The sequence below is a fragment of the Limanda limanda genome, chromosome 3 (genome assembly GCF_963576545.1).
Source record: "Limanda limanda chromosome 3, fLimLim1.1, whole genome shotgun sequence".
NCBI classification, from domain to species: Eukaryota; Metazoa; Chordata; class Actinopteri; order Pleuronectiformes; family Pleuronectidae; genus Limanda; species Limanda limanda.
In genome coordinates this window covers 15,671,785-15,743,873 of record NC_083638.1, presented here as the reverse complement: position 1 = coordinate 15,743,873, position 72,089 = coordinate 15,671,785, and positions in this window count along the sequence as shown.

Sequence of the window (72,089 nt, the reverse complement as noted above, 5' to 3'; positions counted from 1 at the left end):
CAATTCTCCCCGTCTACTTGAGTGGTGTTTTATTGGTATTCAGTGTATTCCAGCACAGCCAATGATTCAGGTCTGCTATATAGTCATGTGTTGATGTTGGTTTATTGGAGGTTCCCAGCAGCCTTCAAAAGAAAATCCAGGATGTAGCCTAGGTCAATTACGTGCCAAATATGGAAGATGCTACTTATAGATATCAAGGAACAAGACAACTAAATATTATATAAGAGCTGATGACCTAAACTGGACAAAGACTTTGAGTTCTCAGTAGCTTACTGTAATGTGCACATGCAGAGACACAAAACTGTTTTTGATGATACACTGAGCTCGTTTTTGACGATACACTGATGTTTGTATGGGCACCACTACTTACTAATAAGTAATTATAGTTGTAAAAAGTAGTAATAACTATTAATGTTAATCTGAATAAATTTTTTTATTGTGTTTACATGAGTCTCTCATAAAATATTTCATACTTATTTCTGTTAGATAGATGTTAGAGAGCATATTCTGAGTATAACTCATGTCATAACGTCCACTAATAAAATAGTTTAATGTGCGATGCTACCCTTTTGGGAGTTTTCTCTTTAACCTTGCAAAAGCTTCAGCTCCTCATTATTTTTCCATCTTGTTTACACCCAAGGCACGAGTCATCAAGCAGTTGGTAACTGTTGTATTTTGATGTTTAAAATTGCTGTGAAAACTATATTAGGACTTTTTCTTGTTATTAAGACTTATACATGTTCACATAATGCAACAAAGGTCATAATAGTCCACATGTCTTTATTTGATTATTGCTTATTCTGTGCATGACCTTATTTGGATTAAGGTCATCAGGAAATGCTATATCAAGACACTATCCTTTTCAGACTACTTAACTTTGGAATTTTGTTGTCCAAATCCACAAAGGTTTTATGGCTTCAAAAGCTGTGATTTTACAAATGTTCAACAGCTGGAGTCGAGGAAATCTCTCCGTGGAAAACGTGACTCCTACACCAGTATGGATCAGGATCAGGTTATGCTTGGAACAATCAAGCAATCAAAGCAATGAAGGATGATGTGTTGTCCGACCGGAGAGTTTCTATCAGCTCATCTGACGAGCCTGATATCATAAGGTCAGGAGTGTATGCAGTGAATTGAATATACTGAATAACATTTCACACTTTTAGACAAGCTCTTCTTCTAGGCTTTCATGCTGTTGCACTTAGCTGCACACACCAATGTATGGCTGTGCAAAGAATAAAAAAACTTGAAATCCTTCATGCCTTCTCACCCCCCAAACCCCCCCACACACACCAAGCCAATTGCTGTGGGAAGTGGCCGTGCTTGTCAGATTGTCAGTTTCGTAAAGTAACAACAAAGGTCAGGCGCAGTCGTCCCTGTTTCCAGATGCAGTTGGTAGATCTGACAAAGCACTTTGTTCTGAGCATACTGATGCCTTCAGGCCACTTTTAACCACATTCCCCCCATGTCACAGGTATCACAGTAACAAGAAAGTAACTGGAAGAAGGTTTCCACCAGCCTGTGGTAGTTAAACTATTATTACTATTTTACCTTACCATATTTAATTAACTAAACAAGCACATTGGAGTAAGAGTAGCACTGAGGGTGGGTGAATATGGTGAATACAAGTAAAATTCAAACGTAAAACTAACTTTTAACAGTAACATCTTCCTAATTTTTCCAGGATATTACCGGTTTATGAATTCCACTTCTCTTGCTTCAGGATCATAATCTTTTTAACTTTTAGTTTTCATTAATTCCTACAATCTCACTGAATTCCAGCTCCATGACCGGCCATTAAAAATACAAAATAGATGTTCAAAGTTTCACAAGGTTCGAGTGTGTTGGATTTTCTTTCAATTTCCCACATGCAACGCGTACGCACACCAAGGCCTATTAGTGTAATAGATCTGTCACCGTTTTATTAAAAGCCTTTTTCGCTCTGTCCCCGCAGATGAATATGGATAATTTTACATGGCAAAGAGTAACGCGTGAGCAGAAATCAAGGCTGTCATTTATTGGCCTCCGTCTTGTTCCCCAGCAGGAATCTGCAGCAGGAGCGCGGGAGCACCAATCATATGATATTGTTTTATGGTTCTCAAATAAAAACATGAATCATCCGGCTTTCTAAAGTGTGACGTCTAATAATATCAGAGTGTCTGTTTCTGCCTGCGTCTGCACTCTGAGGGAATCAGTGTGTCTGTGGGCGAAAAAGAGTGAGAGAGAGACGGAGAGATGCAATATGTGAGCAAGATAACGCAGAGCAAGAATAAAAGTGTGAAAGAAACTTAGTCTCTCTGTGTGTGTGAGTGTGTGTGTGTGTGTGTGTGTGTGTTTGTTTCAGCCAGAGTGTGTGTGATGTCCCATCAGGAGATGCTGGTTGATTAAAGTGCTTCTGTGTGAGCAGCGAGGAGGAGGCATCACACAAACTAGATTTACACAAACAGGGACTCTCTGAGAACTAAGTGTCATTTCTTTCAATATATTATACCTATATCTGTGGTTTTACTCGTGCACACACTCTAAGTCACTCAAGCAGAGAGCATTTGCTTAATGTCTGAAATGTAAATGCACGCCGTCTGCATAATATACACAAATCCATACAATAAGAGCAGCTGTGTTTTTTTTTTTCCTTTAGACAACGAGACACTTTAGTGCATGAAAATCCAATTAGGGCGTCTGTTTTCTGAGATGGAGAAACTACTACGTCTGGCACCAACAATCGTACCACACTAAAAGTTGTCTGGGGGAGACGTCTGTTTCACTTTAAAGTTTATGGGGCTAATGTTTTAGTTTGGCTGTCTTGTTTGTAAGTGAATGTCCAACACAGGCTTTAATGTCTGAGAGGCATTAGTTTAATTATGTTTGTTCAGAAACATGTTTGTTATATTGCTGTCCGATTTTTCAGTTTACAGTAAGTCAATTTCAATATTTAATGTATTTTAATGTAATTGTGTGCATATCTGTTCTCTGAGTGAACAACATTTTAAAAAGTCTCCTTGAAATTATAAAATGAGTTTAACTTTTGATTGATTTAAGGGTATATTGTGTTACTTAGGTTGCACTGGAATGCATGTTACCAGCTGCTGCTATGACAAAATATGCCACTAGATATGGTCAGCAGAATATACATTTGCATACAATGTATTGTTTTTTAATGGAATTATTTCAACTCCAAAATCATTCATTCAGATCATACCCCTTTGATTTAAAAGAATGTTTTCCCTCTGTTAATAAAGGTCGACTATCTGTATAAAGTCTGGACCAAACAACTATAACACGAGAAAATTCGAGGATACCACAAATGATCTTTAATGTAGAGATTTAGATGTAAGTTTGAGTCCCTCAATCTAAACAATAACAAATAAAGATCTGGTTTGAGGACGTTGTAGCAAATCATATTCACTGATGAGGCCAAGTGTTAAAGTCATAAAGTATTATATCTTTAAATTGTTCGTATATGAGTCTAGATTTAGTCTAATGGCAACTACTAAATGTATTTAAACTCCATCTGAAGACAATGTCACAAACAAATGAATACTCCCACAAAAAAACAACATTTATGTATTGTATGTATTGATCACATGTACAATTTACACATTTCCAGGAATTTGAATGGTTTAATAAAAAAAAAAAAGTGTTCTTCTTGATGTTCCCTCTGAACGGACCCACAGTCTGTCTGCTCTCTCTCGTTTATCCTCCATTTCCTGTTGATCAGCCTCTCTCTCATCCTCTCTCTCACCCTCTCCTCTCATCACCCTCCTCCCACTCCACTGCCGAAACAATCATCAATTACCTGCATCCCTTTGTGCTACCCTTCTCTCAATCTCCCTCCATCTTCCCAGCCCATCCTCCTCGTTGGCTGCAGGCCACTCAGCCTCGTCCCTGTCAGACACCCTGCTCCCGGTAGCAGAGTGGAGACTGACAGCTCCATGAGCAGATCAATAATAATCTTTAGCCAGTGTAATCCCATACCTGAGGATATCCCGCGGCACCCCCACAGCTTCCTGGTTTTGCTCACCGTTTCATAAACTCGGATTTGCATTTTGTTTGTAGCTGTGCTGCAATGATGGAGCAGAGGACCAAGAAGCACACACTGTATGTGGATGCTCTCTGTCACACAAGCATCTGTTATGTGCATGAACATACACAGAAACACACAAACACACACTGGTGCACACCATCCTGTCCTGACTGTCACCAAGGCGAAGGTCATCTTGTTTGATGTATGAGCCGACTCATATGACAACCTTCATATAACTCCAACCTCTCTCCTCCCCAAGAAAATGAACAGGAGCAGCTGAAGGACTGAAGCAGGGAAGTAATCTCTCTTCTGATGGTAAAGCTAACTTTCCTAAATGTCTGTTTCTTCTCGGCCATTTGTTTCTGTTTGCTTTTGGGTGCTTGTCATGAATTTCTGTCCAGTGTTTGCTTGCAGTTCAAATTATTTTTCTTTCATCAGGTGATAATGGAGACAAAATGGATCACAGATCTATACAATTTATCAGATGTGTTTTAGTCAGGCCAGGCAGATACAGAGACTTTTGGGAACAATAACAAAGTCACATTCACTTTCTGATCTTATTTTTATTTGGTATTAAAACATTCATGTTCATTCATATTTGAACCGTAATGACAATTCCAATTCAAAATATACAGAGCACAGCTTGAACTGTTGTATGCCCTCTTAACCTGTAAACTATGTCAGTAATGTTACATCGTTTTGCTATGAAAATTTACAGCCGCCCAAGCAGACAGTCACCACTTCATTTTACACCACAGAGGCCGAAGTAACCCACAAAGGTGAGCTAATAGTCTGAGCGAGACGACCACCCGACACAAGGAAGACGCTTCAACAAAGGCAAAACTTTTTGAGGAGACACTTTGTGAGTTGGTAAGAAACTACAGGCATCTGCATGATGTTACATTGCCGGGGCACAGGGACAAATTCATTCTTAAGAGGCGCATTATCACAACCTTCACCGTCACAATAATCATTGTTGTTAGAAGCTCTGAGCTCTGTGATGCCCTTTAGCAAATGTATTGCATAACAACCATGCCAATGTAAGAGGTCCATGGAAGTGTCGGCAGTAGACAGCATAGACAGATTGAAAGGGTTGCATCTCTTTTCACAAATTAGGCCTGCCACGTTACAAACAAAACTTTCTATCTTCACATGTCTTCCTCTCTGTTTACATCTCTGCTTCTTGTGTCAAGTGGATCCAAGAGATGAGAAGTGAAAGAATGGATTGCAGCCTCCATCTGGGTCAGTCAGAGCTCCTGCTATTCTGTAAAGCAGAGCAGAGAGTTGAGTATACAGGAGGAAGTCCTCCACTCCTCCGCTTCCTTCACACCTCTTCTTTCTCTTCAGATAATCCACTTGCCCTCACTCAGCTTCCCCCGTGCGCAGGTCCCTCAGATACTATCTCCATCTGCTGTAATTACAGAGACGACCCCCACCCCCCTCCTCTCTGCGCCTCACAAACACACACACACACACTGAACACACTGCCCACTGGTGTAATTCATGCTGCCTAGGGGGTGATGGGAGATTATGAGTGGGATCGATCAATGTGATGGTTCACACACACAAACGCTCACACACACATGCACAACCCCATCATCGATGAGGACCTCCTTACCTCGCCTCTCCTACTGAGGGACATCCTGCAGCTAATGAGGACACACAAACACCGTCGACTCTATCGACCACTTTAGCTTAACAAGGTACTTTATATATGGACCTGCTGGAAGACCATCAGCATGAATACTCCCTGCTCCACACCTGCTCCACCACCGGAAAGTCTAGTTAAAGACACAATTAGCAAACAATGAGACAAGGTCCTGGTGGAGTGTTCACTGTCTCCCACTGCTCTCACTTCCTGGACTCTTCTTGGTGTTTTTCAGCCTCAGCAGGGGCTTTATGCCATACCAGACGATGGAGTCAGAAAATTATCCGACAATTTGCATCCCCTTTACATCTGTCACTGTAACATTCAGATGTTTTTTTCTATATAATATTTCTGAGGCAAAAGAACACTTGAATCACTCCTGCACAGCTGCAGGTTTTCTTCCATGTGGTAGGATAAATCACTGCTGAGAAATGTCCAGTCTCCCTGCAGAGCAAAACTCCTCTCATCTCAAACAATAGCTTTTAGAAAAATGCAGGTAGAGGCAGTTTCTTCAGGTTTTTCCTCTGGGTTTACCTCAGATTCACTTGATGGGTGATCGCAAAGACACTGGATGCAAAATGTTCAATATACTAGAAAACATTCTGGCTCAAATAACATACTGTCTATTAATAAGACTACCTGCCTGTTAGGATTGGGCTGTTTGTTATGGCTGTGTTGATGCGGTGATGCTGGTTGCACATTTCATTCTAAAACTGTAAAAGTGACCTAGAGTAATTGAGCCGCGCCTCAGTCCACAGAACCATGAAGCTGCACCTCCGCTGCTGTACAAAGAGCTGTTCCTGAACTAGGGAATCAGTTGTCATTTTCTGGAATAACTTGATAGATCCTGTAACAGATTTCGCAGTAAATTCAGCATTAGATAAAGCTGTAAGGAACTAGAGACGTGGATGTTGGAGGAGTTGATAATGGATGTTTATCTTTTTACATCCATTATTTAATTGATCATGAGTACAGGTTTTCATCTCTTATTAATTGGACCATTTCAAATTGTAACAACAGTTTATTCTGTCTGGAGTCAGTGATATTAATCAGATTTTATATCATATTTTCAGATACTCACAAGCCCTCCATCCATCTATATCCACTCTCAGGCAGGCTGGAGTCTGATCTGACGGGAACACTGAAGTGTTGTGTATTGTTGTAAGGGCTTGTTGTCAGTATATTGTAATTGATTTGAGGGTGTTAAAACACTCCATATCCACAAGAACAACAACCTGGCCAATCCATTTGTCTGAGAATATTGGTGTCCATCAGAGTCAATAATTGTGTTATGTCTACATGTTGAGATTTGTGTTTGTATGTTGATGGTGTGCTTGCAGGTGTGAACATCCATACATGTGCCTGTGGAGACAGACACATGTATGGATGACCTATAGACCCCTATAAAAATCAAGCCAATAGGTTGTCTGTGCTGCAGCTTGTTACGACCCACAGTTACCTTTTATTGTTAACTCTAAGCAGCCGTATTAATTAGGACGGGAGCAAAGTCAGGTCATGAAGTAGAGAGGTGTCCGTCTTAAGAGGGGAAACGGAGAATCGAAGAACCATGAAGGTTCCATAAGCCAAACTGCATTATTATGATTGTAACTATGATAATGAAGGTCCTCTAATGGCTTTTTCACACAAAACATGTTCTGGTCTGACTTTCAGACTTTTCAGTTAAGTCCAGACCAAAATAACATGTGTGAAAGGTTCCTTGGACCATGGTCCAGACAAGCGGACCAAAAATGTGTCCGATCAAAAGACGTGGTCCCTGTCTGGATCAAACTGAACCATGGCTCAGGTCATCTGCAGTCTGAAAACACTTATTTGTACTGTTCTGGATTTTCAGACCACAAAAGAAGAAAAAAAAGCAGTAGCCTGAGATGATATGTTCGAACCACCAGGATTTTCATTTGGTGTATTCAAACTAGTGTTGAGTACTGAACCTGAAGTTGGTGATGCTTATAATAATATTATACACTAGACGAAAAGCAGTATTAATGTAATAGTGGCAACAAAAGTAATTAAATTCCCTGGTTTAATCATTTTCTCCATTCAAACGTAAAGATATGTGTTGACTTAACAACACAATGCTGTCAGACGCATGCTCGTCTACAAACCAAATACAGGTAGATGCAGCCCATGTAGGTGAAAAGTTATCGGATCAAACAATGTAACAGAGACAAAACCGTTGGTTTGGGCTTTCAAGTGTGAAAAGCCCCTAAATATAAGGAAGTATTCATTTTAACCCAAACCATGATCTTAAACCACCACCATTTCGTAAGCTTGGTCATATAATCCAAGGGGTCATATCTGAGGGTAGAAAACTATATATTCATACTGGTTTTATGAGGATGCATTCACACGTCTGTGTGTGTGTGTGTGTGTGCTTGTGATGTATGGATTATAGAGGCTGACTGCTGGGGTCCAGAGCCGGTGTCAGGTTGCTGCTGGGAACATGAAAGGGTCTCTGAGAGGAGGGGAGGAAACTGGTCAGCAGACCTGAGCCACAGAATCAATGCTCTTATAAAAGAGCAAAAGACAAGATCAGAAGAATGGCCGACATCAGGGGGTGAAAGAGAACGAGTACAGCACAGACACAAAAGACGATCAACAGTTTGATTCAGGAATATAAAGGCATGTGCAACCAAACTAATTCATAGACTCTCCTCTGAAATGCCTTTACTCGAGAAATGTAACCTGTTTGTGTAATGACAGTGCAGAAGTCATGTGGATTTATAGCATGCATAACCCCAGCAGAAAAGTGGCTGCAATAGCCGACATACACTCTACTGCTATAAATCTCCCTGGGTTAACAACAGGGGACACAACATGTTGAACAAACTGGGGAGAAATGCAACATTTTAACAACATAGAATATTTTTCACTATTAAAATGTTTTACCCATACTTGCATTAGCACTGCTATTTTTTGATAAACACTCACAAAAGTAAAAAGATAAAAAGTGAAAAGGGAAATTTGAACATCGACATTTTGTTGCTCTTGCTAAGGAAGTGTCACCTTAAAGCAGCTCACTGAGGGGAAACGGGGATGGTTTTGTCAAATTACTCTGATGGCCCCAATGTAGTGTTCATTTTAATCCGGTGTTGTCAGATAGTAAGTCGTAGCCTTGGACCTGAGATAAAAGTACATTTCTGGAGCAGCTGATTCGAACATGTGGGTCCACTCATACGGCTTCTTTGAAACATTTTCTGAAATGTCTGAACTTCAGTGAATGTCTGAAAGCATTTCTGAAATTCTCTTCCAGCCATATCGTTCAAGTGCGTAGCGTCATCCAGACTCTATTGTCAGCGCGTTCTCGATTACAATGATGTTGAGCTGAAGATAACCCACAAGGGCAGTCATTCAAAGGACTTTGTCGTTTTTTGGAAGAAACACAGTGTAATTTTATCACCTTTTTTATGTCAACAAAAGGAGGGTTTTTTGGGAAGCTTTTATTTTTCAAACCACATTTGAAATTAGCTAAGAAAGCTCCAATAAATCAAGTTTCTTCTGTTGAAAGCACAATGTGGGCTGTTGGAGAGACAGATGTTTATAGACCAGCTGAATTTCCTAACACTTGCTGTTGCCATTTAAGAGGCATGTTTTATGGCAATCTTGAAAAGCTCTTGACAGCATCAAGCCATTTCACTGAAAGAAAAGTACCATCTGCATCAGCTTTCCATTTAGACCTGACATCGGATCACATTCAGTCCCCACACAATGCACACAAAGGACAACGATTCAAGACACTCGGATAAAGACCTACATACCCTGAGTGTGTTCATCTTCAGCGTGCTGCTGGGCCTCCTGTATCCTCAATTGTGTGCCCTTTGTAGAACCCCCCGCCACCTTGGGTTCCTTTATCACTGGGTCAGATGGCTCTGCAGCAACCAGTGGGGTTCCAGAGGAGAAGGGTCTTTCTCCACCTGAAGGTCAGTGATGTTTCCCAAAGGCTTCTAGTCCTCTATTTGTCAAGTCTAGTTGATACATTGTTGTGCAATAGAAGGGTGACTCGTTGTTGGCTAATTATCAATAATCATGGAATATGATTATTGAAACAATAAAGATTATTTATCTAAAAATAATTAGATTATTAATTGAAGATGATCAGTAATCAAATAACAATAAAACTATTAATGAGTAAATAAGGAAGTTTAACAATTAAGAATTATTAAATCACTAATTTGAGAATAATAAAGTTTATCAATTAAGAATAATTAAATAATCAATGAAAAACTTAAGAATAATCAATCAATGAATAACAAACTATTAATGAAAAACAAGTTATTATCAATTAGAAAGTACAAGCTATCAATTAACAATGTTAAGGTTATCAACTAAGAATAATGAAATAATTAGTCAAAACAATAAAATTATCAATTTAAGAATAATACTATCTATATCAATACTCGAAGAGGGCACCACCCTGGTAATCAGGGACCAACAACCTAGTCTATAAATATCAGTCTCATCTGATAAAGTTAAATTGATAATCTCAATATTTGATATTAAGGATTATATAATTAACAGTGAAGGCTTGAGTTCGAGCACTGGCTATAGTTATCCAACTGTGTTCACAATGTCATGCAAAAATAATCACAAGATCCAAATACTTTAAGTATAAAAGAGGATTTATTAAAAAGAAGCTATAAAAGTCAATGTTGTTCAAAATGATTCTTCACTTAACACAATCCGCTATACACAATACAGCCACATCACATTCATCACAATATATCACACTGCAATACTTCTGATAAAGCTGTGTTTGTATGTGTATGTGTGTGTGTGAGTGTGTGTGTGAGTGTGTGTGTGTGTGTGTGTGTGTGTGTGTCTGTGTGTGGGAGAGAGAGAGGAAGAAGGGGGGTCGATGACTCACGAGTCTTAAGAGGGCCGGCTTAACCCTGGTGGTTGACTACAGAATTGGTGATGTAATAAGCCAGAACTACAACTCAAGATGGCGGAGTCGCCTAAGAGGTTTAGAGTCCTGAATGGAGGCAGGCCTCGATGTGTATTACAGTCGATGGCCGCCGGACCATGTGGCTTAGAATCAGACTGATCAAAGATGGCCGACTTGAACCCACGGGAGACAAAGGCCGAGTGAGAACAAAGGGATTCTTTATCTTAGCTTAGCTTTAGCCGAATGGCGTCGAGGGCTTAGAGCCAAGATGGTCAAAGATGGCTGACTTAAACACTCGTGAGACAAGGCTGAGAGAGGAAAATGGGGTTCTTTGTCTTTGTTTAGCCCTAGAGCCGAACGGCGTCGAGGTGCGTTCAGGGGCCCTGGATATCAGAATGACTATGTATAAGGTGACTGTGTGTGTGTGTGTGTGTGAGGATGTGTATGTCGGCGGATGTGAGCGAACAACAGAGAGAGAGAGAGAGAGAGAGAGAGCAAGTAGTAACACAGATCGGAGATGATCTTAAAAACGCCGTCAGAGGCGATCTCACAGTGAAACCGGCAAACCAGTTACGTGAGAGGTGTCTTTTTAACAGATTCACGACTCAGTGAGGCCGACCTGAAGGGAGCCGAGTCAAACCGGAAGCGCCGGGTCGTCACCGCGCGCTTTTCACAATAAGATCGACACGGCGGTCTTTCTATCAAGTTACACTCAAATAAGACACACTAAGTATAAAACTAAACTATGCCCAGACATATGTCTCTTACTTCGTGTTGCTTCGCGGGGTTTCGTGCACGACCGTGGAAGCGCGAATCCCGGAAGGAGGAAGTGGATGATTTCCTGGCCTCAGGAAGATGATCACGGAGCCGCGGCGGCGGCGGCGGGATGACGCTGGGCCGAAACGGAGAGGATGCTTTTCGTTCTCCTTGGCAAAGTCTGTGCCCGTCTGCAGGAAGGGACACCCGTGTCCGGATTGTCCGTTGATGGCGGGGGAAATGTCTCTGAGCTCGGCCAGCGAGTAAGGGGATTCTCTGCCGCGCTCTCTTCAAAATAAAAGCAACTTAAAAAGAAGCTTGTTCAAATTAAAAGCTTTAAGGAAAAATAAGGAAAAATAAGCTTACGATGTACTAAAAAAGAATAAGTTAAGCTTAAACTGGATTAGAAAAAGGTAGCTTTAGACTAAAAGTGAGCTACAAAAAGATAAAGTTTTAGAAGTAAAACTTAAGAAAGGTCAAACAGCTGCAAGATGTGTTTCCTTTGTGTCCTCTACACTAAGAACTAAACTGAGATGCTAGCTCTACTGTATTTGGAACCGGAAAGAAAGATTTGAGATGAGTCGGAAGTTAAATAGTATCTGTGAACTGGCTCCCCCCCTCCGGCGGGGCTAAAGGTCTCAGGCCAATAGGGGGGTCAGAGATCAAATCTGAGGCGCGGCTAGAGACACAGCAGGGGTCACTGTAGTTTGGGGAAGCTCAAACTTTTCCCTCCAGAATACTGTTACATGGATCGGAATGTCACACAAGGCCTCAGGTCTGGGGCCTTTGTTCCTGTTAGGCCCAACAACATGATGAACTGAACAGTGTTTTTCTATGTTGGATATTTGAAGTGAAGGTTGAGGATTTCAGGGTTGGATCTCAGACACCAAAGACCAGATATGCCAACACTGTCAAAACTATATCTGTGTATGATATATCAGAGATGTTACACAAGGAGTGGAGAGTTTTTATGGAACTTGGATTATTGGCAATGTCCCTGCAAAAAGAGCTTGCAGAGGAAAAGGCAAGTGTGAATATTCTGGTCAGAGCTAAGTGTCATTGGTTTGAGAACTCTAGCACATAAAGGATCCAATAATAAGTCAGGGTCATTAAACAGCAATTGACACACAATACCACACATTTTGTATTTCTAAAAAAAAATATGAGTATGTAGAATGAAAGCTGAGAAGTGCATCACAATTTGACAGACTTTATACATATATATCTACAAGCCTGAAAAATAAAAATCCATATCTTAGTTTTGGATTCTATGATGGTGTTATGGATTCAGGAAAGGAGACGTCATAGTGCGAGAATAAAAAAAAACAAAGTTGTAAATAATATAGAAATATTTCAATATAAATTCATGGATTTGTGATAAAAATTCAGAAATTCAGTTTTTAAAATCAATAATTTATAGGAAAATAAAAAAGGGGGTTGTCACAGTTAGTAACTGTGTCATCCGAAAGAAATAATCATGATTTCAGACTTGAATGGGTGAACCTACATGAAAAACACAGGTACAAGTTCTAAAGTGAAGATTTATTGGTGAGATGAGGGTTCTTGCAGGTGAAGGCTTAGAGCAAAGAGGGAAAGATGGTTTACAGGATGAGCCAAACAGGTCTGAGCAGTGACTGGGGCTGGATGACTGAACAGCACGCAGGAGAGGGAGCTGGGGAGAGGACCAGTGGAGGGAGGGGGGTTGAGTGAAGCTGGGTGACTGGTGGAAATGAGCTGTTATGTGCGTTGTGTGGCAAATGTAACAGACAGTGAGTCGAGCAGATGTCCAGACAAACACGAGGTGATCCTGAAGCTCAAGGAAAAAAAAGTAGATGCAATCTTGAAGCCCCCTGGCTATCGTCTAAGGAGGAAACGGCCTCAGGGCCCAAGCGCAAATATTTTGCAGCCTCTGGTGCAGACAGAGAATATCTGGACAAAGACTCAGTACATTGTTTACATTGTTTTCTTTTACCACATGAGTCGAATGTGTTTTTTCCGCGATTCTTTTCGTCAGTGTTTTGTATCCACAAATATTGTGGCTAATCTCTAATGACAGCTATCATCAGCACATGAATGCAGATAATTTGAAAAAGCTGATGCATTTCAGTCAATGTGTTCTTTTGCTCTCCATACAGACTGTTTACAGCCGGCTCAAAACGGGATTGGTCAAACTAGAAACAGAAACCAGAGACTTCCAGCTCCAAAATCTTGTCCCTCGTCTACAGATTCTCGAGATCACCTGTAACCACTGAGCTCTGTGCATCTGTCCAACGTGTTGCAGCTGCTGATGTACAAAGTCTCATCTCTAAGATCTGTAAATTTGAAAAATATTGAAGACGTTTTTTTCCTCAGAAGTTTAGAACTTTAACGTGGGAAATTCTAAGTTTTTTACCCCCCCTTGCTCCGTCATATTTGACCTACTATGGCCTCTGATCCCAAATAGGATGCTACACGGCCGAAGAGCGGAGAACAGGTTTTTTAGACACCGTTTCCCTTGTGTGAAGCAGCGAATTAAACTAAACACGATTGGGCGGCTTGGAGATGAATAGTCCTCCTGTGAATGTGGCCCGGCAGTAATAGAGAGAGGAAACTGGCAAATGCAGGCGGCCTGGCATTCTGCAGGCACAGCAGCTGTAATGAAACTGCCTAGTTAAGTGAAGGCGGCGGTAATGAAGAGCGGTGATTAGCGAGCGAGGCTCCTAACGAGGGCGTGTTTATTGAGAGGCAGTTGGATGAAAGTGTTGCTGAGGGAGAGATGGAGAGAGGAGAGAGGGAGAGAGGGAGAGAGGGAGAGAGAGAGAGAGAGAGAGAGAGAGAGAGAGAGAGAGAGAGAGAGAGAGAGAGAGATGTGTGTGTGTGTGTGTGTGTGTGTCGGGGGGGGGGACTTATAGGCTGAGTGATGCTGCCAGAGCCAATTCATTACGACTGTAGCTCTGTCAATCCCTGCTCATCTCCCATAGCACTAGACCACTAATGGAATTAGTCCCTGTCACACACACACACACACACACACACACACACACACACACACACACACACTGCAAGAGACACCAAAAGAGACAAATACACATACACAAACACACACTGCATTAACACAATGGGTCCTGCAGATATATCTCTGTGACAAAGCTCTCACACTTGCAGCCCATAAATTCTTGGAGGTCAACAGGCCACACACACATGCAACTAACACACGCACACACAATGGACACACACCACACATGACTAAACACAATCAAATGAATATATTCAACCAACCAATACACAGAAAGTCCCGACTGTCATTCCATGTGTATTTTTTCGTTTACAGATGGTATTTCTGTGACCATTAAGTGCTCCCTGGTTAACCTACGATCAATCCGCTCGGAGAAATACAAAGCTGAACAAACCTGCACGGACGCGAATAAGGTTAATCTCAATTACAAACTCTCTGTGGTAAATAATTGATGAAATATTCTCTGGATCCAGCCCAGGATGAATGTGAACCTGTATTAGGTTTTCAGAGGCACACGACAAGACAATGTCTTTGACTGAGAGCTGGTTATCTGATTTGATCTTATAGAGGTCAACACCAGCCGGCCAGTCCTGAGGACACAAGATCAACCCACCCCCCCTCTCTCCCTCCCTCCAGAACTCCATCACCCATCCTCCCTGACCACCCCCCCCCATCATCTCCTCCCCTCCTGTCCACTCCTCCCGTGGCCTCCACCACCTCCTCCTCCTCTTCTACCCTCCTGCTCTGAGTGAGCGGTCATTAGATTACACCAACGTTCATGACCGTAAGGATTCTCCATCACTTTCCAGTAAACTCCATTCCCCGAGACCAGGCCAGACCAGCAGGAGACTACATATATCCCAACCTGAATATATATATATATATATATATATAGGTCGCCCCCGGGTGTTTCATATAGGGGCCTCTCTGGTTTGTCACATGTCACTTCACACCAGTCACACTTTTCAGCTCCCACTGGTTTGTACAAAGTGATCCTATTTAAAATACACACACACACACACACACACACACACACTTGAGCAGCGAGGCTTGTCAGCACAGGCTCCTGTGACAGAAACCCTACAGATCTGCCATGATAGGCAGACGCTACAACATATGCTCCATCGCAGCAGGGTGGTGTGTTTTCATGGTCAGCCTCCCCCCACGCCTGTAGGCCCAGCCCTCTTTTCGCTCCGAGCAGAGGGTCAGAGAGTGAATCAAAGAGAAACGCGATTGGCTGGCTTTGACTGAGCGACCTCGGGGGTCAAGGGTGAGCGACCCCACAGGCCTGGCGAGGAGTCAATTCTCCCCAGGTCAGGGGTCGGAAGTAAGGCCCCCTCCTGCAGCAGCCTCAGGAGCAGCAGCATCAGGGGGATGAGCTGTGCTTCAGGATGCCTGGGTGCCGCACACACACACATCACAGAGATTGGAAGAGCAGAGGTGAGTGTGAAGGGCTTGATTGGGAGTGAGCGACAGTGATGGCAGGCGTTGCAGCAGGGGAGGAGGTGGTGAGGAGGATGGGGAGGCTGGTGGTTGGTCCTCTGAATGCCTTTGACCTCTGCTCTGACCCCCAGCTGAAAGCTCTCTCCCTGCACTGACTGATAGACAGTAATGACTGTGTTTGTGTGAGCGTGTGTATGTACAACAAATAGTGTTTTCATATAGCTTTAGGCATAAAGCTTCTGGTCACCTCCCTCAAGACCTCTCCACTTGCACTTGTTCTCTCCTCCTCAGACTCTATCATCAGTATGCAGCCGCAAACCCGATCTCTACCCGCAACCCTCTTCTCTCAGTGTCTTTGTCTCGCTCCATGTTTGCCATTGTTCCAGCACAGGGAAACCTCAACCGCTTCACTGAGACAAAAGCAGAGCAATAATTCACAAAGTTCAATTCAGCCTAAAACAGGTATGGAGATTTGTCTCAAAACGATGCAGGAAGCAGCTACAGAGGTGGTTTCACTTTTATTTATACACCTCTCCAATTAGTTTTTTGACACAGTCTTTTCTCATGAATGTTTTAAATATTTTGCTCTGTTACACACATCTATTGGACCTCTGTGCGTCCTGGGAGATGAATCCCTCCCTTGTGACTCTCCCTGGGTTTGTTTTTTTCCATCGTTAAAATGTTTTTTTGAAGTGTAGGGTTAGAGGATGTATCACCTTCTACACACTGCTAAGTCCTTTGCTGGGATTTGTGATGATGTATTAAACAAATTGAATTTGATTTGATATTCAAACTGGTTTTAAGCACTGATGAAACATGCTGGGGTGTCATTATGTAAGAGGTAGACTGTTGTTATATGGAGCTTTTCCAGTCTTACCACCACATTCACCCATCGACACACACTTTCACACTATCTCCATCAGGGGCAGCTTGCTGTGGATTGAACAACCAACCTTATGATTAGTGACCAACCCTCTCTACACCCTAAGCCACCCCTAATGTTTATGTTTTATATTATAACAGCTTTGAGACAAGCTGATTTTTAACTGAAAATCTCTATTGAGCTCTCCAGCTGTCAATTGCCAGGAAGCAGTTCTCCACTGGGACTCGTTGTGGCAAGTAGGAGGCTGGGAGTTTTTAAAAAAAAATCAACCACAGGACACTGTTGATTGAATAATTAATGCTTTGATGTAACAGGGAAACCCCACTCACCACAAAAAGGACACATTCAGTGTTCACACTCAACCTCTGTTCCCCCGATCAAGATCTATATGAGCCTGATCCGAACGCCAATGCCTAAAACTGTGACTCTATATATTGTAATTACATAATAAATTTCCTAGTAACTTTATAAGTCTAATGTAAAGGGTCCCATTTAGGGACGTGTATTCTGTCATGTTGAGTTAGTGTCAATAAACCAAATAACGTGTGTAATTTAATTCAATAAACTTAAATACAAACAAAAATGTATACATTCAACACACAATTTATTAAATAAAATAAATGTATCTTTAATATGTAATTGAACTACATAAAATCACTGTTTTAGGCATATTTATTTGAGTCTATATATCTTTCCACCCATCCATTCATCCATTCATCCATGTCCACTGAGAAAATGTCCTTCCCTCCCCCTCCTCCACTGGATTATTTCCTGCTCTGGCCGTCCCTGTCCCTCCATCCCTTCTGATCGGTTCCACTCCCCCCTTCCTCTCCTCTTCTGGTTAGCTGTCTTTGACCTTTGGCCCCTTGTGTGATCATGCTAACGCGGCGCACACTCCCATGCACCCTGACAAACAGCCTGACACACTTCCTGACACAAACGCACACACACACACACACACACACACAAATATCATCTGAGCAACCGAATGTGGTTGACAGCGTGGAGAAACACAGCTGGTTAAAACACAGTGAGATGAGACTTTAATGTGTGTGACCAGGAACTCCTGCTGGCATCTGAACATGGCTAACGATAGAAAAACACAAGAAGACACACATACAAAGACCACAGTCGTATGTGCACAAACTACAGTACATTACAGATGTAACTGACACACATATACACACAGATGCACACACACACACACGCACACACGCACAAACACACATATTCTCTGCAATCACAACGACATCCATGTTCTCAAATTCACACACGTCACACATTCTGCACATGTGCACACATAAGGCATTCATTCATCGCATGTACACTGTCCTTGTGCTACTTTTTTTGTGTGTGTGACCGTGCATGTATGCACTATGCACTGTATGTATGCACTGCGTGCGTGAGTGTGGGTCTGTGTGCGTGCAACCTTCACAGTGAAACACTGCACCAGAGAGAGATTAGAATCAATACTTTCTGCTCCGTCATTTGTCACATCTTTACAAGGCTGAAGCCATCTGAACACCAGTCTATTCTACTTTAGCGTCATTTATCAAATTGCCCCACCTTGCAAAGATGCACGCACACACATTTACACACAAGTGTACACAGCCACATATGAGACAGATAAACATGCAGCATGCACACAGGCTCTTATTTAAACGGTAACCTAAAGTTTCAGGCCATTTAACAGAACACAATAAATGCATACTTATAGTAGTTTTGTGTTTGTAGTCTGGGAAGGAGGATGGGCTTTTTTTTTTACTCTGGCCCTTTGTGACAGACAGGTTCCTCACTGAGCTCTAGCAAGTGTTGGTCAGTGCTTGAATCACATATTTGCAGTTTACAGTGATAACTGTGGCAGATTGGCAGTGCTAATGTTGAGTCATGTTTTAAGTTATGGGACACGCATTTCAGCCCGGTCGGAAAGGCTGCATGTCCCCAATAAGAAAGTGTCCCAGTCTATTAACTGTGCAGCCAAAAGACATTGAGAAAAACAAAGTGTAGTGAAATCTAGAATCATGAGTTTGATGAAAGAAAACTATTACCTGTGTCGTCTTCCAGCTACAGCTCTCCTTTCAACATTCAAAACATTTGCCTTGACTTTGTGTATGGTTGCACTTCTCCTTTTCCAAGCCCAACAGCCCTGACTGAGTGCACGGTGAGTGTGTAACAGGATCTTGGAAATCTCAGCTAGATTGCTCCACTAACCAATTTTCCTGAACCCTGTGGTAAAATTCCAAAAAGCCTGATATGACTTTATTCAATTCATCCACAAACGATAAAGCAATTTGGCCCCGACCACTTTCCACTGCCTTACACATGGGCCGCCACACACACACACACACACACACACACACACACACACACACACACACACACACACACACACACACACACACACACACACACACACACACACACACACACACACACACACACACACACACACTCACACACACACAGATGTACAACATATTGTAAGTGCAGTTAATCCAGACAGTTCTACAGTAAGCGTCCTCTTGAGAAGGCTTTTATTCAGGTCAGTTTTCCAGGAAGGTTGAAGCATCACTTAGGCCTGAATGATACAACTAAAACATGCAGCATATGTTTCCACTTTCTAATAGCTCGGTGTTTCACAGCCTTAAATAAAAAGTGTAAAGATCATATGGTGTAAGATAGACCAGTGTAATAAATATGGCACTACTACTACTGGAAGAAGGTTCCTTATTCCATTAACTGACTGATCACTGCTGCTTATCGGTCACAATGCATAAGGTCAATGTGGAGATATGAAACAGGAGGTATGTTAGGATAATGGCTGTAGGGTGCAGAGCACAAACAAGAACTATGAAAATTATGTAAATCTTCACTACCATCAGATCTCAGCCCAAGCTGAAATGCTACTCACACAATGATGTTTTACCCTTCTGTTTAATACAAACCCTTTGGTTGGGTGCGATCAGCCAAATAAATGCATGATTTAGTGATTGAGTATATTTTTTTAAATCTTTGTATCCTTAAAACCCATAATACCTGCTTTACCATGTTTATATCATATGCACATTCACACTGAGGACACAGTATAAGGAGCACTTAGGGTTCTGTGTGTCTTCATGAAGGACACTTTGACCGGTTCTCTGGAAGAGCTGAGGATCAAATCAGGAACCTTCACATCACACCACCCCAGTCCTCAAACCCAAAGGAACAATCCAAACAATATAATGTGTTTAATGAGCAGTAGAGTCCATGTAGATTAAAATGTGATCATTCTTTTTTCAACACAAAACCTTTAAAGGATTGAGGAAATGGGTCACCCAATTTGATTCGTTTGAAAATCCTATGAAAAGAGTCTGTTTTCCATAACTCATGAAAAGTTGTATATGTGAGACAGAAAGCAGAACAAGATCCATCCTGTCTTGGTTCTGAGCCGTGGGAGGATATACACACACACATACACCCACATGATAGTCTGCCTGGGAAGTCCAACACAGTGCAATACCTACATGTGTCACAGAATGAGACATGATGACTGCAGTGGTTTGAAAAGAAAAAATAATCTCCCTTCCTGAAGGCAATATTCAGACCAGCCCTTTTGATCTGCCCTCAGGCCTGCTGGTGGGCATCTTCTAATGAGGGGGCAGCCATTGACCATATCCACTGCCTATTGATTCTTATTGATGGTATGCCCTAATAGGAGTCAGCAGTTGTGGAATTAAAGATCAATGGACAAAGGCTGGCATAGTTTTAAAAGGGACCCTTTATGAAAATGCCACTTTCCACTGCTTTTGAACATTTATGAGGGTCTCTTGGGTGGCTACATACAGGAAAATCGAAACATCACACCAAGTCAGCTCGGCTGCCTTTGTCTGAAAACATGTGGATCAGTAAGCTATTCAGATTTGGATTGCTGATTTAAGTTGGTCAGACCACAAATTCAGTACCAGGTCAATGTTCACCTTTTTCCTGCAAATCCCTGGACCTGTAAGAATATGTCAAAGCAAACCAAGCACGCAAACTGCTCTGCTGTTGGCTGCACAGAGCAGCACATCTCTCTACATCGAACCCATTAATAATTGACCTACAACCAAAAACAATCTAGGAACAGATATACAGGTCTATTTATATTGATACTGAAGGTGAAAAATGACAAATATTTTATGAACTTTAACAATATCAAATCTGTGATTCAAAATGAAACAGAGTAAAACAGAAAGCCTTTGTAAAAAGTGTGATAAACAACTCAAGCTCTGACAAAAAAAACAACAGAAAAAAGAGGGTCAGGAAGTTAAAGAATACACCTTTCACGCTAATGGACATTCTTTCTTCATGACTAGTCCGTCTGGATCATTGTGATACAGTAGCTACCAAACAAGTTAAAATGAAGGTAACACCTCGGACCACTGGGACTGAGACTGAACATATCACACCTCCTCTGTACCAGGCCTGGAACAAGACAACAGGCTTTCTCCATTTACACCCATTGATTCTATCACCGACATGTGTTTGACTCTTGTTTGGCTAAAAGTCGAAATTTAGGACACGACAGACATTCAATTCATGTTCTCAACCTTTTTGATCAAAAACTGTCCTTTTTACATCCTGGTGAGTGAGACAATGTGAGGACTCAATACACGGCAACATCAATTCAAAATGGAGATTTTTAGAAACATGCAAGACCCTGAAGAAGTAAAAACCAGACGTATATGTACAACGCAGCATCTACCAAACAACTACTATAACTGTAATCAACAAAAAAAAACTTGCGAAAAATTATGCTATGGCTTTATTTTATTTGTACCTGTCATATGGTGTTTGATTTTTGTATTAGTGTAATTGCTTAGTATCAGCTAAACTAATAAATTAGTATTATTATTATATATACCTTATATCTGTGTGTATATATATATATATATAAATATATAAATATATATATATATATATATATATATATATATATATATATATATGATTTGAGTAAAAATGATAACGCATTACCTGCATACTAATAATACATCTGGTAGAAGCAGAGCTAATTTACTGTTTAATATACTGTTGTTAATATATTTAAATATACCAATTACTCATCACCTCTTTTATAATTTATATACCTCGATATTCACCTCAATCAAAATCCGAATATTCTGTGGAAATCAGGTGGTGAGTTGCGCATGAACAGAACACACAATGTTGGTTTCAGCACCTTCATCATGAAATTAAAAATCGGTCTGAATGTTGTCAGATTTCTCACTAGCTTCGCCAAGGAGGTTATGTTTTCACACCGTCTGTTTATTTGTTTGTTGGTTTGTTTGCTTCAAAACAAGATTATACAATAAATACTGGACAGATTACCAAGACATCTGGTGGAAAGATGCAGTATCTGTCATGGAAGAACCCATTTCACTCAGGAATTTATCACTTACTTTAACATTGTGATTGTCATTTTTTACTAATTTACCAGGAAACAATTAATGCATATTCATTTAGGGATTTTAGGGCATCATGATTGAATTGAAGGGGGCTGTTGGGCCTTGGCGGAGGTATGAGCTTTACTGAGGGCATTTCTAGTCTTTAACAATATATGTTCAGATTATAATTTACTCCAGCAGACCAAGTACAAGTGATGCATGTTTGTACTAACCGTTGACATTCCCATGTATCAACAGTGCGGTAATGTGAAGTGAAAAACACAGTAACAGTAAAAACAGTAGTGGCTTAGCTCTTATGTTTGAAGGAGGAATAGGTGGTGGGGGTGGTGGTGGTGCAGTGCGCAGACGTGACTCTGTAAAGTGGAATCATCTTTTCTGTGAAAGGACTGATAGTTAGAACTCCTCTTTGAAAGTGATCGTTAAGGATAACCACTAACACCACAGCCCAAGAAGAGACAATTACCCGCAATCACTCTGGCTGCTAGTGGAGTGGCGCTTTATGCAAGTGTTTGTGTGTGGACCTGTGTGCGCGTGCATGGAGGTCTATTCGCCCCCTTCACAAGGCGTCTGGACGGCCCCCGTCTGCCCGGCCAGTCATCTGTCACCATTACAGGACAAAGGCAGCAGCGTCTCAGGGCCATTACTGAGATTGCTGGAGATGATTTGGAGTGTCCTCCTCAGCACCGAGAAAATCATTTCCTCACCGAGGCTGCCCCTCGGCTCCGCGGGCCCCTGCCAGCCTACGGGACAAAGTACAGAGCCCTTCTCCTGCCCCGGTCACCTCCAAGAGTGATGGACACAGAGAGAGAGAAAAAGAGAGAGAGAGAGAGAGAGAGAGAGAGAGACAGAGAGAGAGAGAGAGAGAGAGACAGAGAGAGAGAGAGAGAGAGAGAGAGAGAGAGAGAGAGAGAGAGAGAGAGAGAGAGAGAGAGAGAGAGAGAGAGAGAGAGAGAGAGAGAGAGAGAGAGAGAGAGAGAGAGAAGAATGCTTAAGAGATCAACAGATGTGAGCAGTAATGGCAGAGCAAATTAGGTAGCAGAGAGAGAAGGATGACAAGTAAGTGCATCTTTTAATGGTGTATATAGAAAAAGGAAAGTTGAGAAAAATGGATATATAGTGAATTCTGCCAAGTGGAAGGAGATAAAAGTAAGTGTGGGGAATGAAGTCAATTAGCAAATCTAACACTTGTCCTTGATTAGGTTTGTGCCCTAAACTCTCTGTTCATTCTCATCTCTTGCCTTCCCTCGTTCTGTCGTTCCTCTCGTACTTAGCATCTTTCTCTCAGTCGCACACACACACACACACACACACACACACACACACACACACACACACACACACACACACACACACACACACACACACACACACACACACACACACACACACACACACACACACACACACACACACACACACACACACACACACACACACACACACACACCCCGCCGGACAGATGTGTAGCTTCATTTACAATCCAGCTGACCTTGGCTGGAATGTGGATGAGTGTTTAAAGATCCATGTTGTGAAGTGAGCACAGTTTGTGTGTTAGTGTGTGTGTGTGTGTGGACAACTGGGCAGTGGCTGGAATGTTGCAGTCATCCCCTTCCACCTCCGCACTTCGCCAAACCCAAACACACACACGCAAACACATGCACGCACACACACTCCTGACACACACAGATCATGATGAATTGTCCTTTCTGCAGGCCCAGATTGTTTTTTAAGGTTTAATTCAGTTTCTTCCTGTGCTTGGATGAGCAGCTGTGTATATGTGTGTGTTTGTGTGTGTATGTATGTGTGTGTGGGTGTGAGGGTGTGTGTGTGTGTGTGTGTGTGTATTGATGAGTGTGTTTGCACCTCTGTGTAGGTGTGTCATAGTATATGTGGGATAGAGAGGGAGAGGTAAGAGGGAGAAGGAGAAAGAGAGTGAGAGAAGGAGAGAACAAACGGGTGTTATGGATCTCAGGTTTAATGTACTCCAGCAGGTCGGAGAGAGGGGGCCTCCAGTCGCCATGGTAATGACAGAACCCGATCAATACTCAAGGTTACGACCTCTAAACTGCGACCCCCCTCCTCCAAACTCATGTCTCCCACCCATTTCTCTCCTCATCCTTATCTATCTATCTATCTATCTATCTATCTATCTATCTATCTATCTATCTATCTATCTATCTATCTATCTATCTATCTATCTATCTATCTATCTATCTATCTATCTATCTATCTATCTATCTATCTATCTATCTATCTATCTATCTATCTATCTATCTATCTATCTATCTATCTATCTATCTAATGAAGTTCTTGAATCTTAATAAGTGAAAGTAGATTCACTTAAACAGATTAACAATCAATTTGTGATGTCCATTTTTCTGCACTTTTGCTTTTCAATCAAGTTACAGGTAAACTAGTGCTTCTCACACCATTCAGGAAAAGTAGTCAAAAGTCCACTTACATCCTGTTGAAAACAAAATAAAACTGCTTTGCATGTCACTCTCTCCTCTAATGGGCTGATCTATCTATCTATCTATCTATCTATCTATCTATCTATCTATCTATCTATCTATCTATCTATCTATCTATCTATCTATCTATCTATCTATCTATCTATCTATCTATCTATCTATCTATCTATCTATCTATCTATCTATCTATCTATCTATCTATCTATCTATCTATCTATCTATCTATCTATCTATCTATCTCCCTCCAACTTTCTTCTGGGTAGCTCAGCTCTCACATGAACAACCCAGTTGGACTTGTTCTCCTTTCTTACCTCCACGTTTTGGTTCGGCAAATTCAACACAGTCACATACAGTATCACAAAAGCTGTACGATCCAATACATGGTAAAATGAGGTTGTCAAGGTGATCATCAGCTCAAATGGGTGCTTTTACATTACATTACATTACATTTCATTGAGCTGAGACTTTTTATCCAAAGTGTCTTACAATAAAGCACAATCATGTCTAATGTTATTTGGCAGTGCAGAAATTCTCCTTTAGAAGCTAATTTCAAGGATAGAGGTGCTGAGGTTACGGGTTTCTGGAACAATGGTTTAAGCTCCTTTCACACATGCACACAGAAGGTGCATGTGTGAATGCAAATGTCCGAGTGAGAAGCTCCGCTATCCAGGAGAAGTCGATGTGTCCACACAGCGGTGGTGTTCACTGCGAGCGAGTGCGTTGGTTGATGACGCTTCTAACAAATGGCAGACACAAAAATGAAAAACACAAAAAGAAAACAAAAATCTCTTGGTGAAAAAGCGGTGACATACAAGTAGCAGACAGGACGAAGATGTCCGGAGAGATGGTGGTGATAAGAGTCGACACCGGTGTCTGTGTGCTGTCAAGATTATCACGTGATCTCTGCTGCAGAGTTAATACATCACTTCCTGTCTCTGTCTGCTGCCCCGGGCTGCTCCACCTCACGCCTGAGTAATGTGGAGGATTTGATGCTGTTGTGAACACGTCTGTGCAGAGAACCTCCTGCTGTATTGTGGATGTGCTGGGTGAACTCAGGAGCCAATTCTCCTCCTTGAGGAAGGCCCAACATTTGTTAATCGAATTTAAACACATCAAAAGCAAGATTTACAAGTTAATAGAATATTTAGCAAAATATCAAAACACCACGTTAGTGCAGAGGCCCGGGTATTCAGTTCATGTTTCGAATTTTAATTTGAGGGAGTCTGGTTTTGAGCTGGATTCCAGCATGGTGATAAAGACAACACTAACATCCTGATGTTTACAAGTTTGAATTTTTATTATATTAACCTTTGTATTATAGTATGCTATCAAGTATTAAGTCATAGACCAAAGTATTGTCTCAGTTCAAAGTTACCCATGATGGTGCTAGATGAAAAGTCGCTGAATAAGAGGTTAATGAAAACCAAAATATGTTTATTCTATTAGCACACTTTTATTTACTTGAAGTTCATTATTCATCTGTAAGTCTGTAAAGACAGAATCATTTCCTAATTATCTAAAACTTACAACTGTGTGATTATATATCTGTCACACATTGAACATCAGTGCTGTTTGATTTATTGCTTAATTAAAATGAATAACAGACATACAGGTTAGCACCTTTATCTGAAAAGATTGCATGTTGCACTCAGAATAATGCAGTTATTACATTCACCTGTGTTTCTTTGGTATTGAATGAAAGTTCATCCTCTTGTCAGTATTGATGGTTTGAGACTTGCAGATTTCCCAGCTTTTGTCCACTAAGCAATTAACACTGCCAAAAATAGGAGTCATTAAATTATAAAAGTAGAAAAACAAAAGAGAAGAAAACCGGATTAACTGTCAGAGACTTCTTGGTTTGGCAGAGTGTATTCATCAATACAGAGACAGCACTCCTGACTGTCTGTGAGAGCAGGAAGAGCAGAAAATGCTGGACATCTTCCACTCTCTGCAAACCGCAGACCAAAGCCTCCATTTGAAGTTATCAATAGCAATCTATCTTGGCCTTCCCTCAAACTGAATAAAAGGTACAGCTCCTCTTCATCGGAGCTGCACAATAAACTGATACCATCTGGCACAAAAAGGAGGAGAGAGCGAGAAAGAGATGGCAACAGTCACTAATCGCAATAAAATCATCGCAATAAAATCCTCTGGACACACTCTTACACTAAAGTACCATTTCTGACATAATCTTGTTCTGTGGTTTGGGGAAAGACACGGACAAGATTACCTCTGTCAAAAGTGGATCAGAAGAAAAAGTGTCTCTGCTCCTTTATTGTGTACTTTATTGTGGCAATAAACCACGATAAACAAAAATATCTGTAACAAATATAAATTGTATGTCTATAAAAGACCATAAAGATGATTTATATCGGTAGAAGCAATAGTAATAGAATGATAGTGATTTTAACCTTTTTTCAATGTAGCGCTGCAGCACATTATTTTATAATATTTCATATTTAAATCTATAAGACAATCTTACATTTTCAGTCTTTTTCAATGATTAGAAAATTAACCGATGAGAAGTCAAAGTGGAAAGTAATGAGGGGAAGGTGTTGCAGGTGGGAGGGGTCCTAGGATGGCTTGAAAGCGAAATAGGGAGGTATGTGCCACTCTACTCAATTCAATACACTCTCTTCACTCACAATATTATCACACTATTATGACAGGATTTTATACCTATTATATTTTATTTTTGTAGAAATGTTTAACAACATATAGTATTCCTCTGTGTAAAGAACCCATACTTACCAGGTCATTGAGCCATAACAATCTCATGTAACTCCTCTGCCGCTGCCTTTATTAGGCACCAAAATGTGCTCTTTAGAATCCAGTTGACCGTTATTAATAATGTAAAGAAAACTGGTTTTAAACAGAAAATATAAAGGTAGGCTACGTTTCACACGTCTCAACTTTGAAACAGGTCAAATTTGACCTGAGCACAATAGGAGGGTTAAACCCGTTAAGCCCTCCACAGATTGTGCTCGTCCTTTGACAATGTAAACCATCTAAATTGCAGTGTTTTAGCGCCTGTCTTTCTCTGCTGAGCTGGCCAGCGAGGCGTGAGGCTGTCAGCATTGTCAAACGGCCTTTCTCTCTCTCCTTTCTCCCTCGCTCCACGGCTGCTATCATCATCACCGGCCTTTCAGACACCAAACTTTGTCCCTTTATCTCCGATTGTGCCTCTCCCTCACTATTCCGCTGAAATTACCCTTTCATTTTGTTGTGCCATAAAATTACAGCCTGGTGAAGATTGGCAGCGTTTTTCTGCAGAGGGAGGGGGGCAATCAATGTTTTTGTTGTAGCTGTGTGCACATGTGTCTGTGTATGTGTGTGTGTGTGTGCGAGCATGCGGTTTTGTGCGCATTTATCTGTGTGAGTGTGTATGGGCGTCTGCAGATTGTCAGAATGTGGTGATGTGTGATCGATGTGCCATTGTTCGTGTGTGCGTGTGTGGGTGTGTGCGTTCACGTCTCAGAGCTATCACTGGGGATAATAGGACTCTTGGTAATGCCAGGCTACAGGGGCAAAGACCCCTGTTTTACTGGACACTTTTAGATTTTTTCAATCAGTAAACGGAAAATAGCAAAGTAGTACTGGAGGTGAGGACCTGCGGAGGGGCAGAAGGGGGAGCACTGTGGTTCAGCTCTGTATGAAAGAAAATCATATTCATATCCAATCTCAGCAGAGCAGACATGGATTTGCTTAGGGTCTATTTCAGAGTATAGGCTCTGCTTCTCCTCATGGTAAAGAATGAGATGAAGTGTTTACCGAGAGACACACAGGAATGTAAAGGTGGCTCAGACTTTCATTATAGCTGAAAAAGACCTCAACTGGATTCGTTATTGACAACTCCGTCCAGTGACCCACATTGGATGATGCAGGAAGTAGCAAGGGGGAAAATAATGTTATAGAGTGGTTGTGGAGGTGTTGGTAACGCTTGCCTTTTTTAAAAAGTGATACAAATTGAACAGTTTTCTTGCCTAATTCCAAACATTCAGTTACAGTTTATATAGCGCACCTACAATTTTCTCCTCATGTAATACTGAAGTACTGCCTCCTTTTATAATACTGCAGAGGGCAATGTTACTTGCAAAAGTTTCAAAGTGTTGCTTTAATTTTTAGAGACCGAGTTTAAGCACGGTGCCGACCCGGCTGTGCAGGTGTGATGCACAGTAATATCGTGAGAAGCAGATCCCGTGAGAGGGAAGAGCTGCATGGAGCAGCCAGACACTCAGGCAGCATACATGCTAAATGTAGTGAGTGATAATTATCAGTGTAAACATGTCCAGCAGACCAGTGCATTGTGTTCACAGCTGCAGATGAAACAATTTGTTTTTGTACGCCTCCAGAACATCTGACTCTCGTCCTTCAACAGCAGAGCGATAAGGAGCGCTGAGGCTCATTACCAGCCATGACACGTGCTAAATTATTTTGAAGAAATCAGAATGCTCCTCGCTGCAGTTCAGGTGAAAGATAAAGCTTGAAAAGGTAATAATATTCTCATATTGATGTGATGTGTGATTTTTAAGTGAGTCATGATTATTTGAGCTGGACTTGTCACCATCGCAAGATTTTTATGCTGAATTTATCTCCTCTAACCTCATATTGATCTCCCACTGCTCTGCCTAAATTCAGAAAATATGCCTGAGCCCTAATCTGCAGGATGACAGATAGTGAGAGGTGAATTGCTTTGAGATTAACTCATCTAAATAAGTAACACCCGCTCATTCCTAGACAGTCTGTCTTTTCTATTCCGTCTTTCTTCTTTTTCGCTATCATGAGTCTTTGAGAGGAAGGGATGGCGTCTGTCGTTATCAGTGTGACACAGCCTGCTTCCTTGGATCACTCTTTGTCTGGTTAATTAATAACCAGCGTCGATATTAGCATGTTTGCGTAAGGATCGGGAGAATAAGGGCCCACATTTCTGATGACGCCATTATGTTATCTCTTTTCTAAGTTGACAGTTTGCTTCATTGATACTCTGCCGCTTCCTCGTTGGCTGGAGAGTCAAAACAAACAGTCTGGATAGCACACAATCAGAACACTATCCCCCTGAAAAGGTAAATGATGTTTCTTTGTAGAATCAGACTGGTGCATTTGCTGCGTAGATATATACGTGGAAGCGTTTGACCATCTTTATGGCTATTATTATCTCTACAAAGCTATAAATGTAACGTTGTTAAAGTGGTTATACAACATCAATAAATACATACACTCTTCAAGAAACAATGTGTGAGCAGAGTTGTTCCAAAGTGTCCTGTATGAGCCATAAACGACAGACATTTATAAATCTGCTCCGTCTCCGAGTGGTTTACAAAGTCTGACTTTCTCAACAAAAAGCTAAATGAAATTGTGCTGCATGAATGAGTTATTTCATTAATATCAACTAAAATACATCTCCATTAATGTCACAGTCCCTTAACCACCTCCTGATTTTTAATTCCACTTTATGTTGGTATGTTTGTTTTTGAAATTTCCCCCCCATTTCCCAGGCAATAATAAGAAAAATCTGGTATATTTAGCAGACTGATATCTATAATTATCTACAATTTGTTGTGGCTTGATTGAATTCAAACGTTCTCTCTGTCAATAATAAAAGACCTTTTCATGGGAGGTGTCTTCACCACCATTGCTGATGGAAATCTGCCTGACGTCACTCTATCACTCTATTTATTCACATTACGTAGCAAATGGTGATGTATAATGGTGGATTATTAAAAGTGACCAATACAAACAGTGGAAGGAAAAAAAGGATAACTCGCTAACAGTGTGTTTTTCCTGAGACATTGTCTCCCACAGTAAAATCAGATATGACAATATTAAAGGGGAATTGTGGATTTCTCTGAGTTTGAACAATATTGAATACATTTTGAAAATGTAGGTGGTACACAAGTCAATAAAGTATATAATAATGGTTTAGTTGTGTTTAGACATATTAAAGAAGGATTGTCACATTAAATCTGTATTGTGAGTGTTGGGCCTCGGTGTAGTGTGTGTCTTTCTAGTTTTAAATTAATCAAAATTGATCATTTTGGTTAAACATTAACCATTTACCACTTCCTCTTTATTTCTGTTACAGTAGTTCTGTGATGATGACAACTGCAGTGGATAATATTTCTAATTTCTAGTGACGCTGCTAAATTCTTTCTGCACCTGCTTCCCAACAGCAGAACTTTTAAGTATGGAATTCTTTTTTCATTCTTTTTGTGAATGGAACCTGCCCACAAATGGAGGCCAACAGAAGTAGGTAGTTGATTATTTGTCCAAAGTCTACTCTACAGTTTCATCAAGTTGAAAAAAAGAAATTAACAGCAAGTTTATATCATTGAGAAGAGGATTTATGAAAAATAAAAAAATGGGTTCATAGATTGATTCTAACAAAATTTTTGGACACAGTAGGTTAATGAAAAAAACACGATTTTTTTCTATACAGCGATATTAGAAAATTGTGATGGTATGAGAATCATTGGCAGAGACACTGTGACAAGTCTGATTTTTCTTTATAGTTTCTCTCATGCCACATTTCTGTTATTACAGAATCCATAATGTGGATGCAGAGAGAGCTAACCATGTATTTATTGAGCCGATTCCCCTCTTGACTCAGTCAGCACTTGATATGTGTAACATCAACATCCATGAAGCTGATTGAGTCATACAGCAGTGAATATACTCTATAATAAATCTTTTGATATCAACTGGTATGTCCTCTTTTCACTGAAAGCTTTCTGGATCCATACCAACTCCTATTCTCCGGTACGCTGTAAGGAAGGAGGGTGACCTTTATGGCTTTTGAATAGCGTAAAGCTACTGAGACCTCTTCACCCGCGGAGCACGCTCTTTGACGCAGTCTGGCTTCTTAGCATTGCAAAGTCCCAAAGTATCTGATATTATAACAAAAGAATGGCGAGAGAATGTGGAGGGCATTTACTTGTGAGGAGGTGAGGGAAGAGGCAGAGTGAGAGGCAAGCTGCAAGGTGCCATCAGTGCAGAGAAATGGGAGTGAAAAGGATGAAAACCTATAAATGAAAATCAATACAAGAAGGCAGGAAGGCATAAGAACTGGGGGAAGGTAATAGAATAGACTAAAGATAAATAATGAGGACAGGAGGAAGGGGAAAGAAATGAGAGAGGAGAACAGAAAGAAGGAGACAAAGAAAAACGATGGCAGAATACAATCAGAGGTATATATTTGTTATTGTGTGGCTGTCTTTCCCTCCCATCAATAGGCTCAAGTTAGAAGATGGACAAATTTACCATCAGAAGCCTTCAGGAGCGAAAAGTGCCTCCATTCTTTTCTGTTTCTAAAGATTCACAGCGTTCCTGCGGCTGCTGCAGCTAATAACTCCTCATTTGAACACCAGCGCTCACTGAGGTCTTTATGCTGATTAATGCAGCCCTTAAAAAACGCTTTTCAAACTTGTTAAAATCGGTCTGTAAAACTTTATAAATGTAAGTTTATCTGGCAAATGATTGAGACTGGAGTAGGCTTCAAATGAGTTACCTCAAACCAAGGAGGTCATGTTTTCACCCCTGTGCGAGCAGGTTTACACAAAAACTACTGAACTCAATGAAACTTGGAAGGACCGGACATTGGTCAAGGAACAACCTGCGAAATGTTGGCATAAATCCAGACAAAGGGGCAGATCCAGATCATTGCCAAGAGATTTTTGGTTGTTTTCACCAAAGTGGCAGGGAATAATAAATAGATTATGACGACAAAAATAAGGCATATTTAGGGAACTCATATATATGAATTGATGCAATTTGGTGTGGTGTCCCATCGATAGGGCCTGGTTGGCCTTGGTGGAGGTGTGCACTTCGTTTGTGTTGGTAAATAGTTGGTGGCCACACTCAAAGACAAATATGAGAAGCCTGCCATGACACATCAAAGTGGGAGATGTGATAACAATGGTGCATACTGGGACATAGTTACTCTTCTTCACAAAGTTGACCAAACACTATGGGAAGTGAGGGTGGATGTTGAATTGCTGGTTTTGGAAAATGACAAAAAACTGTAGAATGCAAAAAATGTCCTCTTCTCAACACTCTTCTCAGAGCACCTTGGTGTTTTATAGGTGAAAACAACAAACCAATGACTGTCCTCAATGTCCAGTGTTTGCATCCAGCTGGGGACCACTCCTGTCCTCTTTCTACAATGTAAAAAGTAGGCACTTCATCTGATTTATTCTCACATATGCATACTAAAAAAAGTTGCTGAATGTATTGCAGTTGATATCTAAACTGTCATCAATCTGCAGTGTTTGTGCAGGTTTCTACTTTGGGTTGTAGTGTCACAGACCAACAATCCATCAGCCCGGGATCTCCCTGTCAACCCTGCTGAGGTCTTCTCCCTCTCCTTGTTCCTCTGTGTATTTATAAGACCAGTGCTTTGCCCAGTGGATCATCTGTAATCATCCATCCAAATGTAGTTGGATGTTTACTTGTACACAGAGTGTATTTGTTTTAAAGATGCTATTTAATTGTATTTGGAAACAGACAATGGGTCAGAGTGTCTTGGCTATTGATATGTTTCTATGTTAGTGTGAACGCAGCATCCCATCACAGCCTGAGATATTTCAACACAACCATCGATCAGCCTCAGCAACACCCAGATCAGATGATACCAGGCTGGGTTACAGGAAGCACGTGTGTATATGTGTGTGTATGTGTGTGTGTGTGTGTGTGTGTGTGTGTGTGTGTGTGTGTGGGGGGGGGGGGGGGGGTAGGTGTGTATGTGTGTGTTTAGGCCAAGGACAAAGACAGCTAGAGAAAATAAAGAGAGAGACACTTTAATTCACACATGACCGGAGATTGAAAGAATTGACCAAAGACAGAAGATCTAATTGATCATGAAAAATCTAATGAACGATTATTTGTGTGTGTGTCTGTGTGTGTGTGTGTGAGTGTGTGTGAGTGTGTGTGTTGGGGTAGAATGACCCTAAACCTCACCCTTAATCATGACTGAGAGCAGATACTCCACCATCACACTGTGCAACTCTCTGGACACAGGCCAAGCAGGAAAGGGAGGCTGGCAGCAATTACAGACACAAACACACACACACACACACACACACACTGATCACACAGCACCAACAGCACAGCGCAGTGAGGCCAGTTCCATCTGTGATTCTTCAAAGAGTTTGGCTGATATTGATTTGGTGCCAAGGTTAGCAGCTCATTCAGGCAGAGTGGAGCTTTCAGGAGCAGCTGGAAGGAGCTGAGACCACAGCCGGAGACGGGGGCTGAGACCTTGAGCTGAAACACACGGCAGCAATCCTCTTTTGGGGCTAACAATGTCTCCAAGCACACCATCACAATCCCAATGCAGACAAAGACAAATAAACACACCAACACATAGGCCCGCACACACACACACACACATTCATACATGCACTCTCCCTCTCGCAGCCATGAACGCCGCTGCATTGAATGTAGAGTGGGAAAGAGGGCAAAAGAGTGTGAGAGAGGGAAGAGGTGTTTTGTGTGTGTGTCTGTTGTGGAGAGACTGAGGATTAGTTGTGTTTTTGAGAAAGTGATTGAGGATCTTAAATTCAGCTCTCGTCCCTGGCCAGAGGACCTCTGGGCTAACGCTGTGTATTCTGTGTTGTGCAACATTTGTCTGTGTGCTCTTTGGACATGTGTGTGTGTGCGTGAGAGAGTGAGTGTATGTGTGTTCTGTGGACATGTGTGTGTGTGTGTGTGTGTGCGTGCGCGTGCAATTTTGCTTTGTGTAGGCTTTACCTTTTTTCTTCAGCTAATCTAGCTGTGTTAACAAGATAAGCTGTGTTTGTGTGTATGCAGGCAGAACTCCTGATGTGTTTGAAACCCTCAATAATGCTCATGCTATGTCCCTTCCAAGCAACGATTCTGAAAACAAATGGAAACACAGGAACCTGCAGTGTTTAGAAAATAGAAGATTCCTGCTATGAAAGCAGTTGTGTGGTTGGACGTGACATTTTGAATGTGTCTCTTCAACAACATTTGCAGGTGGATTGTTTTAAGTGTTTTGATCCAAAATAAACATCAAAAAACTTTTACTCAAAAAACACTCAGCGAGCACATACCTCCGTTGATGCTGACTGGCCACTTTATCACCATATTCCATACATTTAAGAGATCAGATACATCTGCATCAAATTCCACCTGTTCACGGATATTAGCGCTCTAATCAGGTCTGACTTTTTCCTTTAACCCTTTGATACACAAGCTATGCAAACCCCCTCTAAGACACAACATGGGTCAAAAATGACCCGTATTGACTTTCAATGTTATTTCATGCACGGCTGAGTGTTTCTTTGCTATATTTTTGAAAATCTAATTATTTCATCATTTAATATTCAAAGTATTCATTAAATATCTTATTTTTGATTACCACAAATCATTATTTTCATTTTATCTTTCATAATTTATGAACTAAAATAGATTTTGTATTTTTAAATCAGGTTTACACACATGGGTCAAAAATGACCCGATGGAGTTTAAATTGTAAATATCTTTTCAATAAATGTATTTCATCATTCAGAACTTCAGGAATTCCTCAATTAACTTGTTTTTGATGATCACAAATTCTTATTTTCATTTGTCCTTTTCTACGTTTTTAATAAAAAACATTTTTGTATCACTACCCTTCCATGGGTCAAAAATGACCCGTATTCATTTCACATGTTATTTCATGCATGGCTGTGCTTCTTTGCTATATCTTTTAAAATCTATTCATTTAATCATTTAATATTTCAAAGTATTCATTAAAATATCTTGTTCTTGATTACCACAAATCATTATTTTCATTTTCTCTGTCTTAATTTTTGAACTAAAATAGTTTTTGTATTACTTCATCACGTTTACACACATGGGTCAAAAATGACCCATGTATGCAAGTGTGAATTTGATAGGAACCTTTGATTTGTAAATGTTTGTAGTTAGGAACATGTTTACTGTGGACAACTTTTCACATGCAACACTTGTCAAAACTACTTGTCAGAACTTAATCATGTTGACCTAGCTATCGTTAGCTAGAATATACCTAGCTTTCATAAGCTAACATTAGCTAGCTAAAAGAGAATATGTTAACAGCTAGCTAATAATATTGGACATATTTATCTTTCCCACCAGTAGAGGGACATAATGTTCAAATGTTATGTGAAGTTATCTTTTCACTAGATATCAAATATTTTCTTAGGTAAAACAATTGTAAAACAAGACTTACATGAATCAGATGTGCAAAAACAGCCCGTTTAGTTCTGACAAGTAGTTCTGACAAGTGTGGCATGTGAAAAGTTGTCCACAGTAAACATGTTCCTTACTACAAACATTTACAAATCAAAGGTTCCTATCAAATTCACACTTGCATACATGGGTCATTTTTGACCCATGTGTGTAAACTTGATGTAGTAATACAAAAACCATTTTAGTTCAAAAATTAAGACAGAGAAAATGAAAAGAATGATTTGTGGTAATCAAAAACAAGATATTTTAATTAATACTTTGTAATATTAAATGATTAAATAAATAGATTTTAAAAGATATAGCAAAGAAGCACAGCCATGCATGAAATAACATGTGAAATGAATACGGGTCATTTTTGACCCATGTTGTGCCTTAGAGGGGTAGTGATACAAAAATGATTTTTATTAAAAAAGTAAATAAGGACAAATAAAAATAAGAATGTGTAATGATCAAAAACAAGTTAATTGAGGAATTCATGGAATTCTGAATGATGAAATACATTTATTGCAAAGATATTTACAATTAAAACTCCATCGGGTCACTTTTGACCCATGTTGTGTATCAAAGGGTTAAGATCTCTGCTTTATGTCTTCATATGATAAAAATGGTATATCTTGCCATCAATGAAACCAGTGAAAGTGAAACTATTTCCTGAATCTACTTCCTTATTCAAGTCCTAATGTAAATGTAAAGCTTAAATAGGTTTGGTTTAGTAGTTTTTGTGTAATCCTGTCAAGAGACAGACCAACAGCTATTAAACGTTACCTCTTCCACGGTGGAGGAAACTAAATCAGGGTTTTAGAGACACAGTAGGCAAACATCACACCTGATGGCATGATGTTTTTCCTCATCAATTATCAATGCATTTGATAATATGCGAGTAGCTAGAATGGCAGTAGAGTGCACGCCTCCACTAAGGCCCAGCAGTCCCCTTAAATTCAATCAAGTTCAAGAATGTGCCAGATTTTTTTACACTTAGATCCATAAATTATTCCCTGAGAAGTTCGGGGAAATGTACGACACCACATCCCTCCACCAAGTTCATCAGCCCAGTAGTGGTGATCCTGCTAATTAATACACTATAAAATGCATCTGAAAACATAATTTCCTTGGTCGAGACTATTTTAATACCACTAAATGTATTACCCACAACAGACCTTAACTGTTGAGTCACTTATGTGGCTTTCTACTTCCAATACATCCACCACCAAGGTCATTTTTTGAATCTTGTTGGATTTTCTAATGAAAGAAACGGTTGGATTTGAAGAAAAGGTGGATGGAGTAAGGAAGAAAAGGTTTTATTTTTTATTTGTTTTTAAGCAATATAAAATTGATCTTTCTGTTGTTTTCTTATAAACTAATTAATTTGAATGATTCTTCAGTATTTGATTTTGGTGATGGGCAATATTAACTGATACGTATTTTGAGGCTTTTTTCAGAGAACACATATCAAACTATTCAAAATTTCTGAAAACTAAATAAATGATTATGTAAGGTGAGTATTTTCTCAAATTATACATTTGCATTATAGTATTTGCTTCAGTAGTCGTAGTAGAAAACCATTTAACTTTCATGTCATTCACTGTAGATACTCCCTTCATGCACTGACGCTGCCACTGTGGCTACTGTCACACACATACAAACCCATTTCTTGTTGCCTCTTGCTTATATTGGCTGAAAAGAGAAATAATGTTCCACTTACCTACTTCATTGTTGGTGAAGCAGAGACGTGTGACAGCAGCTCTGTAAGGATAAAATAAAAGTGCATAGAGAGTTAGTATTTCTACATATGAACAGAATTGGTAAATATCAGAGTTATTGGTCAGATTTAAGCCAGTGGTCAGGGAAACAAACACCGAGCTCCCCAGTGGTCATCTTCAAAATATGTTTCTGGTTTTTGTTCTCAGCTCCTGATAAGTTTACTTTTACAAACACAGGCTTTCGATATGACAGCAGGAGCAGCATCATCACACGCGCATCACGTGCACGCGTGCATCTGCGCGTGCTCACACGCCCACGCTCATCCCTGCCTCCGCCGTCATCATTCAGACTAATCCCCTCACAGACCCCTCGTGTTGCTCTTTGAACGCAGTACAAAGCGTGTTCTGGGCTTAAAACAGCAGCACAAAGACACAAATAAAAAACCCGCTGAGACTTTTGACCTTTCGGCTGGGATTACAGTTTTCAAACAGCGTTCAAGGAATTCAGCTTTCGCATGCGTACAGGCTTTTCAAACACTCTGCCTGCTCCCTTCATCTCGACTCGCTCACCACCTTAATGGCCTTCGTTTCTGTTAAATACCACAAACATGCCAGAGCCGCCGTGCTGTGTCTCGCTTTTCACTTCTGGTTGTAGTTGTATGGGCCTGATGAGGAACACACAAGGGGAAATCTTACAGTAACAGTTGCCATTTATAAAAGGAGCTTGAAGGCTGAAATGGATAGCTTATTGAACAATGAAAATGCACTAATTATCAACTTACTACTATGCCGATGGAGGGGTGGGTGAAGTGTTTGAGTCCACAAAACACTTCTGGAGTCTTAAGGGTAACTTTGTTGCGGCAAAATCCAATTACATTTGAAGTCAATGGTGACTTACACTTCAAATCCAAGTGGCGATGCAGGTAGACTTAGCGCGATGGTTTGTCCGAGGGCCCATGAATGCACCTTGTAGCAAGATGTCAGAGACATTTAGGCCTAAAACACGGTGTAGATGACCTTGTTTCAAGTTGAATAGGAATGTCGGGGCTTGCTGACTCTTGGATGACCCCACACGAGCAGTATGGAAGCATGTTATGTTTTCTCTGTTGTTTTATTACATCTGAAGAAGGACTCACCATTGACTTAAAATGTATTCGATTTTGCTGCAATGTGTTTTGTGGACTCAAACATCGGCATAGTGGTGAGTAGATAATGAGTGGATTTTTTATTTGTTGGTGAACTATCCCTTAAATGTTGTTTACTATGTGTCCATCATTGTTGTTGTCAGATTGTCCCTTCTCCCATTGCTTCTGGCCTGCCCGGGTTTGAATGTACAACACAACAACATGTATGCAGAAACATGTTTGACTTTTATCAAATATGAAAATATCCCTCAATTTCCACTACAGCCAGTCCACGTCATGTTAAGGTCGTATCAACATATGTTCTGGAGCCACTTCCCTGCAGAACCTGTGATAATACCCACAGACTCTTTCAGGCCGGGTTTCTTTTCAGGTACATGTATGGTTCCCAGGTTTTTGCAGAAACTCACAGACGCGAAAACAGTTTAAAGTGAAACATTTGCCTGTACGTGTTCATCACATCATTCTCGGATAATTATCAGTAGAACGGCAGCAGGCTTTTGTCTTTTGATTACATCACAGACTGGAGCTCTGGTTTCCCGGGATCCGGCTTTAGGAGACAGTTTTTCATGTGCACAAATATTGATTAAACTGTCCAGCATACAAGGAATAACATATGTGAATTCTGTATCAGGGAGGCTTGCGCACTTGAGCTGGTGTTTGCCTACAAGCGCTTCTCTGTGTATCGGTCATTCCTGTGGCTTAGAGGACGAGGGGGCACAAATTTCGAAACGTATAGAGTAGACACGCGCACACACACACACACACACACACACACACACACACACACACACACACACACACACACACACACACACACACACACACACACACACACACACACACACACACACACACACACACACACACACACACACACACACACACACACACACACATGGATTAAACCTTATGTGCAGTGTGAGGTGACAGTGGAGACTTAAATGTCATCACTTAAGACAACAACTTCAAAACAAACTGCATTTTAAAACATAATAGAACCACAGCTTTGCAGGGACCATCCCGTGTAAGTAAGTGTGTGTGTGCGTCTAAGTAGCACTAGAAGTCATTGTGTGGTGATTGTACTCACACGCACCCCCCCCCCCCCCCCCCACACACACACACACATTTTCTTCTCACTCCTACCGCCGTTGACGCCTCTGCGAATCAATATGTGCAATTCTGGAGAAATACTGCATCACCATGGCAACTGGGCCTCCTGTCCTATGGACAGGAGAGCTGCAAACCGTATCGTCTGTTTTTGTCCCACACTTCTTCCATCTCCCTTATCATTTCACCAGTTTTATGTAATAATTAAGCATTTGGGGCAACAATGCTCCATTGCTGTGTTGTTGTTATTTTTGTTTTCTCCTTTCCCATTGTTTATTTATTTCTGTTTGGACATTAAATGCTTCTCTTTCACGAGCACATAAACTAAGGGGGCTTTCACATTCAGACAGGTGACACGAGATAACATGTTACATTTTCTCCGACCAAAAGAGGTGGTCCCAGTTCAGATCAAACTGAACCATGTTTCAATTTCATCACAAAACATTTTTTATTGATAGTTCGGATTTTCGGATGAAATGAATGGAAGTTCAAACAGCATTAAACAACAGAAGAAAAAGCGGCTTACAGGATTGCTGCAGTCTTTGCCTTTGACGATATATAATGTTTGAACATTGAGAATGTTCATTTGGTGCATTCGAACTAGTGTCGATTCTGCACCTGAGCTGGGGATCCTGGTAATAAGAAATATAAAGATAATATAGTGACAACAAAATCAACCAAAAGATCCTTGACTCAAATGGAAAGACAACCCACCAAATTGACAATATCAGATGCCAGCACGTCTACAAACCAGTCAATGGTTTAGGCAGACACAGCCCAGATAGGTGACGACTTCAGGACGTACGTATGTCAAACAGCCAAGTCTTTCTCTTAATTACAATGTGAAAGCAACATGATCAAATGTAAAACAATGAAACAAAGACATGAACCTTGCTCGGGACTGTCAGGTGTGAAAAGGCCTTAAAGGGCGACTTAACCAAAGAGTTATTGTTGTATGCGTTTGTCTCTACTCTCTCGTGTCATTTTAAACAGCAAAGTGAAAACCTCATCATTAAGACCACAGTCAATACAAGAAGCTCAGCTGCTTTAAACTAGAAAAACACAGAGCAACAGTATTGCAGATTTACCACAAGCTCCAAAACCCAAATGTCAGGTGATGTAGAGGCCAAGCGAGCCTGCCACACTCACACCTTGACTTCTCCAGATCCAATCAGACGCACGAGTAATACCGGAATGTCGTTTCATCTCAGAGAGAGACGCCAAAAAGCATCCGTTTCACTAATTCACGTTTAATCTCCAGAAGGCTAAAACATTCCAATCCACTTTTTCTTCCTCAGAACAGTCTGTCGAGAAGCTGCAATTCATCCACATTTTACCACTAAACTGCTGAACTCGTTGCAGATGGTCAAATGCAGATCTGACAGATGCTCAGAACAGTCAGAGAAATATCAGAGAGCTGCTGCCACTCTACAGCCAAACAGTGGATCACTTAAATGGATTAATACATATATAACCTAAGTGAATAAAGCACCAACTCTCTAAACTCGTATTCATTGTTTTACTATTACTAATGTTCCTTTGTTCAACCATATCATGTATTGTTACACGGTTGCTAAATTAATCTCACATTATTCAATGTTGTTCGACAAACTGTTACATAAAAATATGATTAAGGGTTAAAGTGCTAAACACAGACCTTTAGGATGTATTAGCTGTAGGGATGTCACGAGAACCGATACCTACGATACCTTTCGATACTAACATAACAAAACGATGCCGATGCCCAAGTTTTTGAAGTACCGTAGGCACCGTCAGCTTCGATGCCAGCAGCTGTTAGCAACTTAGCATTAGCACCGGTGCTGCGCCAGTCGACGTTTACATTCTGAAAACCAAGACGGCAACTGCGGCTGCAGCGTTCGCCCCACCTCGACTTGTTTATTAAAAAGGCACAAAGAGTCGTGTATGGAAGTATTTTGCGTTTGACGCCGGGTTTACACCGGACACGGAAGCAACGCCGCCGCTCCGCGCTAATCCTTAGCGCGCCGGCACATGGTTGTTTACACCGGAAGCTGAAGCGGCGCATGGGAGTGGATGGGAGCCAGCTGTTATTTAAGGCTTGGTCCTGCGCTTAGGAGTCGCTTTGGCGTCGCTTCAGCGTCCGGTGTAAACCCGGCGTGAGGCAGATGTATCATTTAATGCATAACGTGTCTCACAACAAAGCGTCACTCACATGCGACCGCAACTACCGTATAACCCTCAGTATATGCGCAGCGCAAGCACATTGAATTACCGTATATGACATTTACAACATCCAAATAATGCACTTTTTTTTTACCGTGGTATCGAAATTGGCATCAAGAATCGTGTTATTTTACTGGTATTGGCAACGACTACTGGATTTTTGGTATCGTGACACTCCTAATTAGCTGTGTATACCAGTTAAGGCTGTATGTGTGGTAATGAAACAGGCTGACAGGGAGAGGGGGATCTCTACCTCTCCAGTGTCCAGACCCCCCGGCCACCTCCCAGGAGGTGAGCTGCCTGACAAACCCGCAGACCCTAAACACCAGAGAAGGGTGAACCTGTCACGCCATTCAACTGGAAGCTGTCTGTCAGGAGGAAACAGGAATGTTTGTTTCGTGTTTATCTCTATGCTAATTTGGTTGGTTTGTGGTGTTACTATCATTCTCTACTCTAATGTGTTGTTAGAGAGCCGACACCTTCTGTGTCTTCCTCCTCTGTGGTGCTTTAATGTCACTTGTTTTGTCTTTGCCATATCCCACACCTTATGAGAAGTGCCTCAAATACGTGTGTGTGTGTGTGTGTGTGTGTATGTGTGTGTGTCTCCCCAATGCAGCCACAAGGGTGAGGCCACCACGCTCCAGAGATCTGATGAACACCAGCCATCAAAGGCAGAGAGACGTGTGACAGATATGCAGCTAAAAATACACTAATCTCTCTGTCACACCATCCTTCTTTTTCTTCATCCTTCCTTTCCTTGTCGGCTCTCCGCCTGAATTTTATCTTTCTAAACAAAATTACCAAAAGCCTCTGTTTTCTGTTAAAATAGTTTAACAGTTTGTTTCATTTAAAATCTAAATATATATATATATCAGAACACTTTGTAATGCAGTTTTCTGTTTGAATTGTACTGGTAGCTAATGATAGCACAGTGTATGAAGAAAAGAAAAGAACACTTAATGGAAAATTCATGGAGGACATTCAATGATATTCACATTCAACACTCAAAGAAGCATTAAACCCTCAACATAGGCCTTGGAGTCGCTCACACACACACACACAGAAAATACACAACAGTTCGATTGTCTGAAGAGAAGGATGACAGCTATGAAAACTTTTTGAAACACTTCAAAATCTAAATCTGCAACTAAATCTAAAAACAAGAAATGCTCATAATGAGTGACAGAGGATTACATTACTCTAAAACCGGTTTGTATGGAAACATGTTTGTTGTGCAGCGTGACCAATTATTGATGTAACAAACCTGCTCCTTTAGTCATGCCTCATCATCCTCAGTCGACACATACAAACGGGAATTACTCAACGGCTCATCAAGAGGAAATCAGTGCGGCCCTGCAGAGAAAATCAATGACAAATTCATCAAGGACATTCATGGACTATCACGTCTTGAAAGGAGCCTAAAGAGAAAAACAACCAAATATTGGTGATTATCCTGCACCCTTCAAAGTATGAGACCTGCTACATAATGATTATCCTGCACCCTTCAAAGTATGAGACCTGCTACATAATGATCAATACATTCCTCGTCTTTTTTTGTTGCTGTAATGCAGGATGCATAACTTCTTGGAGCACTTGTGTCAGCAAGTCCTAGGCATGTTTCCACACTGAAGAGCGGGAGACAGGGAATATAGTTGAATTGACTGGATGGTGCTGGAACAGCAGACAGCTGAGACAGTAGATTTCTATCAAAATTCATCATCAACCTTACCATCAAAATCACATGTACAGGACTGGAAGCTGCTCTTTCTTAGAAATGTCACAGGTTCCCAATCACATTGAGAAACACTACACCTGAAGTCATTATTAGGCTTATTAACATTTGAAGAATTTGTTTTCAACTTTAAGTCAAATACCTTGATTATATACCTACAGTATATAGAAATAAATTGATTGGCCTTTTTGTAACTTCTTAATATCTGAAGTGATGTTGGATGATTTGTATTCTTCTGCCTGTTTCAGCAATCAAGAAAGGCTTCTGTGTGTTTGTGGTTCACTATATTTCAGGTTTTATTTAGTAAGACAACAGAACTGTAAATCAACTGTTTTTAATTTATACAGGATACCACTGCGAAAAAATGTAGCTAATTTTGATGATCTTATGGAGCAAACACTTATCATGTACTAAGTAGGTAAAAGCACAGTCCAGTGCTTTGTGTTTTTTTTGGGAAACTTGGGAGAAATTAAAAGGCTAGAACACGAGAAATATCTCTACCGTTCCTTCTTCAGACCTTTGTGAGAAAAATGCCACTTGCTTTTTTATACTTCCTGAAAAAAATCCAAATGCCTTCATATGAAACCGGCCGCATGTTTAGTCCAGAATAAGATAGGACCCGAAACAGATGACACACTCATAGACAAACACAGTCCTTAATAAGACCCCAAAAAATGGTTCACAGAGGTGGTCACGGAAGGCAGAGGTATTAAAATATAAAGAATCAAAAAGGGATGGTCAAAAGAACTTACTCAGGAACACGCGGGGAACGGTGACAGGAACCTGACAAGACAAACAGGTGAAGAACACGGCTGAACACAGGGTTAAAGAAGAGTTAACTAGACACATGTCTGAGTAATGAGGGCAGGGCATGTTATCAGTGAAGGGGGGGAAATCAGACAAAGACAGGAAGTAAAGTCCACAGAAATAAGACACAAGGGTAAGTTCAAAATATAACAGAAACTAACTGAATCTGCAAGAACAGAAAAAGAACACAACTTAACTCAAGAAGCCAACAACTGAGACACAAATCCCCAAAAAACAAACACAAGAAAACCAACAGGGTAAAAGTACATATACAGAACAAAAAAGGAGTCCAGCAAAAGATCAGAACAACAAATCCTAACCCTAACACTAACCCTACGGACAAGCTGAAGAATGTCAAAGAATAACTGGACAACTTCCATTTGCGCTCAACTCTCCTACATTCCTGTAAACAATGAACAACAGCCGAACGGAGAAGTTCATTGTGGAGAAGGATGATGAAGTGCCTGGTTTGTCAGATCAGCAGGTATGTCCTTTTTTACCCTTACTTTTCTTTAATAATTACCTCCACCAGGGAGGTTATGTTTTCATATTGTTTCTCTGTCTGTCTGTTAGTTAAAATTCCAAATAAATGGGTGGATCCAGACATTTGTGTTAAACTTTCTCTGCAGCCGTTCCAAAGAATTTCGTTATATCTATGGTGGGAACGGGGACGTAAGTGCACGGACGTCACTCTCATGCTGAACAGATTCAGAGTGACAGGTAGACAAACTAAGAGCACTGTAACACATATTCGAATATAGCAGCAGGAAACCTTTGCCCATTTACTTCCATTCTGTGCAAGTGAGGGGTTTAAAAAGACATTTACATCGTGGCTTTGCATGAATTCAACTTTATGGAACTTTGACCCGCGACGTCACAGCCTCAACCGAAAACCAATGTCATTAGTAGTTTTAAACACGTATCACATATTCACAGTACAACAGTAAAATATACATGCTTATTTGCCATAACAAATCATTAGTGTATTTTTGCGTTGCCATAAAACTTTGAATCAAGTGTTACTGCCAGACAATCATCTTTCAATGAACATATTTGAGTTCAGTGGTACAGCAGACCTGCAGAGTGAAGCTGGATAATAAGTGCAGCACCAATACACCAGGATATGCAGCGTAACAGCACAGCAGGTCTGGTTTCTCCAGCACATACGTGTCCATTTTACACGTGCCCATCGCTCTGATTGCCTGGTTATGGAATGGAGGGCAAAGCTACTGTAAGTGAATTGGGTGTCTTCAATCTTCCCCAATCACTTAGAGCCTGTGCATCAGTGCATGTCATCCATCATGTGGACCAGAACATGCCCCAGACAAATGGTGCATCAGCATTCTTCAGGGGCTGCGATCACTGGTCACCGGGGCTGGTGGTTGAGGCTGGGGTCCCTCTGACCGTCCAGAAGAGAGATGACCCTGCATTTACAGCCCGGCTGATATCAGACACCTAAACCGACCTCTGGCAGCATTGTTAAGTCAAAGGCTTTTAGTTTGCTGAGTGTCCAAAAGGCCGCGTGAAACTGAAATGTGTTGCCAAGAGAGATGGGGTCTTGTCGGGACAAGCCCGAGAGTTCAGGCAAGCACGGAAAGAGGAAATGTTAAAAAACGGAAAATGGTTTGAATTTATATTGCACTTTTCTAGTCTTGATGACGGTTCAAAGCGCTTTAAAGTTACACTCCATTGTCTCTTACCTAATCACACAATAGTTTATCTATGTGTAGCACTTTTTTTTTCTATGAGAGGCAATTCAGGGTCCAGTATCATTCCTAAGGACACTTTGGCATGCAGATTTGGAAGACTGGGATCGAACCGCTGACCTACTGGATAGTGGACGACATCGCTCCATCCCCCTCAGCCACAGCCGCCCCCACGTGTAGAACGATAGAGTTACAGGAGTGCGAAATGTGCCACAATCCCTCAGAATATGTGCGAGAATGTGTGTGTGAGAGTGTATCACCTGTGTGCGCTCTCATACAGTACCTCCAGCGTGGTGCAGAAACTTGCGAAGGTGTTGCTAGGTCAGGGTCTGCTTGGTAACCTCTGTAACATGTCTCTATAGGAGAGTTGAGCTTATTACTAAATGCTTGTACCGCATCTCGTTGCTCTCTGAGTGTAGAAGCCATCTCGTGATGGCCTGACCTAATCCATAGATGGAGGAACTATTTAATGGATTACTACACCTCTTCCCCTCACTCTCTCTCTCTCTCTCTCTCTGGCTGTCTTTTCTCAAAGGAACGTACACACACATATAAACCCACCCACACAGACACACACACACACACACACTCACCTGGAAATCCTCTCAGGAAGGAGACTGATCAGTAACAGTATTGACTGGTTGATAAGTGGTTAGTATGTTGTTCATATCGAATAAGTGTTGAGAGAATTGGTTTTTCACACAACATGAGGAAATGGACTTTGAGATTTCTAACGTAATCTTTAAAATACTGTGGTCAGCCCAACACTGTGTGGGTGGCCCTGCTGCTGTCAGATCAATTGTTATAGTTTTTTATTCCTATGCATTATACATTCTTTTCAAAACTGAATCCAATAAGTGAGACTTTTGCAAACCTTTCACCCGCCCTGAAACCATGTGAAAATCCATCCTCTGCTCTCCGGGAGCCAATGTGGTGCAACCTTTGGCTTGAGTCAAGATGGAGCCTTCAAGGCCGACTAATGTAAAGTGTAGAAGTACACATATAGGTTAAAGTAAAGACTTTCTACATGGTGTGTTCACTATTTCCTCCTTGCTTCAGCGTTTTTTAAGGTAAGAAAAGCAGCTACAAGGCTCAAAACACAAAACATCATTTTTGTGCAGCATCTGCTGGCACTTCCTAGGCGTACTGAAAAAGATGCCTCAGAGCATGTGTGTGTGTGTGTGTGTGTGTGTGTGTGTGTGTGTGTGTGTGTGTGTGTGTGTGTGTGATGACAAAGAAGGTGACAACAGTGTCACTCAGAGAAAAATACAGAACCATAGCTCCCCCTGTGTATTAACACAGTGCTGCAAAAAAACAACCCGACACATCCAGTTGTCGCTGGGCTACCTGCCCACAACTCTGTCATGTTTTTCTATCAGCACACTCAAACATGACACAACAGTGATGTGCACCCAAGTCCCTCAAGATTTTCACGTGGGTGGCTCTGGTGAGAGATGACCTCCTCTTGACTGCGTTGGTGACTCGCCCCAGCTGAACCATTCAACAGCCCAGTTCGCTTGCATACAAAAGGCGGTTTTCCAGACAAACTGGAGCCCAGTAAGGTGGAAGTCCTACACACAGTCAGACAGAATATTCCCCTGAGCAAAGCTATCGACAGGGCAAACATCAAGGAGACCCCCTCGCCCGTGCCTCTCTCTCCTCAGTATGTCAAAGCACACCCTCTTGACCTCCAGACTCCAGATCCTCTCCTCACACCTGTGGTCACATCAAACATTCAAAAGGCTACAGCTGCCATGACACGTATCCAGACTCATGCACACTCACACGCACATGTGAGACATACATGTGCATGAACACACGTGCACATGGGACTAGAACACATAAAACAGACTAAAGATGGGTCCAGGGGTGCCCCAAAGGCTCAAAGAGCTCGACCGTGGGTGCATACGTTTTTCTCATAAACACTGTCTTTCCTGTAGTAGAGTAAATCCGTTCATTATCTGTACCGCTTATCCTTTGAGGGTCACAGGGCGGCTATCCAATTCTAGCTGACATTGAGCGAGAGACAGGGTACAATGGAGACATTTTCAGACATGAACTATGGAAAATGTCCACGAAATTGGCCCTGGACAAGTTTACCTGTCACAAATTATAGCCGATGTGTTCACAACAACATGAACATTTCTGGAGCATTCAGGCAAAGGGGGGCATCTGGCCAGAGCAGGCACGAAGGAGGACACTGCATGTTTTAATTTACAACACTTTGACACTAGCATCAACCTGCATCACCAAAAGCTCTCAAATCTCAAAGTCTCACCTGGTTGACATCTTCGTCCGCGACTTCTACAGGTAGGACATCACTGTCTTCAGCTTGAGATATTCGCATTCTTTTTTCAGCTTTGCATCTGTCGCATGTTAGAAATATCGTCAACACACACCCTCGCCTGCAGTGCAGACATTTCCAGCTGTATTCTCAATTGGGCTCACTCTGCCATTTTTCTGCCATTTTACAAGGGGGATGGCAGGAAAAGTTCAGAATAATTTCTGGAGCAACCGACTCGGATATTTGCATTCCCGCATACAGCCCCTCTTGATTGCATGTCTGAATGCAGCTACAGAGACAAACAGCCATTCACCCATATTTGCAAATGTGAGTCACCTGTTATGCTAAGCTGCGTATCTCTGGACATGCAGCTTAGCTCAATGGGAAGCTGGAGTATCTGAAGAAAAGACATGGAGAACATGAAGACTGCACATAGAAGGACCCCTGTCGAACCTGGGATTGGAACCGTGACACTTCTTGCTGAGGTGACAGTGCTAAACACTGCACACACAAAAACAATACGTAATAAAAATCGTTGATTGTAGAAAATATCCAAACTGAATTAACTGGATGGCAATATTTTAATCATGATCCATTTATTACGATGTTTAAGTAACTCTTCTGTTTGACATTGATTTTATTCACATTTGATCAAATCCTTAGGACACATCTGTGGTCGTGTTAGTGCCACACTGCTCTTTCTCCTGCCCAAATACAGTAGGTCTCTGTTGAATTACAGTGCTGTATGACATGTAATCCTATAGTGGCAAAGCAGCACTCCCCCCATCTTCATTAGTAGGAGTTTAAATTCCTGCAGCCTGCTTGAGCGCGCTCGACTTGGGGAACTATATCCCGCACCACACCGGGGCAGACGGAGGTGGCGCCTCTGCAATTTCATTTTGTTTAAAAATACTCCCCAAATGTTGTTAGAGCTGCATTAAAGGATCCTGTGTTAAAACAGGCAGGAGGGGAGGATTGAATCAGCTCACCGTGGGCTGGCACTCCTCACAACTCCACTCTGCATTAAAGGCCTGTTGGGTTACACTCTCAGCAGGAGACAGTGCTACAGCGGCCCGAGCTAACTGCATTAATTCCTCTGTGTTGTTAGATATACAGCACCTGTGGATACAACTCGCTCCGTTGTCTGTAATTACTGTCTGAACAACAAAGCAATACATGCTGGCAGCGGCCGCCTGCTCAGTCAAGACCGGGGAATCTCCTTTAACGCCCTCCAGATTGCTGCGATGAAATCTGGCAAAAATAAGGTTTATCACTGTGGGTGCTGTGAAGCACTGAATTGTTTAAATATACGCTACATTTCTTAAATGTCAAGAATGAGGAACAGGCTGTTATACGATCCTTATGTAGTCGTGATTCTTCTGCAGAAAATGATATTTGGTCTCGGACTATACCTTTTAATTTATCTGCCTTGTTTGACTTAGGTTTAGTCCAAAGGTCTTAGGCCAAAATAACACGTGTGAAAGGTGGCCACAGACTAATGTACTTATATGTACTATTCTATTTCTATTTCAACATAAAGTTTCCCAGCAGAGTAAGTGACAAACTATATTTATTTTTTTATATTTTTCGTCCAACAGTCCACAACCCCACATTTTAATTTGCTATCATATATGACAGATAAAAGCAGCAAATCCTCACAGTTGAAGAGTTAAAAGCATAATGGTTGATAAAGAATTTACTTGATCGCTTAATTGACTGACTGTTGCAGCTCTTTTTCATTTGTAAGTGAAGGTTTAGCCTCTGCATCTTAGTTTTCAAAGCACGATGTAAGTCAAGGAACTGTAGCAAATTTCTCACAGATGACAGAATCGGGCCACATGAAGAAAATCTTTGCTCAGGGCTGAAACATACACGCTGCCATTCCTCTTCCAAATGTAGAGGTGTTGAATCTTTCAGTGGAACACGAGTCCACCCAGGACAAATTCATCTGTATGTAGCGAAGAAAACCTATTGATTTCCCTGCAGTCTGAATGGTGGGAATTTGCTCAGCTAGTGCAGCCGAGCGCAAGTGTTTCTTCTTTTTTTTTGTCTATCCTCGCTGCTGTCTATTTGTCTCTGCACCTTTTTTGTTTGTTCAGACTGTGCTGATTTGCATCTGTCTGGATGCTCTGCACCTCTGTACAGCGGGCCACATCGGAAACGCATGAACAGAAACTCAGCTGCTGTAGAGCCTGTGTGTGTTTCTGTGAGTCACTCTGCAACACAAAGTGGTTTCTAGTCCTGCACTTTCAGTATCAGTGATATCAAGGCTTGAACTTTTATTGTTTGAGGTTTAGATGTGGACTAATCTTAAACTGATTCGACTCCATTAGCCTCACCGTATCAGAAACCTGTGTGTCTAAATACCTCTCCATAACAGCTTCTTCTTCAGCCTCAAACAAAAAACCCTCTTTCAGCCAACAACACAACACACCTAACAAAGGCCAGATATAAAGCCGTAATTAAGCCTGTAACACCCAAGAAACTGAACTAATTGTTTCATAAAGGAGTGAGATGTCTTCTTTAGAGATGTTTTCATCACAATATCAGCCTGTGAATACACATTTTTCCATCTCCCACTGAAAGACATGGGTTTTGTGGAGAGACCTCTGTGCATCTGCAATCTGAATGGCGAAAGAAAGAAACTATGTTAGAGCCATTATGGAGGAAAGGTCTTTATCAATTAGACGGAGCTCTGACGTCTAATAGAGACAAGACGCCAGCAATTGCCCGCATCTTTTTCATGTTCCTGCACTCAAGAGGCCTTTCAAGGCTCATTACAAAGGCTGAATCACTTTGAATGTCTGTGGATACTGAGGGAGGGATTGTTACGCCTCAACAATAATATGTAAGAGCACACAGAGAGAAAACAAGCGAGGAGGGGACACAGAGATCCATGTCACTGTAGCGTCGGATCTGAGCACAGTCCAAGTAGAGGGTCAGGGGCTCTGTCTTTCTTTTTGTGGAGGCTCAGTGTCACGTCAAGCTAACAGATGGACACGGACCCTCCCCTTATGGACTCCGATGGACTCCTGAAATCAAGATGGATCTCGGCTTCCTCACATTTGCACTCTGAAAATGCCCCGGGCATTCATCAAAATGACACACAAAAGAAGCCGTTGTTTGTGTATTTCCCAACGCGCTCGAAACAAAACGACGGCGCATGGCTCACGCACTTCAGCTTCAGGCAGTTAGGGCTCAGCCACGTGTGCTCGTGCCGTATTGTGAGGCAGGATTAGGTAACCCATTGATTTTGCGCTTAAGTTGAGATAATACGCAAATAATGTGCATTATTCAGAATTAGCAAAGCAAAATAGAAGTTTCGATATTCTGCCTGATGGGAGGTTCTCCTGGTATTTATTCACCTTCAGGTGTAAATCTCTCGGCTTAATCAGATAAGGTCATTCATCGCACCGGGGCGTTTGTTAAACCTGTTGCGCTTTATCTTTCTTTATTATAAAGAGGTTTTAAACGGATGTTTCCACCCTCGTCTGAGGCCCAGGTGGCGAGGGAAGCTGCAACCAACCCAGATATCACCTCTCTGCATGCACTGAAGCATATGTGCGAGTGTGGCTAAGCATTGTGCAAAACGTCGGGTGCATTACAGCTGGGCTTAGCAAAAGAGAACAAAACCTGGTTGGTTCCGAATGAGTCCTTTTATCAGGCGATCGGTGCCCGGTGGGAAACCTTGAGAGCCCAAACTGAGTTTTAAGTGAGACTGCAACTGCTGGGGCCATTATCCTTTCACTCTTAGACCTTTCTCTCTCTGTCTGTACGTGTGTCTGTATGTGTGCATACATGTGTGTCCACGCCTGTGTGTGTGTGTGCGTGCGTGTGTGTCCTTCCCCTGCCTTGAAAGCCCTCGGAGCCTCTGGGAGCTGTGAAAAATCAATACTCTTCGGCAGCTCTGCCTCTTTATTCATTTAATAACTCACTACCATTGCATTACTGTTCCACTGATCTCCCATCACAGGGCCCAGATTGACACCTTTGTGCTCTTTTACCACACTGGAGTTTGATGTAATCAGTTAAACCTCCACCTCACGCCTGACACATGCATGAGATGGACCTTGAGTATGAACATGGGTGCATCAACAACATCGCAATATGAAAAAGAGGAGTCAAAGTGTGCAGCCCGAGCATGAGCGAGGAGACTGCGTGTGTGTCTGGTGTCTGCCGACTGTCTGACGGCGAGCGGCGCTGTAATTCAGGAAGCAGGTGTCGGAAAGAGGAGTAACACACACAAATGACGGGAGCAATGTGAGAAAAAGGGTCTGGGTGCCTGCTGTGCATACTGAGAGACTCAAACATGAGTGTTGTGTATATGGAAGTGACAAAATCGTGTTTTGAATACACAATAGATGAGGTGAGAGATGATGAGAGTTTTCAGCTGCTGAGCCATTTCATCTGAGCAAGAGTCACGTTGAGAATTGTTAAAATGTCTGGTATGTGACACAGGAAGGCTGTGTGTGTGTTTGCATATTTGTGTGTGTGTCTTTGTGTGTGCACACGTACAGTGATTGTGATGGTGGAGGTGGGGGTTGCCTCCCTGTGTGGGACTCTGAGCAGAGAGCAGGTGGGCTCGGGATGGAGCAGAGAATCTGTATTGATTGTTTTTGTGCCTCAGAGCTGTTTAGCCGTTGTCAAAGCTGCCTCTACCAGCTGAGAGGCAAATTGCAGCATTTACACCGGGAGGCATTTTCTTTCTTTTACTTTTTTGTTTTTTCTATTTTTTTAAAATGTATTTATTTACGTAACAATAGGAGATTTTTTTTACAGTCAACAGCGTCAGAGGATTTTTTATTTTTTCTCATTGCCTTAATCACACTCGCATCCAAACTGCCAAAATTAAAGACAAGTAAGCTGGAGAAAGAGAAGAGAAAATGTCAAACTGAGCCAAAAGTCTTCGGAGTCATTCATACACACCCACACACACACATACACACACACAAACTCAGAATGTCATCACCATGTGCATGAGTGACATTTTCTAAGAAGCAGATTATCCACTTCTGACAACTAAACTTTGTTTTCCCTTTCATTTGCACAAACTGTGTGTTCAGCATCTTTTAAGGATCCACCTGCTGTAAGAAAGTATAGTTGTGTCTTTGGAGCTACAAACAACAGTTGTTATTACCTGAGATATTTTTTTATCACAAACAATGCAATGTAAACACATTCTTTTCACTTGTGTTTCATGTTTAAATGTTAATGTCCACTTTTTCTAATTTGGCAGATGCATGTAACAAAAGCAACTTACAACTGGATGACACCACTGAATCTTCAGTTCAGTAGAAGAGTTTAAAGTAAACACTAAATACTAAACCTGTTTAATAAGGGAAATGGTGGGAAATCAGAAGAAGTGCAGTGAAATAAATACTCACCAAAAACAGCCCTGATAAACAATAAAAAAAAACACCTACTAGTCTCCTTCAGTATTTTTCTGAAATACAAATATCTACGACAGCAAAACCATATTTTCTAAGATAAAATGTGAAAGTTTGAGAAATACATTGAGGAGAACATGGTTACTTGGTGAACAGACATAAATTCAACCAGGGAGCATAAACACAACCAGTCCTTCAAGCTCATTCACCTAAAGAAGATGCAGGAATAAATATTTATATTATTTCATTTCTTCTTTTGACCAGGGAACTGATCGATTATCAGATGATCAGTCAAATATACCAGTACTGCGAATCACTCGAGGGAAGGAAGTCAATCAATCGAAACAAATGAAAGAAAACAGCTGTACAACAATGACCAGTGAGAAGGGCGGCTCCTTTATGCAGCTGGAGGACACACCAAGATAAAGATGCAAAAAATAAAAAAAACGACAGAGAAGCAATGCGTCCAATGTTTTACCATCATAAAGCTCTGATTTAGCTCCACGCAACTTTACAACGCCGTGTTTTCCCTGATAGCTTGAGTCATCGGTGCAGAGGGCCAAGTGTACGCTTTTATGACGGGTGCTCGAGCAGGATACGCACACTACAGTGTGTTTGCTGATCCAATAACCAGCGGGGAAAGTTAATGACATGAAAGGGGCTGCTGTTTGCCAAACACACTGAAACGCATGATTGATTGATAATCCAGGCAGCCTCAATGCCGTGTCAGTCAATAATATAAAAGCGTGTTTCTGGAGTGTACTAAAGTGGTGCACGAATACGGCCACAGAAACAGAGCGACTGGACAACAGGCTATTTAGCGCTAATTGGTGGTGGGATAAGTGTTGGGGTTCGGAGAGGGGGGCTGGGGAGGAGAAAACCAAGAGTTACGATCTCACAAATGGCTGGTTAAAACTGGCGAGGAGTCAAATGCACCCTTCCCCCTTTAACATGGAACGACCACTGAGGTGCTGCTGTGTGAACGCCTCCACCTAAAATGGCTCCGGTGGATCATAGGCCAATGTAACTGAAACTAAAAACAGACACGCACTAATACAGGACACTCAGGAGGCTGAAGCAGAGAGATGAAGGTGAAACCAGCTTCAGAATTTCAACTTATTATAGCTGCACAGGACAGAAGGATGTGTAACACATGTCATCATATAAATTAAAAGGCAGCTTATACTTCTATTCATATTTGTGAGGGCATCACAATCCTGCATCTCACTGCTTTAAAAAGACATGAGTGCTCTTGTTCAAAGATTCATTATCTGGACTTACAGTGTTTTGCAGGTCAATAAAGGAAATTATGTAAAATAAAAAAATAGAAGACATTACCCCAACAAGGCCCAACAGCCCCATCATATCCAATCAAGCTGCACCAAATTTCACACACTCATAGATATCTGAATGTAACTGTATTTTCAACTGTTGGTAATGTCACAAAAATGCTCTGTCTCACACTGTTTAGGAAGAAAAAGTATAATATCCGCCATTTGATCTGGATCCACACCAAAGTGTCATGGCACTTATACCACAATTTTCCGTCAAGACTTTGTGGTTTTTGTGTTAACAAATCCACAAACAAATGCACAAGGGTTAAAATAAATCCTCCCTGGTGGAGGCAATGATTAAACCTCTGACTCTGTGTTCCACTATGAGTTGATTATTATGACTTACTTTACTTTAGATACATTTATTACATAGTTATATAATGTGTAAAACAAATCACACTTGTCAATAAGTAGATCGATTAATAAATTATTGTTTTCAAAATTAAAACACACACACAAATGCACACACACACATGAATGCAGAGAGAGAGAGAGAGAGAGAGAGAGAGAGAGAGAGAGAGAGAGAGAGAGAGAGAGAGAGAGAGAGAGAGAGAGAGAGAGAGAGAGAGAGAGAGAGAGAGAGAGAGAGAGAGAGAGAGAGAGAGAGAGAGAGAGAGAGAGAGAGAGAGAGAAGGGGAGTGAGGAGAAGGGGAGTGAGAAAGAGTAGTTAGTGGGTGTGTTTGTGTTGCTGCTTGCTCGGGCTCCATGCAGAGAAGTTGACATTAAATCATGCATTGTGCTTGTTTGTGTGTATGTGTGTGTATGTGTGTGTATGTGTGTGTGTGTGTGTGTGTGTGTGTGTGTGTGTGTGTGTGTGTGTGTGTGTTTGCCTGCATGCTTATTGATTGGCACACAGCTTTATGGCGCTCTGTTGTAAATGTCATGTTTTTACAGGCTACTGTTTGATATAAACCTGATTAAAGTATTTGCTTGCTAACACAGATTGCAAGCAGCAAATGCTCACAACCAGACGATTACTCAGCAATTAGGAACCGACTAAATGATTATATGACCGTCTGATCAAGCAAAGTAAACAAAGTATTTCCGTCCTCCTTCCCCCTCTCGTACTTACTCAAGCTCTCTCTGTGCCTCTAAGTAATTCACTGCTCTTTACAGGCTGCCATCTTCAGCCCACGTACGCGTCTAAATCTGGACCCTATTATTCTCCCTTTTTACAACATGCATCTGTAACAACTAGCTAATCATCCCACAGTATTTACACAGATATAAAAGACACATCATTACATTTATCTGTCAGCCATATCTACTCTGCAAAGATTTGACCTCCAAAACACGACCAGCTAATAATAAAATATGATGATGAATAATTCTTTTACCAGAAAGAATGATAAGAGAAGATAAATATATTATTTTAATTTATCTCAGGGAGATAAATGTACATGTTATATGAGATAACTATTAAAAAATATTTCAATGTTATAATTACTAATACAATATGAATCCACAACATACACAACATCAAGATAATCTAAGCCAATCCCAGCTGAGGCTCATGTGGTTGAGTCTCGTTCTCCCTGTGCCGTGTCTTTGTGTTGGTCACCAAACTGTACTGAACTATAGGTAATTAATGGAAAGAAGAAATCCAGGAAAAAAGTAGAGCAACAGCCAGTGTGTTCTTTCCACTTTGATTAGTAACTATATTGAAATGTTTGTGAAATTAAATGGTAATGGAATACTAACAATAGTAATAAACAATATCAACTATGTCATAATAAAAGTTTATATCGTTGATATTTAATTACAGTTTATTTTGAATATCTCTGAATTCAAGTAATATTCCCCAATGATAAAATATAAGACATCTTCCTCTGCACTAAATTGATATGTATTGGTTTTTATTTGTTTATCTTTTTATTTCAAAGTAGTCTCTTCCTGGCTCTTTTAGAAGTCTATTTATGTTGAATATAAAATCCCTCTCAACTGTGGCTTCTGAATAAAGATATCCACAGACATAAGAACAAACAGGATTAAACGCAAGGGTCGTTTTCCTTTTGCAGTGACTTCTGCACATGTTGTTTAATAGAAGGTTTGTCAAACACATAAATGCTGATCATCCTTCCTTCCGTGAGTCACATTGAAGTGAAATAATATAATTTTTTTCAAAATGTTCTAGTATCTTTGAATCAAAATAGAAATATTCAACCAGTGTAATAATACACCTTTATGTTTCCCTACGTCCATACAAACAGCGACCTAGATGTGAAATCTGTTATCTGTTATCTGCATGTACTCCAAACATTTGCCTGTTGTGGCCCCTCAGAAATGACTGGTGCACAGCAGCCCGCATCGTATGTGGCTGAGCTTCTAAGCTGTATGTGCGACTCATCGATCTGGTCTCATGGAGGTGTAAATGTGTTAATATAAAGTAGGAGTCCCACTGAGAAATTACTGCAGCACTTTGTAAGAGCTCATTATTATATTGAGTCAAACATATTTCTGTTTTCACAGCCACGCACCAATGGATAACTGATGCGTTCAGATTCAGCATACGTAGAGTTATGGGGACCCTTAGTGGCTGAAGTGCACAGTTACAACGATATATATATATATATATATATATATATATATATATATAGAGAGAGAGAGAGAGAGAGAGAGAGAGAGAGAGAGAGAGAGAGATTGTTATGAAGTAACATGTTTTCAATGTTAATTGAAGGTTTATGTAAAGCAGAGGGAGCAGTATTTTTTAACTCTTGCATGCATCAGCATAATGCACAAATAAATAAAACCATATTTTACTAAATCCTACTCTACAGGTACAATAGCCCTTTAAAACCAATATTATCAGTGATGAGGAGGTCACGTTTTCACCCCTGTCTGTTTGTCTGTCTGAATAAAAACTCGAAAAAAACTGGTGGAAAGATGGAACATCAGGATTTTTTTTCACAGATTTCCCAGGGAATCGTTGATGGATCTTGATGAAAAAAGGGCATACTTTAGGGGACTGCAAACTATTTTCATGTTTGATTTGCTTTTTTTACATTTTGTCTCTGATAACTGATTCTCATCATTCATGACTTGTTCAGTTATATTTGGTTCCATGATTAAACAGATCCAGTGAGGAAGAAAAGCCAGAAATCCAAAATCCAACCGACTAACAAAAAAAAGGTGAAATGAAGAAACATAAATTATAGGCACAAGGGGGATAAACAAAACCCAACATGTTAGGAACTGAAAGGGGAAAAGATTAAGAGTCAACACAGATGACAATCAATTAATGAGATGCAGTTACTGTAACTGTAAACTGGCAGGAAAAACCCTAAGGTAGGAAGTAAAGTTGTAATAGACAAATGAGGGAATCAATTTCAGAATAAAACAGGAAATACACATAGTGCAAACGTTGGAGACAGAGGGGCAGATTGTGATAACTCACAGTACCCTGCTCCTTATTATATTGAATCTTGCCACATGCTGTATAACAGTAAAGCGTTTTGTACTTTACAAAACACTGACACTATAGTAAAGATCTGTTGGCTATTATAAGAAGGTACTGAATGTCTTACTTGTCTCTGTTTATCTTAGAATTGCAACTCAAAATGCTTATGGAAGGTGACATACAGAGCTTTAATAATAATTATACCAAACCCTACCAGAGGACATTATGTTTCAAATAAATATTCATGTTGTGAATTAATCAACTGAGGCTAAATAATGCCCAGACATGTCTTATATTGTCTCTTACCAACATGGATGGTGTTAAAGGCTTAAACACATGATGATGATCCCAACTTATTGACATTCAGTAACACACTCAGTAGCTATGTCAAACATTTTATCATTGCCTCACAGACGATGACATTAATGAAACGAGTAATTGACTGTGTGATAATGTCTTTAATTCTTTAATCTTGTGTGTATACGCCTGAGACTGCCTTGTCTTTGAGCGTGCGTGTGCCTGTATGTGGAAGACTCCATGGAAACGGATTCCTTGTGGCTTTATGAATATGCATGGCTTCCTGCATGCATGATTAATTTTGTGCGCAAATGTCAGAATATAGCATTAGAATGTAAATCCAACTGTGCGCCTGCAGTTCATACAACCACAGTTTCGCTGTTGCACAGTAAAGTATTCCAAATTAAAAAAACAAAACAAGTCATGTGTTATATGAATGCATCACCAAGCCATGTATACTGTTACATAACTGTTACACAGCATATTTTACTGAGGGTTTGGGGTTTAGGTTTTATTTTCTTTCTTTTTTTTTCTTTAAAAATGATTTTAGACAATTCCAGTTATTTGTTATTTTCAGGATTACACTGCCAATTGATTGTTTGGAGCGAAACTGAAAAAAACATGAATGGCCTAGGATGGATCCTGATCCCTCTGACTCGACAATGACTGGTATGAGTAATAGTGCATATCATTCATCAACACTGGTTATTATCATGCAGAACAGACCACTTTCTTCACTGGAGATAATAAGCAAGCTGCTGCATTTGAACAGCAAATGTATTTGCAACAATTAATGGTTTGGTTGATTACAGCCATCAACAATATTTTTGAAGGTCTGAGCATTTCTATAATCACAGGACACAGAGAACAGCTGTAGTTTTGGGCAACCATCATTTAGCTGAAAGATTATATTTCTGAACTCAGTTAATATACATCCATCAAAAGCAATGTGATGTATTGATACAAATGTAAAATGTAAAAAGGTGCAACAAACTCTTTTTCTTTTTCCGTAAGGGGACCAGTTGTGTCACCAGCTCAGCGGTGCACCTTTATAGGAAAGTGTAGGCTAAGAGGGCTAATGAGCTATGAAAGGATGAGAAAAAACTAATTCAGATTAGCGAGTCACCGTAATTGCTATGTGAGAAACAGAGTAGATGAAAAACCCCAGGTGACCCACACTTAGTCGATTTCAAAGACATTCATGTGGATGTTTAGTGAAGCAAAGCTAAAAATCCATTTATTTTCTCACCTCTTTCATTTTTCCATATGGATGTCATGTTATTTTCTATTTTGAATGTGGTTATTGTAACGTTTGACCTAAGGGAATCTAAGTGTATCACTCCAAAATACCGACAAAATACCTCACAACAGAATTTTTTTTAGATAAAGCACAGGGACCTTATCTGCCTCCCTAACAAACAGGAGACATAACAGAAATGTGTGATGTAATGTGTATGTTAACATGTGAAAGGCCGATGAAGTAATAAAGGCTAACTAGTGAAATGCATTTTAAACATAAATACATCCAGATCAATGGCATTGATACATCTGTTCCCATTTTTGCCAAAGACTGTAAATAACATTGAAATGCATAATCTTATATATCAATCAGGTTTTGACACGTTCAAACATAACATGAATTTAGATGGGGCATCTTCTGAGGGCAAGAAAATAATTTGAAAATATTTTTCATCCTACTCGTGACTAGAATCAAAAACAGATAATGTGGAGACATGAAAAGACCAACGCTTTCACGCCTTAAACTGAAGCAATTCCTTCCCCGTCCAACAGAGGACACTATTGTCCTTTTAATTTTATTGTGCCAAAAATGCTCGGGGCGTTTTCCCAGGCCAAGGTGTGTACATGGCCCAGTTGCTGTTTGCATGTTATGACTCAAAGTGTTGGCTGCATTAACCACACTTCCTCCTCCCTGCCGCCTCTCTGGAGGCTCAGAGAGACGCTCTGCCCATCGCAAACCACCCATCACTCTGCTGGGCCTGATGGCAGCATGTATATCATCAAATTGTGTGATTATGAGGATAGAAGTCTACAATGATTATGTACAGTAAATGATAATGACTGCTCAGGCGGCTTTTATGCCCCATATGCAATTAAAAGCCAAGAGATTGATTAATGGTTGCTATTTAAACTAGATATTTTAATACAGGCTTTTTTGTTCATTTTGATCAATTATTTGCAGCTAGTGCATTTTGATTATGATCATTTACAGAGAGCACAGTGAGAGCTTTCAAAACTTAAAGAATGTTAATATCTAATTCAATGTGGATAATAAATGCTAATGTTTTAGCTCAGGTCACAGCAACAACACTCTCACTGTTTGGACCTGCAGATTATATCTCAGGCTGAGAGAGGGGACCTAATGGAAAACAGCATGGGTCAGTATGTCTGCCTGTTTGTGTTCCTTGACCTTATCCTCTGCCTGCTCATGCAGTGGCATAGGAGAGCTCTGCCTTTTGGGATGAGAAGATGCCTCTCTGAATAAATCTAGATGGAGGTACCTGCCGAGTCCACCACTTTTCATTTGCAACACAGGGATTTGGAAAGGACGACGGCACTCTCGGTTTCAGCTGGGTCGTGATATTTCTCTGGATACCACAGAGAAAAAGATATCCTGGTAATCACCACAGCCATGGCAACGTAGCTTATATTGTCACATAATCATACGTGCGTAAACAATAGACTGTATAAAAAGACGATGCGTCACAACTTCCTCCCACTACCCAGGAATGAAGCCAAAATATCAATGACACCAATGCTGCCATCTGGTGCATGTGGAGCAGTGTGAGTAGTTGTGATCATGGGACGGAGCCGTGGAATCGAGGTCATGATGTTTGACCCCATTTTTACAGCAATAAATTACTAATTAAAACCAAATTAGGACTTGAACATTGATCAGAGTGATGCGAATTTCCTTAAATGTCGCATAAAATAATGACTGTACTGCAGCCACTCATCAGGTGGTGATCAAGACACTCATTGCTTTGCTCATCTTCATATACAGTCTATGATGTTAATATATGACAGTGCAGAGGCTTAAAGGGTCCCTGGCAACACACTGCATGTGCCAGCCCACACAGATATTGTCTAAGTTTGACAGCTCTTCATTGTGTGAGAGAGCTTCACCCCCATCTCCTGCTGCGCTGCGATTCCACTTCTTTTTCTGAGAATTGCATTACAGGAGAGAGAGTGAAAAAAAACAACTGAGCCCACAGAGAATTATCACCGGACTGCAGATCCCTTCACCTCTGCGAAGCTTGAGCGTGCAAGAGTTTTTCACTGCCTTCAATCAGTCAGTTACATACTGTTATTTTCAGCTCCAGCCGGCTTCAATTATTTATTGTGATTTAATTATTTATTTTATTCATAAAAAAAAAGGCTTTAAAAATTGAGTTTACCCACCAATCTGAAAATGAAATGTCGCACAGAGTTAGCACCTAGCAAGTAGACATAGTGGAGCATTTAGCAGCTGAAGAGCGGGATACAGTGTTTCCCTCTGGAGTTGGTGGAGATAAAAAACAGAATTGAATTGAATGTGGATAACTGAATGTTGCTCGGTGTTTATGGGGAATGTAAATAGCAGCTGGCTAACAGGTTGTCTGAAACGCTTTAAAGGGAGCTAGCTTTCTGTTCTGCATTCAACAGTGAGTTACGGAAGGACTGTTTTTAGGTAAGAGGTCACCTTTTCTAACAGAAATAAAAGCAGCAAACATCCTGATTTAGTTCTTATTATGGTGGTTATTTTTTAATTTAGGTTTTATAATTATTTTTTTGTTTTAATACCTACATATATTTTCATATCCCCATCCCCTTTATTAAAAAAATAAATAGGATGTTTTTCTCTGATAGATTGCAATACAGAATACACAAACCGGCCATTCGAATATAGTGGATGACCTTGTTCCCTTTTAAGTTTATATTTATCCTTTAGACTTGTGTGTACGCATACACACACTTATCTGGAGTCAAAGACTACACTTTGCTGCAGTTACAAATACTCATCGTACCTATTGTTTATACTCAGGTTCTCTGTAGCAAAATGTGGACACTTGACTGTATGTCTTTAAATAAACAACATTGGTTAAAAGTGAGTTTTCTATATATTTGAAATTTATTAATTTCATTATTCATTGTTTCACACATCCTCCTCGTTTTTCAATCACAAATTGGTGTTGAATATTAAAACACACAAAAACATCAACAAACATTCCCAACCCCCTACTTATTTTACGATGTAAAAGATAATATTGGAAAATTGGACGAAGGTTACCTTGACTTCGACATCCGTCAGTAATGAGAAAGTCAAATATGTTCAACGCTCACTTGCTAGCTGTTGACATGTTCGATTCTAGCTATGAGCCACAGGAGGACATCAGGCAGGAGCGCCAAGTGGAGAGGAAGAGGTTGAATATCTGCCCGGCTGTCAAAGACGAAAAGATCAGCAGCTGGTGCTCCCAGTGCATCGGGCCCCGCTGCAAGGAGCTACACACATGTACCGAGCTGTCACTTGTGATGCATGTAAGTACTGAGATGACCATTTGTACTGTAGCCATGTGGTTCTATTTCAACAGGCTTTACTTTGATTTATTTACAGTCATCACGGATCAATCTCAGTTATTCATTATCAGTTTTGTGTGCAAATTTCTGAACATCTCACAAATAAAAAGATTCCAATGTATTATATAAATTATAACAAGAATATTTAATGATAAAATAAATTGATTTTAAAAGATATACAAAAAATGTATTATCGCCCTCTGGCTGTCTGCCTCCATCCCCTAGTACAGTTTCAGGATACATCATTTTCTATTTCCAGAATCACAGGAGATCACTGTAAAAAAAACCTCTAAAGGCAGACTTGAGACCTCATGTTAAAGAGGCCAAACTAGAACGCCTTGAGGTTCACGTCATGAAACAATTTCAAAAGACCAAAAAGGGGTTTTAGAGTTCACAGTGACCCTGACCTTTGACCTGCTAATTATAATCACTAAATCCTTGAGTCGAAGTTAAAGTTTATGCCAGATTGAATGAAATCCCCTTTGGTTGTTGCTGATATACAGCGTTAACAAGAATATGAAGTCACTGTGATCTTTCCACTTTGACTACCAAATTCTAATAGTTAATCTTTGAGTCTGAACATTGTACAATTTTTTAAGAATTTTCCTCTGCGGAGTTTCATTTTCACAAGAATGTGAGGAGCGGACAGATAAATGTATGTGCGGATGGACAACCTGAAAACCCGATACCACCGGCTGTCACTGGAGTGGAGGCATTACAAGCCCCCACTTACATAGGAAATGAGTAAGGGTGCTGTTGCCCCCATGCTGTGCATTCGAAGGGGATAGCTTTGCCTCAAAAGGTTAAACAAGGAGAAGTGTCCTGGTTTAAAGGTTCACTCCAGCCTCGTCATGGGCTGCTGGAAAATAAATAGATGAGTGACACCAACTTGTGCTCATGATTCATCTCACCCACTGTAAAAGCCCACTGTGAAATCCTGGAAGACTCACTATGCATTGAACTGTTGTGGATTGGTCCATCACACTAACACACACTCATTTCCACACACTCACGCTCTCTACAGTGATCCATCTGTTTCTGTTGTCTTATTCAGTTGTAGGTTAACCTTTGTTGACATACACCACATCTAACTTTTCTCACATGTGATTAACTGCTGAATGCAGGTTAGGTATTAGTCAGACTGACATGAATGTCAAGAGATATGCTCACAGCGGTATTCTCACCACTCTCAAACACACACACACACAGACTAACACACTAACAAGCACACGCACACACACACACACACACACACACACACACACACACACACACACACACAAACAGAGAGACTTCTTATTTGCTCAGAAGTCTCTCACCATGACCTCACTAGCCTAACATCCAAGTGAGGCCATGGAGATAATTAAGGTCTAATGTAATCTTATGTGATCTAATCCAGCATAATATGACGTGACACAATATGATCACATACACACAGTAGAGCACTGAAATACACCTGACAATAACATTTCTCTGCAAATGCAATTGAAAATGCATTTAGATGAGATACTTAGAGGATTTCAGAACAAATGTATATCCCATTAAACAACATATTCTGGTATCGAAAAAGCTAAATTATCCCTTGTTTCAAATGTAAAAAAACTGAATATACCTAATCAGGTATTTTAGAAAAAAAGAAAGAAGGAAACTATGTTCCTGAAACCCCACATATGCAGCCAAAGAAAATAAATTCAACAAAGTTTGATAACTAATAAATAAAAACCATAGAACTGTTATGCCTTCGCTAACTTTCAAAAATATCAAGGGAGTTTAGAGTTCATAAATCAGTGGGGAGGATACTCCACAATTCAGGCAATAAACAAACAGAAACGAGCTACGCACACTCACCCGCACCCGCACACACACACACACACACGCACACGCACACGCACACACACACACACGCGCACACGCACACGCACACACACAAACACACACACACACACACACACACACACACACACACACACACACACAACAGATATCTTAAGAGAAAGTCCAAACCTAAAAGGCCTGATATAGGAGGACGCTTGGTAATGAAAGGCTTAACGACTTTAAAGTCGATGCTAGAAGAGATTGGGCAGTGTTGTGAGCAGCGTAGGGATGTGATCCTGTCTGCACCATTCTGAATTAACTGTAGCTTTCTCTCTTTGTCTTCCCTCTTTTAATCTCAGATCTTTGTTTTCAGCTTGACGGACAATACAGCCATCAATGGGGTCCCTGGTGCAACAGAGAACTAAATGTGGGCATCATCTGTATAGCTGTAAAATAATTAATATTTCCAAGAGGAAACATCATGATTCTGAAATGTTTGTAACACAAAACTACCTGAAGTCAGGTAGTCTCAAATATTTAGTGTTGGTCTTCATATAATCATGTAACCTTGTAAGGTTGTAAAAAAAAATCTTTCCTAGCGGTTTCTCAAAGGGAAAAAAAGTATTATATGATAAAAAATGTATTAAAGTGTAACTACATACTGTATTCTCGGGAAAGTCAGACTTGTTGACATTAAGCTTCCATGTTTAGTATCCTAAACTCAAAGTATCCACCTAGTGTATTTACCTGATCAGTGGTGATTAACATTATAATCATGTTAGAGGGACACAAAGGAAATGACAGGATATCACCTTTTATCTGTGAATTTTTGAACAGACGTGAATAAAAACATTATCTTGATGTGCAATCCTCATGGCTATCATTAGAGATTATCTTGTCAGGGCAGATGGAAACATTTTATGAAATTGTCATGTCAGCTTCTGACTGACCGCTCAGAGGGTGCCGTGTGTTTATCACAATAATTAAAATGCTGTATACGTTCTACCGATTAATAGGTCACATATCTTCCTAAACAACACAAGCCCAACATGTGTGTTACTCAAACATGTAAATAAAAAAATAAAACCAAAACATTCGGTTGACGGACCAAACCATTGTTGGCCAAACCTTTCTTTTGCATTATATAAAATGTATAATATAACTAATTTCAGGTTGGCCAGCCCTCTTGAATCAGGGCCCCTAGGACAACTGACCCAATATTCTTCAGATGTCAGCAGGCCTGAAGTTAGACTTCATATTCTACATGATTTAAGTGATCGTCGCTCCCAGGCTGTGATGTACAACAATGTGTCTCCCCAGTCAAAGACATGAGTGGAAATGACGTGTGACGTTTCTTTAAAAAACACTGCCTCTAATATGAATTGATGTAATTTGCGAGGTTGAATCCAAATGGTAGAAAATGCTTAATGAGATGTATAGTTTATCAAGACTCTCTTGTCAGCCAAAATCAATCAGGACCAAATCTGTCTCAGTGAACCCAGTGTTTTATGATCTGGCAAACAGGCAGTGGCAGCCAGCCATAACAGGCTACCACTCTGTACCTCAAGGGGCGATAGTGAGTCACTGTAGCATCCAGTCTGCCCTCATTAATGAAGACACAGTAACTGCAACCAGAAAAGCTGCATCACGGTAACATGGGGTCCAATTTGGGGCAAGGCATGTTTATTTGTACAACACATTTCAGCAACAATTCAAAGTGCTTTACATGAAATACAAAAGGCATAATGACAAATGTAAAAGTATCATAAGACAATACGAAAAAGCATTTAAAATGACATTAAAACAGTTAAATACAAAATAAAACAATAAATAAATAAGAAATAAGAGATGTGAAGACTATCTAATACAAGGCTGTGGCAAACAGATAGGCCTTCAGCATTGATTTTAAAGAACTAAGATTAGGAGCTGACCTGCAGTTCTCCAGGAGCTTGATCCACACAAGAGCATAGAAACTGAACACTGCTTCTCCAGTCTAGTTTTGAGTCTTGGGGATGGAAAGCAGACCTGTTCCTGACGACCTCAGGGGTCTGGATGGTTCATAACGTAGAAGGAATTCTGAAAAACATTTTGGCCCTTAACCATTCAGTGCTTAATAAACCAACAATAGGACGGGTTTTTCTCAATTCTGCACATGATTCAGAGGCTGGACTGGTACCGGCTGGGTGGGGCTGAGAGACGTGTGCAACCCGAATTACATCATACGGACAGGAAATATGAAACGAGACGTTTCGATAATACATTTCTTAGAATGGACTGAGTGAAAATGTTTATACTTTGAGGGTCCCTACTGACCCCCTTTAAGCAATTATGGATAGTAAAAAGTAAAAAAATTAGTTTGACACAATATGGCCCCTTTAACTTTACAGATTCAAGCTGAGCACTGTCTTTTAATCATTCTTCCCCATCTCAAAAACAATAACTTCTTCATTGATTAACTGTAAAAAAGTCGGGCTCATCTAATCATTGATTTGTTAATGCACTTAGTGTATGCGTGTATGGGATTATAGTCCTCTGGTGGTATGGTTATGTAAATATGTATGTCGTCTGCATTACTGTGGTAACATATTTTGTTATATTGCATAATCTGAGTGAGATGAGGCATGCAGATGTTAAACAGAAGAGACCCCATAATGGAGCCTCAGGGGATTTCATATGCTATTTTTAGTCTTATAATATGTACCTTGGGGCTAACTTATTTCATTCTAACCATAATTGATACCTAGATGAACAGTCGATCAGTTTATAACATTTCATCTACATCTAAAACTATTTATAATTTTTTACTTTAATGTATGACTGTTAAGATATACAACAATTTCAATGTGAAGCCATTTTTCTTGACAACAATGTGTTTTATAATCAAAAAATTAAAGATTTACCATAATTTACCCTAAATCCCAACATATATTGGTATTTTAGCATTAACAAAATAAATTTGATATTTAAACCACTTTTTAAACCTCTAATATACCCCCTTTAAACTCCTTTTGTATAGCATTTAAATAAATTGCATGCTAACTTGAGCATGAACTGAAATACTACTGCAGATAAAGTGAACATGTAAAATTTAAATTGAACTAAAATGTCCCCAAAAATATATTGCAATGCACCTTTAATACTTAATAATGCAATCAGCTGTTAAGCTAACCAAGCTAGCTACTGGTGTTATAATAAATCCATAATACACCACTTAATAGAGCAATTAGTTTAATGATTAGCATTAACAATTGTTTAACATGCATATAAATACTTCAGAAACAATATTCTCATAAAGCACGATTGAATTTATGAGGAATATCTGAACTTAAACAACAAGCCTGATATGAATCCTCACAGTGACAAGCAGCTAGCAGCCAGGACACCAACACAATAAGTATTATTTAATCGAAGCACACACGTAAAAAAAATGATGACATATAATGTGTGTCTTCCTTGTTTGACGGGCGTCTCTGCATCAGGATGCCCCATTGACCTATTTTTCAGTCACAGACTCTTAAAAAGCAGCAGTTTTATCACTTCCCTGTCTGGATCATGTTACTCGATAACTGCATCTTGTGGTCTGTGCTTTGGCTGTAGGAGAGCCTGATCGATTTGTTTTTGTTATTGCTTGTACATATCTGATTATATTTGAGTATCTTTAGATATTAATAACCTGGATCTGGCCAGGTCTGCAAAAAAATTTGTTGTGATATGTATAGTAAATAAAGGTTTACCTTGTTTTTAGCTTCTTTCAGATTTTACTGAAACCAATGAACTCAATTGGCAAATATTGTCTCCGTAAAGGCTTTTACTTACTTTAAAACAACAGCAGAAGCTCTGAAGGTTGTTTAACAAACCTGCCATTTGATAAAAGTAATTTCAAATATCCCTTTAGATTTTCAAATAGGTCAATGTTTTTTTATAGAAAACCCTCAACAACTTTGTCCTTGATTTTTGATGCACCTGCTTCTCACAGTTCTTTTGTTCATTGTGTAATCCTCAGTCTGAGCTGATGTTTCAATGTCACTAACAGAACTGGTGGCCTTGCCTTTGAAAATACAGCATGAGAGAATGCTCAGATAAGTCATCAGATGCTTTTTAGTCGGTCTTTGAGGTCGTCTTGCTTCCAGGGGCCTCTCGCTTTTAAACTCAATCTTCTATTTCAGTGTGTCTGTGTCTACATTTCTGTGAGGACAAGAAACAACAGAAAAGAGAGATAGAGAAAGAGGGCGAGATAAAGTGAGAAGGAGGTTGTATCACCCGCTACTGTATGTGCTACACCAAGCCGATTCTGAACTCTGATGGGAGGCGACACCCTTCTGAGGCAGTGAAAGTCACCATACATCACACAGTGCTCACCCCATTCTTTCTCCCCGTATACCTTACTTTCTCCCTTTATCTTCGTCTTCCTCCCTTTGGGACTCACCCTGTCTGTGAGACTCTCTCTCCTTTTTTCTGTTTGTTTCTCTCCTGTCACATGTACCTGACTCCGAGCACTATCAGCGACGTTGAATGTGCCGGAGAGAAATGAATTGCATTTGTCACAGTTTTTACATTTATATACTCTTCCTGCCACATGCAGTTTTATCTCTGGCTGTGTCTCTGTGCCGCTCTGTTTCTCAGACTGATCCAGCCTTACTGCTGGGTCTCATCATCGCAGTTCATGTGTGCTCCAACAAACAGGGATTTTTCGGGGAGCTCACCACATCTCACTGATTTAAGAATGGCCTTTCAAAACTCATAGTAGACAATATTGAAACGCCAAGTCAAAGCAAAGCCTTTGTTTGTGAGCTCACTTGCAAAGAAGAAGAAAAAAAAATACAGATCTAAAATAGCAGCTCCTGAAGCAAGAAGGGAACAGTGCTGATAATTGGAGCTGACATGTTACTTTGTGTGTGCAGGGGCAATGGGAAAGCCGCACTTCAGGGTCCTGTTGTGAGTGTGCGTGTGCACACGCGCATATTTGTTTGTGTGATTTTATGTATGACTGTTTGGGGGCACAGGAAAGCCTACTCCAGAGAGATGGAGGAGGAAACGGGAGGTTGATTGATGTGAGGAGATGTGTTTGGCAAGAACCATCCCAAATTTGAGCCAGATATTTCCCCTGCGTGAGATCTACGGCTGATTACACAGGGATCCTCGACGTTTAGAAAAAATGATATATTACTGGTACTGCTGTTGCCATTTGAGCTGCACCACTTACAAGTGTATTGAGTTTATGGATATGCTTTGAAAAAGGTCGAGGTTACTCCTAAAAAGCAGAATAAAGGAAGGGGAGTATGCATGGATTTATTTGGACCTAAATAAGTGTCATTGTTTTGCTACACTGTCCAGATCAAAAGTTATAACTGTATCAATGAGATAAGTACACTGTTGAGGATAGAGTTAACAGGACCCAAAATGCAGATTCCAGACTAGCTAAGTGGTTGCAGTAAAGACTATTAAAAAAATAGATAGACTCTAATTGTCAGGTTGGCAGAAAGGCAAGCAAACAGAAAAAGTCCAAAAACTTCAAATGAACGAAGAGCAAAGTAGAGACCAGGGGGAATAGCACTGTGAAGTCCTTAACAAGGCAGCAGAATAGAAACAGCACTAAACAAAGCAGGAGCACGAGGCCAGACTTGGTGAAACGAAGCCGAGGCAAAGCAACACCAGGGAGACGAACAGACAAACTGACAGCCGGGACTGGGGACACAGGAGGTAAATACACAGGAGAGGCAGCGATAATAGTGCCCAGGTGAAACACATTAGGGCGGGTCAGACAATCTCAGAGGTGGGGAACAAAAGGCTTGTTCAATCTTAAAAACGTTCCACGGAATTTTGTTACGGTTTCCGGGTTGAAAGACATGTTCAGAAACAGTGTGCAACAGGCTTTGAAGGTAAATTCTCTCTCGTTTGGTGGGTGTGCCAGATGTGTTGTGTATTAATAATACAGTGCACACAATGGATTCAAAAGTCACAAATGCAGCCTCTGCTGCTTGGTGTTCACATCAATCAAACATGTTAAAAGACACGTTTTTACTTGGTATTTGAAAATGAGGTTATTTACTTTAAATAAGACAATATAACTCCATCTTAATTTATGTGATGGCAATGGCAGATGCGGTAATATCAAGTGTATTTGAAGTATAAACATATATTCAAACCAACGTAATCTACCTCTGAGATCAAGGAACGCCAAGAATGGCCTTCTCAGCTGTTGTAGTTGCACCACCAGGGTGTCACAGCAGGGTGTTCAACGCACCACTGCTTTATGTGCACGGAACCTTAACACAGCCCAGAAAAATACAGGAAATTAAAGAGACACACAAGTTTAGTAACTTCAAAATAAAACAAGAAATAACAAAAAGTCCAAGAAGTCAATTGGAGCCACGAGAGGGGCAGATCATAACATGTGCGGTTCATATGAGAAAAGTGAATTGCGCTTGCTGAAAGGGTAAACGTTTTAGCCACCAACGTTTTAAAGGCAATCTAGAATAAGCCCCAAAACAAAAGGTCAACCTCATTTCAGTGTAGGAAATAGCTGCATACTCTCAGCGTGGTAGGTTAGAGTTTGTATATTACCAGAATTCTGAAGTCAAGCTGTGTAACTTATAGTCAGTTTTGGATTTGGGCCAGAGACTAACAAAATGTGCCTAACAAAATAGGAAAGGTGCCAAACGGTTGCTTTTATAGAGAAGAAGCACCTTGACATTACAGAGGAAACAGAAACAGCCATTGCCCTCCCAGACTATTTTACATAACAATATGAAAGGCTGTATAACTATTGACATTCACCAGCTTCATGGAGGATGTCAGATGCTGGTGAATGCAGTCTCAC